This window comes from Bombus vosnesenskii, unplaced genomic scaffold (assembly GCF_011952255.1).
Source record: "Bombus vosnesenskii isolate JDL3184/JDL3185 unplaced genomic scaffold, Bvos_JDL3184-5_v1.1 scf7180000013265, whole genome shotgun sequence".
NCBI classification, from domain to species: domain Eukaryota; kingdom Metazoa; phylum Arthropoda; class Insecta; order Hymenoptera; family Apidae; genus Bombus; species Bombus vosnesenskii.
In genome coordinates, this window is record NW_022882925.1 from 9,086,171 (window position 1) to 9,158,259 (window position 72,089).

The 72,089-nt window shown below is 37.4% G+C and overlaps 4 protein-coding genes and 2 pseudogenes across 4 annotated transcripts; 2 read left to right on the forward strand and 4 right to left on the reverse strand.

Annotated features, from left to right (window-relative positions):
* Nucleotides 1–21,869: 21,869 nt before the first annotated feature.
* LOC117243325 lies at nucleotides 21,870–23,670 on the forward strand (annotated as a pseudogene).
* A 1,763-nt stretch (nucleotides 23,671–25,433) lies between these two features.
* Nucleotides 25,434–28,098, forward strand: LOC117243321 (cytochrome P450 9e2-like). The gene has a single exon (XM_033510685.1). The coding sequence runs from the start codon at nucleotides 25,680–25,682 to the stop codon at nucleotides 27,279–27,281; it is 1,602 nt and encodes a 533-aa protein (XP_033366576.1). The 5' UTR covers nucleotides 25,434–25,679; the 3' UTR covers nucleotides 27,282–28,098.
* A 2,955-nt stretch (nucleotides 28,099–31,053) lies between these two features.
* Nucleotides 31,054–33,922, reverse strand: LOC117243323 (cytochrome P450 9e2-like). The gene has a single exon (XM_033510687.1). It carries the CDS (start codon nucleotides 33,573–33,575, stop codon nucleotides 31,998–32,000), a length of 1,578 nt encoding a protein of 525 aa, XP_033366578.1. The 5' UTR covers nucleotides 33,576–33,922; the 3' UTR covers nucleotides 31,054–31,997.
* A 2,482-nt stretch (nucleotides 33,923–36,404) lies between these two features.
* On the reverse strand, nucleotides 36,405–48,608 carry LOC117243322 (cytochrome P450 9e2-like). Its single transcript, XM_033510686.1, has 2 exons — nucleotides 46,913–48,608; nucleotides 36,405–36,582 (listed from the first exon to the last, which is right to left on the reverse strand). Exon 1 carries the CDS (start codon nucleotides 48,521–48,523, stop codon nucleotides 46,946–46,948), a length of 1,578 nt encoding a protein of 525 aa, XP_033366577.1. The 5' UTR covers nucleotides 48,524–48,608; the 3' UTR covers nucleotides 36,405–36,582; nucleotides 46,913–46,945.
* On the reverse strand, nucleotides 36,594–38,251 carry LOC117243324 (cytochrome P450 9e2-like). The gene has a single exon (XM_033510688.1). It carries the CDS (start codon nucleotides 38,158–38,160, stop codon nucleotides 36,607–36,609), a length of 1,554 nt encoding a protein of 517 aa, XP_033366579.1. The 5' UTR covers nucleotides 38,161–38,251; the 3' UTR covers nucleotides 36,594–36,606.
* On the reverse strand, nucleotides 39,661–43,741 carry LOC117242442 (annotated as a pseudogene).
* Nucleotides 48,609–72,089: the final 23,481 nt, after the last annotated feature.

The following is a 72,089-nucleotide window of genomic DNA, read 5'->3' on the forward strand; positions in this document are numbered from 1 at the left end:
GTCTTTTCTTGTCCACTAACGATCTCGTTACGGTGTTGTGATACTGAAGCGTGCGAAGAAAAACGCATTTCGCGGAACGAAAATCGACGAAATCGAATATACAATATATTTTGGAAAAATGGATGCTATTTTTGGAACATTGATTGATTTTTTATCGGATTTGGAAATTAAGTCGGACGAAGAAGCTTGTCTCTTTACGTGGACATAAAAGAAAAGATCAAGGTGGTCGATTTCGAATACCTCGGCATTCTTCGACGTTAAAACGTTATGAATCCTGATGCATCCTTCTCTTTAAGCGCGTTATCGCGGTACCCCTTTGATTCTAATTTCCATGTCCTAACATTGTTTTGGAAGAAGAAGCTGGTCACGACTGGTGTCCGCAATGTCGTTAGAAGATGTCTTTGGGGTCTACCTTGGCTTTCTCAGCAGGCAGCTTAAAAGGCGGGTAAATAATCCATTTTCGCAGTCTAACGCATTTACTCGATCCGTGGTTACGTTCACTCTCGTATACAGCTAACCTTTCAAGATTACTCGTGATAAGGAGGCGATGCGAAATAAGAGACTCTTAGATGCAATTACCGACTGGTCTGCTGTTGCTTGGTCAAACTTTTAACGATAGAATCTCGGTAGAATATTAGAAAATTGAGAAAATTGTTAGGAAAGGGTTTTCGATTCACAACTCGAAAAATGTCGTTTCATTCCGTTTGTAATCGCTCTCCCAAATAAATTTACGAAGATTGCTCTCTTTACGAAGAAAAAGATTTTCTAAAACTTTATTTTTCCTTCGATAGAACGACACGTTTCTTCTTCATTCACGGTTCGTCGCTTTGAACGCAAACACATTCGACGACCATTTAAGTATCTTCCATCGTTTTGCCTTTCCTTTGAGCGTCCCTTTAACGCGCGTTGCTTTTGCTCTGTATACTTAGGTCTTTCCGCGTACCATAGCGAACATAGTATCATGCCAAACGTGAAACGTACAACGAGGTCTCCTTCTCTTACGCCGTTGATCCCAACGAGCAAGGCGTTCGTGCGGAGACATAAAAAAGCGAATCAGTGAAAATAGCGTGGCTCAAAAGAGCGCATCCCTCGCCGAGAGTAACACTTATACCAATTATCATCAGGCATACACCAAACGCCGTAAAAGGCAATGGCTTCTCTCGCTGGTTTCCCACATTTCCCATAGAAGCTCGTGGACTTTCCTTGTTCCTTTTATTTTTTTCGTCACACTCGGTCACCCTTACTCTCGGTTTAAGAATTAAATTAGCCGGTACGAAAGACGGCTCTCGCCGGAGAACCGACCAACAGAAAGAAGTGATCCCCCGATGTCTACTGGAGTCACGAACGAAGAAGAACCTCTCGAGAGTGTCACGAGGGCGACGATTCCCTCCTCCCTCCCTTCGTTCCGTCATCTCTGCTTCTTTTGTCTTACTCGCTCTTGTCCTCCCTAGTGAATCGTATAAGGCAAGTAGGCAGGCAAAGTACAAACCAGGATATTGAAATTTCCCATGGAAGAAGTATTTTTTTTGTTCACGTTCTCTGGTTGCTGAAGACCACCTACCTTTTCTGCCCTATTTTAAACTACTACTCTCCGATTTCTCGGAGCCGAGTCTCGACTAAGGATCCATGGCCGGCCCTGTATTCACCCCTTTGGTTAAAAGTCGTTAGGAAATTGTAGCTTTAACTGAAGAGAGGGGGAGGCTAGCCTGATAATAATACCGGGGATGGTTTCGTTTTGCAGAGATTTCAGCCGCGATTCTGCTCTCTTTTAGTTTCCGAACTGTTCCACTGGTTATTTGGTGTCACGTTACTCAGCGTTGCATAATTATGCCCCTTTTCGGAATCGAGACGTGCTTTTATAATGATCGTAATGTTTCGAATGGCATGGATAACCCATGGGTGCTACTTTTTGCTTCTTTTCATTTTTGTATTTTTTGTGGCAAGTTTTTTTAATTTAGTAGCGGATGAATTTTTAGGATAATTTCAGTGATGCATAGATAGTAATAATAAAGATGAGAGATATCGTTCAGAAGATAAAAATTGTTCTTACATTAATATCCCAATAATGTATTTTTATTGTAACTCCTTTGAAATTATTAAAAAAAAAGAATTATACTTGATTATAACGAAAGGATTAGCATGTCGTGTCCTAAATTTTCCTCTTTACACGAGGGTGAAAGTTGCATAACAAAGTGTTTGAAGCGCGTGACAGTCCAATGTTGTTAATCTATAATAGTATTACGCGGAAGAGTAAGTAGCTGGTTATTAGGTGAACCCTCGCTGTAGGGAAACTGTAGGGTATAATATGGAGCAAATCAGTTCTTATTACGGGGAATATGGAGAACAGTGGAAACGATACACACATTTATTTTTTAACGCCCTGTCTCGCGTACAATGCAAGATTAAATTGCGGTTTATCCATAGGGGAAAATTCAAACTAAAATAAATTTGAATACGTACGCGGTTAATTAAATCTTATCGATTAATTCTGTAAAGTAATTTGACAATTATTAAGAAACAATTTAGTAGAGGGAGAGGCGGGGGGACTTATCTAACAAATAATTTGTCCAATGGTCGACGAGACTTTGTATTCCATCGGGAAGAGGCATCTCGCGAAGACGATTACTTAAAGAAAGTGAATGCTTTTATTGGCTCGTTCCTTGAGCATTTCCATCGTCTTCGTCACAAATGGTTTCGACGAAAGTACCATTAAACGAGAGTTTCGTTGCACTTTGTACCAGGATACGGTCTTGAAAATACAAGGAGCGAACGGGAAACGGGAATGAACGCGTACGAAGAGTCGGACACAGGGAAACAGCGTGAAAATTCGTAGTCCAGGAGAACAAATACAAGGAGAAATAGAACGAAACGTAAGCGAACTATGCGGATCGAACGCCGCCGATGAGCCGGTTGTTGTTTCTGGTCCAGTAATAAGAGAAGTCCCCCATGCCCGTAAATAGACTAGAAAACTCTAATGAAGACGTGCCAAGAGTTTATCTTCGGAGGCTGGTATAGCGACGATTGGTCGATCCCTCAGGGACGATGATTTCACGTGGTTCGGGTGTCCCCTCTTTCTCGACCCACCCACCCGTCAGCGAACCCCTCTTCTCTATCAGCTTCGTCTATTCGTTCTGGATTTCTTCGGTAACCTCTAACCGAGGATCTCTCTTAAATTGATTTGCTTCGGATTTCGCATGGTTGTAATTTGAAGAACTGGCTGCGTTTAGCAACATGTATCTTTTTCTCCTTCGGAACGTTAAGCTTCCGTTTCTTTTTCTACCGTCGTGATATCTGTAATATTTGTAAACGTTTATTTCGTCAGATATTGCGGGTGTTGCATAAATTTAGAATTACGGTCTATAATCGAGAATAATTTTCCTTTGATGAGTTTTGAAGTGGCTTCAAATCATATGACACTAATGAAAAGCACAAAAAGCCCGGAACGTTTTTGACGGAATTCTGTCTCTTGTTTCCCGATCCGTTGCGAATCGAATACAGAATTAGTGTCCACAATTACTCTTCGAAATGTCGTGCAATTTATGGCAGGCATGAAGCGAATCGGTCGCATTTATAACACATGGAAATCAGCGAGCTTTTAAGCCGTCACTGCTACTGGAAAATACAATCGCATATCAGTGTACATTTACCATGAAAACAGTAGGTTAAACGCAGCTTGGGGCCGCGATATATATATTCCATGATAAATTATTTCCTGATTTTGACGACAGGAACAATCACAACAATTTCTTCCGTTTCCATTCGTAGAATAAGCAGCTGTACTAAATAGCCGGTCGTTAAGATGATTGAAACGCGTTTCCTTTGAATGGATCTAAGGAAAATCGTATGTGTCGTTCGCATGGCAAATTAAATTACATTTTGAGGATGGAACGATTTAAAAGAACGTTATTCCGTTAAGAATCGGATATTTCTAATTCGCCTTGAATCGATCGTTGTGTTCTGTTTTTCTAACGCGATTGTTAGTCGGAATTATTTTCAAAATTAGAAGTTATTTTCAAATAATTTTTTCGAAATTATCGTGATACTTGCGATATTTAGATTTCTTTCCGGACAATGTGTGCCAGATATATTTTTTAAAATACAACTTCTTACGCTGCTATACGGTGTAAAATCGCTCGCACCGTGAATTCGAGTTGGCTGTTAATCGAATTCTCGATAATTCCAATTTCGTTCAATTTCAATTACGCCGAGTTCTGCTTAATTCGAGGCCTCGTTCTCATTAGAGTTTTGTTAGCGCTTACATCGAGCAGCAGACGGTTGCGTTGGCAAACTTGTTAAATTCGACATGTTTGAATCCACTTATGTGAGTAGCCAGGTTCATTCGTGCCGAGCGAAAATGGAGAAGGGAAACGAAAATGATTTTTCGTGGATCGAGTTACCGTAGTTTCGGTACTGAAATCGCGAGAGAGGAACAGTTGTACGCGAAAATAAATACGATAACGATTCACAATTTCAAACGAGACGAAAATTTTATTTTTACCATCGAAATATTCGTTCGATTCCATTTTCTTTATAAGGTTGTACGTTTAATCGTCTGATTTAAATCGTGTGATTTTTTTCCACGATAAATACGATACAATGTTTTTTAATATCGTCTTTATTTCGTACACAATTTTTTCTTAGGTAATAATTTTAGTTAATACTTTCTTAACGTTCATTTATTATCGGTTAGTAGCAATTGTATTTGGTAACGTATACAACGTTCGTGTAACGTTCTCACTTTTACTAATTTCTTTAGAAATTTGGGTATCTAAGTGATATTAAATTTTATAGAATAAATACAATAAATGTATATGAAATACGCATTATACTTTGACCATACGTCCTTAAATCGAATATGAAAACATGAAATATACAAAATGTACAAAACACATACTAAATATATATATAGTGAAAACTTAACAAGGAGACAAATTTCTATCTACCTCCCACTTTATTTTTAGTTGATGCATCATTTTCCCAAAAATAGCACAATAATCAAACGATACATTTACGAAATTTAAACCAAATTTAGGAAATTTAAAAGAAACGAGAACAAAAAATTGTTTACTATTGTTAGAATCGTCCTCGTCTGACTACTTACATGTTGGTCGTACTTAGAGGAACTGGATATTGGGAAAAGATCTTTAGGAAAATTCTCGATCGATAGAAAGGAAATGATTTTCTGGTAGAACATAGGCCGCACGTAACGTTTTGTCTGGCTGGGTGGCTCGAAAATTGTAGCCATCATTATCTATTCAGGCGCATCAGCTCGCCGTGAGATATTGAACTACACTATCCTATTTAAATATTCATGAACGTCTTTGTAATCGATGTAATACGGGTCTAGCGTAATCTCACGTGTCAGAAAGTAAATAGGCTTTTCAACCGGTGATTCGAGAGTACGGTAAAATGTCCACATATTAATTCCGTTAATGCGCTGGAAGCTCTGAGCATCGAGCAAATACATAAGGAAACGATCTCATTCAGTCCAGTATTTTTGAGATGAAATGTTACTTTTGCTCATACATATTTGTTCAGAAGCTTTGTATAATAATAATTATATCGGCTGTCAATTGACGATCAACCTCGTCACATCATTCATACATTGAGAATAACACAAAAGATGCAAGAATTTTCGAGGTACGCGAACACCAACGCAACGTCTCATCGAACAGCTAGTAGTTAATTAATTACATTAATGAAAATTTTCGTGAGCAAAGAAGCTAAAGTCAGAATTTCTGACAGAATCGGGTTGAGTCGGCCTACGGTCGGTTGCTCTTTATTCTTTTTTTCGACCAACCGGAATTAAATTCGGCAGCTTTCCACGCTTCTATACGCGCGGGTTCGTCGCAGCGGTTCATGTTCCGCCGCAGGCTGTTTAGCAACTCGCACTGAAATAATTCTCGGAGAAATTTGATTTGTTAATTTGACATTGGTTTTCACCGGTGGCCTCCATTATCGTCGTCATCGTCGTTCCTTTTCCTTGTCGTTCTTGTCGTCTACTCGTTCTTGGTTGCCCAGCCTTCTCGAATAGCGTGTTTCGCAAGCGAGCCATCGTCGTTTCCTTGTGCATGTCGCGCCGATTGCAAGAACAATGGCATTATTATTACAATTGCAGCACACCGGCTCGGTAAACAGTTTTCAGGCTTTGTGGCGACGCGTACGGATTTCTTGCTCTTATTAAATAAGGTGCTGCTGCTTGTAGCTACCTAGTCAACGTTATTATGAGACGCAATAATGACCGAAGTGGAGCAAAGGTTTACGGAAGTCGATCCAGGAAAAATTGTATAAGAATACTGTTTATTCGATCGATTTGTTTGGCATTTTCTAGCCAGTGTGTAAAATTGTCGAATCGTTGAAGTTAGTAACGTTTCTGTAGTAAAATAAGCAAATAAGAAAGGCTATCGTTTCGTTGTAATATATTTTTCTAACAGGTTTTCAAGGTGGGTGAAGAACTCATACGCTTCGTCAAATAAATTATATCATGAATATCAGCCAGTAATAATATTCTCTAGCGGAGTTTCGCAAAAGTTCCCAGCTATTTATACCCGCAGTCCTTCGCACGTTCCCTGGAACGTATCGCTCGCTGAAAAGATTACATAAGGCGTAAACGACGTCAAAGTTCCGCGAAGAAAGCTGATGTCGGAGGATAACAAAGCAAACGCTAGAAAGGAAACGACTTGTTATCGCTTTTCTTGCGCTTTTCCCACCGTGGCTGTCCTCTTTCTTCGGCTACCATCGCAATAATTGTCGACCTCGCACGCATTATGTATTTCTTGTCAATCGATCGTCTCGCTATCTCGCAGATATAATAGATATAAGCCGCATGAAGGAGCGGATGTTTAAAGCCGAATGCCTCCCGCGGGACGTGTGCCAACCGTTTCTTGTAATAAATATGCAAAGTACGGTTTTTTACGTAGAACACACGTAGAAACATAGGAAGCTGGTCTGTATCCCGTAATCGAAGTGTACTCTGTCGCCCTGAAAATCACATGCAAGCGACTGTGCTATCTAAATAGGTTGCCAATGGCCAAATATGATCGATAATCGAAAATGTGAGAAAATCAAATCTTAGGAATGCTTTAATCTTTTCGTAGAACCATCGAAATCCATACGAATGAAAAAAATCTGCAAACATTAAAGCTTAATTCTACGATTTCGAAAAGATTATTTCGTGGGAAAGATTGGAAATTGCAAGGAAAGGTACAAGAGCTTTCAGGAAATGTTCAAAATCGCCTAGGACATTCGCAAATATTTGGAGCTCAAGAAGATTGATAGGAATTACGTGGATATCTCGAATGCATTAGTAAACAGCTGCGAAGGATCCTAAGTATGTACATCTTCAATTAGAGTGCGTTACATAAGCATAGTACAGGATCTATGATTAGAGCTACTTAGGTTTAATTAGTCTCTAATTCGGTACTGCATACAATATTATCCATTGTCAGCTTGCTCTCTCGGCAGCATCTCTCTCAATCCCATATAGCAGCTGTTGCTACAAGATGCTTAAACTAATCTGGTCTTGCTCCTAAATCCCTTTGATGGTTAGTAATTGAGGATATCTCTCATAAGGACCGTCCCTGGAGTGTATAGCGAATATAGATTCGTCCGCGTCAATGCCTTTCTATACGGACTCGTCATTCCGTTTTCCAACCACGTGGCTGATTCGCATCAGCCGATGCAGCCGCACTCCTAAATGTGCACCATAACCTGATCCATAGAGTATAGACGATGAATCCTTTCTTCCTTTTGGAACTTTAACACTTTCGTGCCTGACGATATTCTACGTAGCATGTTACTAGGGCATCGACTACGGCGTCATTTGTGGCATGGTTGGATCAAAGTAGAGGAATTGTGAGATTCCTTACAGTATCTCGATCTAGGATTAGATTTACTAGTTCTTTGGTTTGAGATTTCTTTGAAAAAGACTTGGACGAACGTGAAGTATTGACTGTTCGATTCCTAACTGAATTTCGATTCCAAACTGAAATGTAATTTTCGTTACGATTACAATGTTTTTATGTCGAAAGTAACAAGCGAAAAATAAACAATAACGCTTAACAGACTAATAAAAGCTCATAAGAATAATATAACGAGCGGAACTAAATTAGTAAAGACTCCGCAAAACTGGTCATTTAACGAAGAGGAACAGTCTTTTTCTCGCAGAGGAAATATTTAGGTAACTGGAAATACTTCCGGCGATATAAGGGCGAAAGTAGTGCGAGAGACGCGCTCGAAATTCAAGGTGCAGTGAACATCTAGCGACTGCACGCCGGCAGAACCGCGTCGCTCCGCTTTCCAGGATTCCAGATGCGCCTCCTTTATTCGGAATTCATCGGATCTCGAATACTTTTCGACGGGACGCGACGGCAGATCCTTTGGAAATCTTGTGTGCACGGGTCGCGATTGTACCGAGGCAAGAATGTTTTTCGTTTGATCTGCCAGTGAGTCCTGAAAAATGTTCGATTCAAAAGAAATCGCGGCACACGCGAGTTTGAAGATACCTCTATTTTTCTGTAAATTCCCTTGCGTGTCGAGCTCCACGCGTCCTTTACCGTATCCTATCTAAAAATATGATCCTTCTCGGGTATATGTGTAAAATATCTTCTATATCATATATAGATAGATAGATCATGCAAATCCGAGTTTATTTCATTTTTTTCTTCCTTTTATCTATTCGTCAATTGTGGATAAAAGTTGTAGCGGCTGTAGTATTCATGTTACCAAACCAGTTGTGTTTTTTTTGCTACATTAACAATGAGGTCAGTATCAAATTTCGTCATAACATATATGTGGTACCGTAGCGCTTAAGATGTAGATGTCGCTGCTGGGTGCGGTTGCTTTTCTTCTCATTTTTGTATCGTGGAAGGAAAATTGGACTCCGGTCGCCGGGATTCGAATCCGGGTCCCGGAACATTCGTAACCTAAGGCGCTAACCACTGCGCTGCCGTCGTCCGACGCTAGTTAATGTCGAGTGCTGGTATTTGCTATCAAGTGCTGGTATTTGCTATCGAGTGCCGCCATAGGCTTTTTTCCTCGATACTACATATATGTATGTGTACTAGTTTCCCTGACATTATATCATTCTATGCCAAAAAGTTTATTCCGTTATAATATATAGCAATATATAATAATTCAGTTTATAGTAAATTACAATGTAATAATAAATAAGTAAGTAATATTTTGTATAGTCTCGCGGTTTCGAAGGAACATCTGATCGTAGAAAGGTTTGATTATAATTATTTGAGAAACGAACCCTCGAGTAAAATAGCATATTCTATCGACTCTTATTCTCTCCCATCGCGGTTTGGTTAGAACATGGTCGCCAACGACGACGGGCACCGACGAAGCAAGTTCACCATGGAAAAAAATAAGTAACTCAAGAACAGAATCACCGGTGAGAATTGCTTCGTTTTTGCCGGTGGCATTCATATACAACAAGCTCGTTACTTAACACCTCTGGAGAAGAAACTGGGAGAAAGCATTAAGTAAAAGCAGTACCCGACGATGTTGGGCACAAGCGCAAGGGAACACGGCCCTCTCTCATTCCTCGGCCTGTTAACTTTTCAACGAACCTTGCTGCCAGACTCAAAAGCTCTTGGTAAAGCGTGATTTACACGTCACGGAAACTTACCCCGTATTTTCCCCTACCTTACATCCGGCCTTCCTCTATTCCCAACTCTCTCACCCTGTTTTCTATGATTCTTTTCTGGAGAAAGACTCTGTTCACCAACTCTGCCCGTACCTTTCTCCCAGACACAAAATATTTCGTTCTCATAAGCGTCCTATGGTATTACGTTTCAGACGTTGAACATTTCGCACTTTTGGTATTTTACGATTGGTATTTAAAGTTATTTGGATTTAGTAATTGTGTTTAAACCGTTTCCAATTATTTTGAAATAATTATGCGTTATGTTTTGAAATTTTACAAGAAATGGACTCGAAAGTTTGAGGACATCCATTACGCAGAACGTTATACCTTACCATTACCATAAGAGAATAGAAAAATAGAATCGATATGATCTTTTACATATATGAATCGAAATCAGAAAGAAAATCAAACGAGTCCGCATGACTAAGGACAAGAAAGTTTGTATTAACCTAATGGTTAATTTGTTTAACAACAATCGCAGAGTACGTATCACGAGCATTGAGCAAGTCGGTTGATCGAGTAAACTTTAAACGAGAACAAGTCGATGAATAAAGCGCGTGTCGCATGTGAGTAATACTTGAATGAAAATTAATATACAAGAGGATTTAAAAACTTGCGATGATTATGTACGGTACAGAAGACGTAATTATCTCGACAATTGTTTTGTTATATCGCTAAATATAGGAAATCTGTTGCTCGACTCTCCACTCGAGTATCGTTAAAACATTTGTCCTATTTAATTAGCTCTCGCGACGTCAAATATAATTTATAAGCTAAATAGTGACTATTGAAATTTTCGCTGATTTCGAAACGATTAATTCCAATTAGAACGTCCGTATTTATGAAAATTAATCTTTGTTCAAGAAATCTAGATTCGAAGGAACACGAAAAATATAATCTATTTATAATTTCAATATATGTAACGCAGAATTGGATTTGTTCGTTCATATCGATACTAAATTAGAGTCAGTGCCAAAATAAGAAATGCATGTACTATGTCTCATTTTCTGTACAATTTCAATTGGTTCGATCTTTCGCATCGATAGGAAGACGCGAAGACGATAGGAAGAAAATAAAATAATTTGATTCTATCGTTCATTTTTCACACTAGCATCGCAATAATGGGGGGATGTATTACTGGCATAGCCATTATTGCCGTGCATTATTAGTTGTAGTCATTCGAAAGATATATCAGGAGGAGGGGGTTTTAAGGGGACAAAGGGAACGTAAAGGGAGAAATATCAAGAAGGTAACTCGCTTTTTATTTTCTTCCATCCGCTTGCCTTTTGCACAAGAAAAAAGATTTTTTTACGAAAAAACTCTTCTTTCTGTTCACGACAACAAGATACAATAATGCTGCGCGAGTAGGATCGATCGATAAGAACTGTCGAGGCATTGAACATTGTACGAGATATAAATCGTACGATGTAGTATCTCGGATAAATCTCGATTGTACGCATAATTAAGCTACTTAATCAATTTCCGTTCAGAGTTCCATTTAAATGTCATCGTGTTAAAAAATATCGAATGTTCGACTACAGTGTTAGGAAATTTAAGGGGCGATTCTTGAAGCCGAAATAAGATAAAAATCAAAAATAAAAAAATTTTCGACTTTGTTTTTTAGTTATTGATAATTACAAGTCGATAAACATATTGCGCCTTGTACGTGAGTAAACCTTTTTACATGAACGAAAGTAAGTCAGCCTAAGTAGCAAAGTGCACGGGGATCCTCAATCGAACGCTATATGGACAGCAGTTTACCTCGGACAAACCATAGAGAAGAAGTTTATGATATTTGAAGACGTAAACCATTTTGCATAACGTTTTGTAAGAAAAATAGAAGATTCGACATTACTGCCTACTAATTAAAATCCACAATAGCATATCGAAAACGGCCTCATGGAATTTTCGAGTAGAGATAATTAATATTTCCTCTAATCTTTTGCCTTCATAAATAATCAATAAGTAATACTACATATAAAGAATATTTATACAAATTTCACACATGCATCGCGAATGTTCAGATCGTTCACAGAAAAGTCGTACCAAAAATAGCAATCGTTTTATATTACAGTAAATGTTCAATATAGCCTCCGTTTTCTTGCAAACGAAGTACACAATAAGCGCGATACGTACAACACGCACTGTACACACCACACGCGCTACACACCCAAATCACTTGCGTCGGAATTCAATAAAAATGATTAAAGAGATAATAGAGAATACAAAAATGAAGGAAATGAAAAAGTTCAAGGAACTAAAAATGAAAAGGCCCAAAATATTCTAAATCTACAATTAACTGCAACTTTATGTTTATACAATTTTCCTATCGTTTCTCTTTTCCTGTTGAAATGAAGAATCATTTCAAGGACAGAAATCCTTCCAGAACTATTTTATCCTCTTATCAAGCTTTTAAAATCGCTAAAACATGTTACGTAAAAATGTAATAGTGGAGAGATATTCTTTGCCAACGCTTTCGTTTTCTTTGTATAATGATCTCGAAATTAGTCAGGGACAATTACGATATCTGAGGTGTTCCTTTTAAAAGCATGATTGGATATGCCTATTGAGAAAACGAATAGGCTGCTCCCCAGATGTGTTTAAAAATGGTTAGAACTACTTTGCAAGGATAGCATCATTTTGGCAACGGAAGCGAAAACATTAAAATAGCTATTTAACGCGACAAACATAATTTATCATTTGTATTATTGCACATTACCTTAATTAATTCTTCGAGTATAAGATTAAACATTTTTTTGCTTTTGGTTTCTTTATCTTTTATTTTATGTGTATGTATGTGAATATTGTGAGCTGCAATGGTCAGTAATTTGTGTGGAAAATGTGTGTGGTTCATGCAAGGTAGCGTTCGACTACAGTTAGTAGCACCTCAAGAATACTTAATGCGTATATGATTTTTGTTACGACCGTTCGCGGAGAGACGCGGTCGCGAGGAAAACGCGTCAGCGAGAGGCGTAAATTCTCGCTACGATTCGTTGAATCGACGCCGCGAAGTAGTCGTTCCCCTGTTTCGGTTAGGATAACAGAGGTGGTTGATTTGAATATGACACAGTAGTAAGTTATATTTCACCGTTTATTCCACAACTTATAGCGAGGATAGTTACACTGGTGCGTATGTACGAGATGAGTGAGTGACTGAGTGATCTGCAGGTGTGTATACCCGCTCGAAGGATGTTGACCGTTCGAAGGATGCAAAAACAGTACTCTTGGAAGACGATGCTGTCTCGGAGGAGAGCTAAGGATGAGTGTGTCGAGCGCACGGGACCATCGGATTTGTTGGTGCCGATGTTATTTAGGAGAGTGAGGGAATAGGCTTCGTTTTTAATTGATTAAACGAAGGGTCTTAACCGCCCTCGAGAGAAAGTGGTTAGTGGGAGGAAAGTTGCAGCGTACGTGACAAAAACTAACTTTCCCTTTTTTGCCGTGGTAGACAATAGTCTCTAGAAATTCCTCCGAACCAGATGTTTGTTTCGTTTGAAGGACCTTTTCTAGGAAATCTATGAAATTTATGGAAGGTCCTTGAATCTATGGAGGATACGCTGGGAGTATCCGAAGACATCTGGTTGCCATATTGCCTGCGGTGTGTGGCCTCGGCTAGGTAGAGTGTTACGCGACGTAACAATTTTTCTGCGGTTACCCGCGGATGGGACGATCGCGGTGCGCGTATGAAATCTGTATAAACATCGTATAAACATTTATGTATAATACAAGCTCGTGATATCGTTGCGACGTTTAGGAGTGAACGACCAGGCAAACTACGTGTATTCTCAAGCAATAACAGCGCAAATGTGTGTTAATTCCCCAAGAATACGCGTCGCCAACCTGGCCTGAAGTAATCCTTGCTAGACGAACTCTTCTTTCTTCTTTTTTTCTTCTTCTCCTTCTACTTCTTCTTATTCTTCTGAATTATGGCAACTTTTCAACGATCCGTAAACGATTTTTATTAATTACATATACGTTATTACGCATTATTTCTTTAATTATAATAATTTGTACATATAATGTAGAAGAAATTACTTATTTTCTATTTTTATTATTCATTGAAAATTCCTAAGAACAAGAATTCTCGAGTTTAAAGCACTGTTTGATAAAAACAATTAAATTGAAACTTATAAATTTTTCGTTTCTTTTTTGTATTTTGCTGGTAAAGTATCTACTGTAATCTGTAGATTTTAATCAATAAGATACAGATCGTTTACTCTCTTTCTTACATTGGAAAAGAACTGTGAGTTTGAATCGGATTCTTGAAAGCCATAATTGTTCTGTAAGAAAAGATCTTCAGGAAATTAGATCCAATGTTTTACAGCGTTGGTCGTTTGTATCGAGAAGTTCACAAAATGCAACGGGATAATAATCAAAAGTAGACACGGTGAGATTCGATCGAAAGGGCGATAGTTCTCGAGACAGGTTCGTCCTCGATGTTCCTTTTTCACCGAGCGCCTATAAACGCATGCAGACAACGTATAAAACTAATGGAACATTGTTGTACTGGAATAAGGCTTCCGTGAAAGGTTTTGCTCCTGGTGCACGAGTATATGAATATTTCTGCAGTCGCGTGGACGTGGACACGCTACGAATCGCGTGTTCTCTCCGTTCCGTTAGAGTATCCCCAGTGGCCGAATGGACGTGGAAAAACAGTGAAATACGTGTCACGGATATTATAGGTACAGAGGTGAATATTTATTGCCGAACGACATTCGCGATATACCGTTTTTACGAGTTTGAAATCTTTTCGCGCGCGTTCCTTTTTATCGTTTCATCTCGCTGCACGATCGAATCAATATTATCAGTAGAAGTTTACAATTTGATTTTTTGAACGATACATTTGGTTTTTAAAGCAACTCAAGCGCGACGCAACATAACTCGCATCATTTGAGTCGCGCGAAGAAACAATTTAATCGAGTAAAATTTCCACTAAACAGAGTATCGTCGTAAATTTTCGGAATAGAGAGGGCACAGCAGCGCATTTTCAATCCCCGGCAACTCGTTGGTCTATTTGTCATAGATTCTACGAGCGAAAGTAGCAATCGAGTTTTTCCAACCGATCGGTTTCACCGTCATGATCGTTCTGCGATTACAAAACGCACGGAACGCTTCGCGTTACAGGCGAACGCGCACGATTACAGGACGTGCTGACGGGGATGCAATTTCCCGGTGACGCAAACTGATAATAGAACGTCATACAACCTCCATGAATTCCGTGGAAATCGGCGAAGATAATAGGTCATGTGTATGTGTGTGTTGAGTGTCGGTTGTTCTTGCGCGCGTTCGAGGACCGTGGTATTGGTTTACAGACGATGCGAAGAGGTCGCGGTTGTAATGCTGGAAAAATTAATCGAAACGCGCCTTGGTTAGAAACGCAGGCGTGTGTGTCGCGTGCCCGACTAATTTTCCACCGTGAAAACGAGAGCATCGGCAGCAATAACAAAGTGAAGCATTTATTCGATGACCCTCGATACACTCTGGCTCGCTCCAAAACCGTAATGCCATCGGGGGAAAGGATGATTCACTTGATTCGAACAAATGAGAATAATGAAATGAATTTCCCGGGATGTAGGACAGCTTCATAGCGTTTGGTATAAACGGTTCATTCGTAATAGAAGCAACTGGTGCATTCTTCTGCTTTGGATTGCACAAAAACAATCGCGAAAAGAACGTGTTCTTTTGTTTTAGTTAGCGCGTTATTTTGCAGACTCTGCGAATAAAATAAGCAAATCTGGGAAATAGAGGGAAAATAACATGGAATATATGTGCTCTATCAATTTTCTAACATCGGCCATATCCAAGATCAATTTTGCAATCTACTTTTTACGATTAATCGGACGATAATAAAAATCAAGGAGGTAACTTTTTCGATTTAACATCGTTAAAAATTCTATCTTTATGACGAAAGTTACCTTCGTCCTTTCCAATCTCAACCGGATATAGGCAATGACGAGAGGGGAAACGATGGCAAGGCGGAGAAATTCAGATTCGAACTTCGTCATGAACCATATTTCCTAGATCGAAGGTCGGAATCTTTCTACCATTCGGAACGATAGTTCGGCTACAAATTTTTCATTTTACGTTGTACACTATTTTGTTAAATAGCTGAGAATAAAGTAAGCGCGTCTTTATATAGCGCTTTACATGACAGACCATTGAAAAGGCATTAGAAAATCTTCGAAACGAATAATCACTCGATGAATAATCGCCACGAAAGCGTATCTAGGTTGAATTGAAACTTTTGTAGCGCTTCCTTAAAAACTCGTCAAGAAGCAATATACATATTCGATGAGCGACGTAGCAGGAAGTAGGGTGTGGTGCAAGAACGGGTTTTCGATGTTTTTTCAGTGCTGTTTTAAAACGGGCAAGATCTATGCATTTAAGAGTTGAGCCGAGTTTCTCGAGTCCCCGAAACCAGAAACATTCGGTTCGAAGAGCACTGTACTGCTGGTTTCCAACGGAGTGATCCTTAAAGGTCCTCGCCCGATTGGATGAAAATAAAAGGTGGACGCAACTGCCAATACACTTAAGTTGGCTCCGCCGTTGTGCTTGCTTCCAGTATCTTTCTAAATGGAGGAGAGAAGGACACAGTATGGTCTTGGGATAGGGATACAATGACAAGGGACAAAGAAAGAGACGGAGAAATAGGGTAGGCAGGAGGAACAGAGAGGCTAACAGAGAAAGAGGGCTGAAAACAATTCCATGATAATAAGATAGGAGCCGGTTCGTGCGATGTAAACCAGTAGCTAAAAGACTCGATTCGCGTAGGGTACAAATGTAGAAGGATAAAATGTGTTCTATGGAACGAGCTATGGAGTTCTTTGAGTTGTCTCTCTCTCTTTTCTCTCCCCCTCCCCCCTCTCGTTCCTGTTTAGTAGTGCGCCAATGAAATACAAACATGGTTTGATATATCACGATTTTTAAGAATTGTATTATCCTGCAATTATTTCTTCAATAAAAAGCTACGTCGCCGGAGGTGATATACGTACGATGTTACGTCTAATCTAATTACATATTACTTTGAATCGCAATTTTGACACCGTATAGTTACCGCACGTTCAAAAAACGGATATGTACCGGCGCGATCATTAAACGCATTATATGAGATGTATTAAAATCGTGGAAACTTTAAACTTCTTATATTCCAAGTTGGTACAAAAAATGCTTTCTTTTATAAAATTGATATAATAAGATGTCAGTACAAATTCCTCTTTGACGTGCTTTTTATTTCATGTCGACAGGACTTTCAGTCGCACCTTCACTCTAAGTGACCTATCCCAAAGTCCACACGTGTACGGTGGGCAATGGCAGATAGTAAGTCATATGTCTTTTTACTGTTTACTATTCCGCGTACGTATTCCCAGAAAAAGATTTGGGTCACGATATTTTTCATCTATTCGTGCTGTACACGCTCCGCTTTCAAGTCCTCTGTCTCCGAAGCTATTTGAAATATCGACCTGAAACAAAGTGCATTATAAAAGGTACTTTTCTTTCTACTATAATTCGACTGAATACTGGGATGAATTTCTCAATTTTTTAAATGGTTAATAAAAAGAATAGGAAAGACTAGGTTTGTTAATTACTGTGATAATATGATTGAAAACTGAACGTCATTGAACACGTGTGCAGTCTTAAACATATTTTAGAGAATCCGCTTTACCAGATATTTTTTTCGGAACTAAAAGACAAATAACTGGGAGGTATCTGATTCTTCAGGAAGTTGAAAGACTGCCTTTTAGATGGGCAGGAAACGGCGCACTTTGGCGTGGAAGTCGAGACGATATATCTTTACGTCCTGCTTGTAGATTTATTGCGTTCGAGGTACTCGAGGAATTAGGCTGACGCGATCCATAGGTCAGCCCACGAATCAGTTTAGTCTCTGTTTAATCTTCTATTCCTATAAATTTTATTTGCTGCCTCGTTTCGTCTTACAAAGTTCGAAATTTTCAAAATAGATATGTAAAAGGATTTCTAACATCTCACGAGCACAGCACGAGGCAAGTTCGACTTTCTTAAATGATTTTAAACGTCTCACGAAAACTGTGAAAGTTTCGTATATTTTTTTGTGTAAAGTTTAATATTTTACTCGAATATCATTGTAAAATATGTCGTATAATTGAAACGTTTTGTTTCGAAAGAATACTAAACTTTTAACGAAATCCTCCTAGCCAGAATTATCCATCCTAGAACGATATATTTAAAAGAAATCTCGTCTAATATCAAATGATAATCTAAGGTTCATCGTAAATTGTTTAATATTCTTAAAGTGAGGTAGATATGGGAATAGATGAAAAAGAGAATCTAAAATATCGGAAAAATGTTCGAACTCGTGCGAGTCGATTTCGAGGAAAAGTAATTTCGAGTCCCGAGACTGCGGTTTGATAAAGAAAAACGGAACACGCCCGAGGACGTTCCAATCATTACAAAATACCTACTAAAGACCGATTCGTTTTATATGCTTGAGAAAACAGTGTAATCTTTACCTTTCTCGGAAGGACACGTAGCGAGAGTTGTTCCATCGAGAGCGACGATGTCCAGCGTACGCCACAGTGCCGATTCTCATCTTTTACACTTCCTGCAAACGAAATTTCCGTTTACACGTTGTCGTTGTCGCTCCGTGGCAACTATCGTAAACGGCTGGTCTGCAATTTATTAACGGGGCCCTTGTGCACGCCGGAAATTTGCGAGACACCCGGTTTCAAAGTGGCACCCGGCGAATCATGCGAAGCAAAGAGAACGAGACCAGAGTTCTCTACTCTCTAGGTCTAGAACCGAGAAAGGGAAAGCCAGTGAAAGAGAGGGGAAGGGAGGATTAGTATCGACAGGACTAAGGTGAAACGTTGGAAGGGCAAGGAAAGGGTGCATAATGGTGGTCGCGTTAAGAGGAGGGTTGAAGAGAGAGAGAGAGAGATATGAAGCAAACGGACGGACTGACGGACGCCGGATCCCCGACAAATGGATTAAGCGCAAATTGCTAAACTCTGTTTAATTTGGCCAAATGAATTTTGTTCCTCTAGCCCTTTCTCGTTTTCCTTCTCTCTTCTCTCTCTGCCCCCCCTCTCCCGGCCCTCTCATTCACTCACTCACTTATCCACCCACCCACTTTCTTTCTTTCTCTCTATCTCTGTTGGTCTCGTTTTCGCCTTTATCAGAAAGCCTGTGTAAGCCTGTCTCAAACTTTCGCTCTGAAAGCTCGTTTTCTTGTGCAAAAGTGGATGCACGTTTGAGTTCTTGGAAAAAAACGTTTTATATCTCTCTGTTTCTTTTCCTTTTTTATCGTTTTAAGAGAGGTTAAAATCGCGAAACTGAAAGAGTTGTACGAGGAATTCACACTTTAATATTTTATTAAGACAGCCTTCGTATCTAGAAACAGTGCGCGTATTTCCTACAAAAGCACCGGTATTTGCTGAAATTCTACCCGAGACACTAATCTTTTCTTTTATGAGTGGAACATTTTAATTGTCCACAGGTGGGTGCCCCGATGAAGCTTTAGAAAACAAACGATTGCGAAACGAGGGATGCGATTTAGTTTGGTAGTCAGGATCCGGTGGAGCGGTTCGAGAAAATGTCGAAACAGATCAAAAGCGTCTGGTTCGGTTATTACCGCACGCATATCTCGTCCATATTGTTGAGGCAACTTCGTAATCGGACTACACGCAATATTCTCCCATATTCAGACGGTTCGTTTGCGCTGTTGGAAATCAGTAGGTGTTCATCTTCGAATACGTGCCAAAATCAAGCCGGTAGAGATTATGCCTCGCGTTTAGAATACGCTGCCGTGGATTCAAAATGGATGCATACAGTATAGCGCAAAAGTTTTCGACCTGCCAGACGGAAATGTTTTGTTTTCGCAAAATGAAAGCTCCGCGTGCTATTAAATTAATTGTACGTTCGATTAATTAATTCTTTGATCAATATTCTAGCAATTGAAAAGATGTCCATTTAGTGCTTATTTTATCCCGTAATTGTGGATTTCGACCGATTTCTTGGGAGAATTTTGAAATATCGATAACCCGAAATAATCATACCTACATCGTGATACGATCTGATGGATAAAAAGAATGTATTTTCGGAACAGTAGTAAGATAAAATTCTTGCGATATTAGAAAACAGGAGAGATTAAGGAATTAAGGTTCAACCACGGTTACAATTTCCAACTTATTTCGCGTATAATAGAATTTACATTAATTTCCATGGCAAGCTCGCATATAAATTTAGATTTTCACTGGCATTTATTTAAACCGAACGGAACCAGGTTAAATGGAAACATGGTACATCTAACTGAATTATTTGCATGAGACTGCGATGTGTGGACGATGATGACTGATATCACCAATGGATGAAAGGAAGTTCGTGTCAGAAATCGCGAGAAATGTCTGTTCGGGGAGTCTTTTAAATTTTATCAGAGTAAAAGAGTTTAGCATTATGCAAATCGAATAAAAGATTCGTAAGCGAATAACTTAACCAATGCGAATTTCAAATAAATCTGTTAAATAAATAAAAAATTGTTTCCCAATAAAACTTTTGTTTTAATATTTATAATGCGAGATTAAACGCATAATACATATCCAGTTGCGTAATATTACGGAGACGGGTTTTTCGAGTTTAACTTTCGAGTAAAATGGACCACTAGGAAAATCAAATTTGTACGTGGTTATTTAACATGAACATCTTTCGAATTGCAATAAGCGTTGCTTTGAGAATCAACTAACAGTGTATTAATCATCAACGTAGGTAGAGAATAATTACTATACTATTCCTTTTGTTTCCTCTGTTCCCTCGCTCTGGATAGTTGTAGAAGTAACTATATACGCCACTTATATAAGAAAATCTACAAAGAGTTCCTAATTATATGCCATTGCAAAGTAGCGGTTTAGAAATTATTCATTCTAGAGATCGTGTGATTTTCATCGAGGTCGAATGACATGTCTTCGTTTTGGATTTCTACTCGAATTAAAATAATAAAATATCACGCGATAGAAATATTTTTATTTAAATTGTTTAAATTATTTAAATTCCGATAGAAATATTTTTATTGACAGTGCGATAGAACGACAACGTGCCTTTATTTTGATCTGATTTTCGTCCAGATTAAGCGGGTAATCTTACTCTTGAGTAATATTTAATTTTACGTCCCTACGTTTGTTTCATTTTTTGATGTAGAATTAAAAGTTAAAATGTTCGTAACATGAGAAACCATAATAGAGGAGTCAATGAAACAAAAAGAAGAAAAGAAAGAATTGAAGATATTGAATAATAGTTATAGTTTCGTTTCTTTCTCATCGTTCTTTAACACTTTGTCAATATATGTTATTATGACATGCTTTCTGAGAAATTCGCATTGAACCATCATTATTATTAAGTCTTTATCATATGATATTACTTTATTTTATATTTATTTATTTCCTGACAATCCCATACAGTTACAAAAAATCGGGATGTTATCCTTTCCTGACCATTCACTATCACTGGATCATCAGACTCACAGATCGTGCATTGTAAATCTTTTCTCTTCAATAAAGCACTGTCAAATACAGAAATCATTTGTCTCATGCGCAAGTACCGACTAAATTGAGCAAAAATCTGAAATCACGTAAACGTGACGGCGTGTAACAAATGGCAGAGTGCCATCACGTTTAACTGACAGTGGCCGTCAAAGTGTTAAAAGTAAAAGTGAATGTACATATTCGTTAAAGATATTACCATCTAGTCTAAACAAATTAAAGGACATGCCTGAAAAATTATTTTCGTCATAAAAATTTGAACGATTATCATCAACGCGCTCTAATTTATCAGTATATGTAAACAAAAGTAAATTTTGAGATCAGATGTTATATACGTATGTATGTATGTATGCGCTGTTGCAAGCGACACGACGGATGTTCGGAAATGTATCCAACCGGATCAAACTGTGTTTCGTAAGTATTTAAAGCTGTTTAAGCTATTTAACTATTCCAATAATATTTATTTTCACCTTTACTACCAATATTTTAAGAACGATATGATTATCAAATAATAACACGACAATTATATTAAATATTTATTGTAATCGACTGATGATCGAACCGAATCGTTGGATTCGTAATCACTCAATCGATCGTTTGATCGATGAATCATATATCCTCTACCGTTTACGTAACTTAAAAGCACTTTTAAACTTACAGATTTCCATACGTTTGAATGCCGTTGTACTTGAAAAATTGACTCAATTTCTTCGTAATACTGTCGATTCTTTTCGTGATTCTGGGAATATACTATCTTTTGAGGCCACGGAACCCTTTCGAGGCATATGATCTACCACACAAGAGCTCTACTAGGTAGCACATGGGAGTAGATATTAACGCGAAAGTCATTCGCAAACGTGGTTCAGGAAATTTATAACCTGATACCAGACGCGAAATACGTGGGACTCTACAACAGAATGACACCGGTCTTGATGATTCCCGACGAAGAGTTGATCAAATCCATTACCATAAAAAATTTCGACTATTTTCAACAACAAACAAGAACAAATAGACAGCTTCTTCAGCAGTAATCTGCTGCTACTCCGTGACGATAGATGGAGAAACGTCAGTATTCACTCCAGCCTTCAGCTCCAGTAAGATGAGATCCATGTTCCAATTGATGTCCGAGACCGCTGTAAACATGGTAAAATATTTGTCAACCCTTCCGACGAATGAGAACATGGTAGAGATGAAGGACATCTTCACCAGGTATGCCAACGACGTGTTCGCGATGTGTGTTTTTGGTATCGTGATGGATTCATTGGCCGATCGAAAAAATAAATTTTATACTTTAGGCAGAGAGACTTTAGATATTCACAGCGTAACGATTCTCAAACTTATCGTGATAAAAATATTCCCAGGATTAGCCAGAAGATTTTGTTATTAAGCAGAAAAGTGACGGATTTCTTCAAAGAAGTGGTACCTGACAGTATCAAAGTCAGAGAAGAGAAAGGTATAGTCAGACCAGATTTTATTTAGCTGATGATGAAGACCAAAGGTAAATTAGACTCGGGAAAGGATCTCACCGTTGATGATATCACTGCCCAAGCATTTATCTTCTTTTTTGGAGACTTCGAGACTACATTCGGACTATTATGCTTTGTTGCTCATGAAGTGGCTGTGAATCCCGAGGTTCAGGAAAGACTGCATGCTGAAATCGATTGCGTTTTGGCCGATTCCAGCAGGGAGTTTACTTTCGAAATATTCAACAGTCGTTTAGGATATCTCGACGCTGTGATCATCGAGACACTGAGAATGTATCCAATTATACCTATCACCGATCGAGAATGCTCGAAATCATTCGAACTACCTCCAGTTCTGCCAGGAGTGAAACCATACGTAATGAACGAAGGTTCTCATCTGTGGTTGCCGATCTATGCGATCCAACGCGATTCAAAATATTTTGAGAAACCGAATACCTTCGATACAGATCGATTTTTGGATAAGAAGAGTAATCTCGTTAACAGCGGAGCGTATTTACCATTTGGCATGGGTCCGAGAAATTGTATCGCCAAGACGTTCGCATTAATGAAGGCTAAAGTCGCATTGTTCCATATTTTTGCCCGTTGCTGGCTCGAAGTTTGTTCCGAGACGACGATGCCTATGAAATTGAAGACGAGAAGAGTGTTTCTTAGGCGAAGAATGGATTTTGGTTACGGATAGTTCCGATAAACATTTAATTAATCGAAGAAACGTTTAATTAATCCGTCGAATTGAATTTTATTAAAATCTTATAAGGTGGTAAAATTGATAAAATCTGGCAGTATGAACTGGCTGAAGGAAGATTGTGAATGAAGAAGTTATATGAGATTAGTGAATTATTTTGAATTAAGAAGAATCAGTATGGATCGATCAGTGGAATGATAAAATGAACAAATATATCGGAGTAAAGGTATACAAATAATACGTAATATTTAGATCTCAAGTTAGCAGCACGAATTAATAAAGAGAAATTTGCTGGGAGAAATTTTAAACGAGTTTAATTGCCGGAGAAGAAGGAAAGCTTGATTGTGAATAGAAATGGTTGTTCTGAATAAGAAGACTAATCGTATTGTACCTTTAGAATTGATTTGCTTCGCGTATCTTTTTGAGTTCGAGTGGTCTCTTTGATGTGAATTTGAAGCGTATATTTTATTACGAATTTTTATCAGATAAGCAACAATATTACTAAATATTTATCTGTATACACGAGTGAAATCCATTAGTATACATAAAGTAAATAACGTGCAGGTTTAGGTAATCAATAAGATTGACGTAATTTACAAAAGCTTGAATACAGAAATCTTGAAAGTATTTACAGTCCCGGTGAAAAATCTAACAATATATAAAACTTATTAGCAGTGAAAATGGTTAACTGGTTCGATAGCAGTATACTTATATATACCTAATATATGTATATCTATACTTAAGTGGTAAAAATGTTCGTGTAAGCCTAAACGATCTCAAAGGTATGTATATCGTATAAAATTGCAACATATCACATACATAATTAAAAGACCGATAAATTGAAACAATACAATTTTTGTTGTTGTCGCGAAAAATTTTAACATAATGGATTTTACGATCCATTCTTACGGGCCCATAGAAGAATGTACATACTTTTATGTGTGTATGTAAAACTTGCAGTTAATTGGATAATAAGTTTTCACAACAACCAATATCATAAATATAGTTTTGGGATACAGGCTTCTAAAATTGCACTCACGTGACTTTGTACATCTTTAACTTCGTTAATATTTCAAATTTCCGTATGAAATTTTCCGCGTATATTCCGAACCGAACATCTCGCTTTTCGAAAATATAAAAAAAAATTTCAATTTTTCAATAACATTTAGGAAACTTGTACAAAGAAATACGTGTTTGATTTGGCAAGATATTAATTTCGCCAAATATGAAATGATTCGAATTGATATTAGGATATTATATTAGACAAAAAAGAAACGACAATTGTGCAGATTTCTTTATACTTTGAAGTTTTACGTTTATCATATTTCGCCGTATATCGAAGAGTACCCTTACTTGCTTTCATTTTTGTACAGTATAATACGTACGAAATTTTGGCAAAAAAATATATTAAATATACTTTTGGACATTGTTTCGGTTTCTATATTATAGCGTCAAGTTTCATACTTTCGTCGTTTGATTATTCTCACTGAATCCCTGCATTAACTACGTTATTTCATATTCACAAAATTTATGCGATTTTATATTACGTTAAATCATAATTCTTTGGGAAAGAAAATCTAGAAAAGTTTCAAATACAGCATAGGAAATTCAAATATTATCCGAAAATAATATCCATTTTTTCTTCGATCATCTTAATTTACATTATTGTCTAATAGCATCGCATAATTGTAATTAAGAAAATTTTTCTAGTCGAGCAATTTTCAAAGGAATAGTGGCATAAAAATAAAGACGATTATGACTCATTTTTATGCAGTCTAATAAGTAAAAAAGCGATAATAACGCGAAACAATGTATAAACATACAAATGCACGAAGGACATCTATATTTGATAAGATATATTTACCTATTAGACAGATAAAAACTAAACTAATAAAGCATAGTTGACGACTAAATCACCAATAATTTCTACAATATCAACGCTAAACGGTAGTTAGAAATCAGAGATATGCAGAGAATACACAGTGGAGAAATACACAGAAATTTGATAAGACTTATTATCTCACATACATAATACAAATGTTTGCACGCTCTAGCATAAATAGCCCAATGGCTATAAACAGTTACATCAACCCGTCATAGCCAGTCAGTACGCACGCAGCGCTCTAGCATGCGCATCATTCAATCGCGTCTCCGGCCACTCTCTCACATGAGAGTATCCATATACGTTGACAGCTTCTAAGCTTTTTTTTAACATCGAATCGAACATAAACTTTTCTCGTGATTACCGATCGAAAGTCGAATCTCTTTAAAGAAAAGCAATGATCTAGTTTTCTGGTAGGTGGTTGTGTGGTGTTATACCAGTGAATACCCAGTAGAAGCGTTGAATAATAACGATGGAAATAAACTGGTGGCCAATAATTGCGGCAGTGGTCGCCGTAATCGCGGTAGCTTATTACAGATTCACTCGGACCTACGATTTCTTTGAGAAACGCGGGATTCCTTACTACAGTTACGTCCCGATATTGGGAAGCATTTGGGAGGCCATACTTCAACGAATCTCGTTCGCCGAGACGGTTGAAAAAATATACCAGGCGTTTCCCGATTCGAAGTACATTGGTTTTTTCGACTTCTCCTCACCCATAGTTATGATTCGAGATCTCGAACTGCTCAAGTCGATCACCGTGAAGAACTTCGATCATTTTCCAGATCACAGATCCTTTGATAGCGTAGATAGAGATCCCCTGTTTGGTAAGAATTTATTTGCCCTTCGTGGCGATAGATGGAAGGAAGTACGAAACACGTTGAGTCCAGCCTTCACGTCGAGCAAGATGAAGGCGATGTTCGTACTAATGCGCGAATGCGCTAAGGAATACGGCGATTACTTCGCTTCTTTGCCTGCCGACCAGACTACTTTGGAGTTAAAAGATTCGTTCACCAAATATACCAACGACGTAATCGCCACTTGTGCCTTTGGCATTAACGTGAACTCGATAAAGGACCCGAAGAACAAATTTTACGTGTACGGTAGAGAGGCTACTCATTTTGGGAGATCGCAATCCATCAAGTTTTTCATTGTAAGAAGCTTGCCCTGGGTAGCTCGAGCGTTAAATATCAGGATAATTAGGAAGCAGGTCGCGGATTTTTTCCAAGACTTGGTGGCTATTACGATAAAGACCAGAGACGAGAAAGGTATCGTTCGTCCGGATATGCTTCAGCTGATGATGGAAACGAGAGGGAAATTAGGCCCAGGAAAGGACTTGACCATCGAAGACATGACTGCCCAGGCGTTCGTCTTCTTCTTCGGTGGATTCGAAAGCACCTCTACTCTGATGTGCTTCGCTGCTTACGAGGTTGGAATTAATGAGGAAGTTCAGAAGAGATTGCAAGACGAGATCGATCAGGTTTTGGAGGATTGTAAGGGCGAAGCCACGTACGAGGCTATCAACGACATGAAGTATCTGGACGCTGTCATTCTCGAGAGTCTTAGGATGTACCCGACCATCGTGGCTGTCGATAGACTTTGCGTAAAACCGTTCGAATTACCGCCACATTTGCCAGGAAAAAAACCCTACATCGTTCAAGGAAATGAATGCATATGGATACCGATTTATGGAATTCAGCGCGATCCACAGAATTATCCAGAGCCAAACAAATTCAATCCTGATAGATTCTACAGCGATGCGAAACAGATGCTCAACTCCAGTTCGCTCTTTACCTTTGGATTGGGACCTAGAATGTGTATTGGTAACAGATTCGCGATATTGGAGGCGAAAGTTTTGTTGTTCTATATTTTTGCCAAGTGTAACCTCTTACCATGCGCCAAGACTTCTATACCGCTGAAACTGAACAAGAAAGGATTTGCTATGACGTCAGAGAATGGATTTTGGTTTAACATTCAACCGAGAAACATAAAGAAAGGCGAGGTCGAGAAAATTACGGTTCCAGGAAAAACGATGTTTATCGAGAAGATTCCTGATAGACATCCAGACAATTAAGTTATATGCGATGTTTGTAATATCAATCTTCCGAACTTTCGTTTGAAAATATCTACGTATATTTTTTCGATATATTCAATGCGATAAGATCGACGGTAAACCAGAAATCAGAACCGAAGGTTTCGAGTTGAACACGTCACTTCAAACGTTTATATTTAGTTATTCGCATCGTCACTTGATTTCGAAGTATTAAGAATCGAGATGCTTGTTTTGCGTAAGAAAGTGAAAAACACATATACTTGGGGTATTCAAAGTGTATAGAGAAATAAAAAGCTTTCATATAATATTTTCATTGTAACGCATAAAATATACGAATTGTATAAAGTTTCGGGTCAACGATTTCTCTTTGGTTCGAACAGGGAAACACTCTTAGATATCTATATTCAAAATCAACAAGTTGAAAATGATTCTATTTAACAACGAAGAACGTAGTGACTTTTGCGGAGATGAAGTACATCTTGTTTTATTTAACTGTGTTAAAACATCGTTAAATTTTCATAACTTTAAGCGATTTTAGTATTTTGTCGAATGATTTTCTATTGATACGATCTTTATGATTAATATGATTTTGTAGAATTTATAGAAAATAATCGTTACTAATATTCTACAAGCGTACTCTTATCCAGTTGGTTTGCCAAATGCTTGACGGATGATCTAATACATCAGATCTAATGATCTAATAACTCGATCAATGTTTTATAGCTTTTTTTTCCTTCATACGTGTTTACGAGATTTTCTCTGTATACTAACATTTATATACTTTTTATTATTTAGATAAATGTATCTGTTATAATATAATATGATTAAACAAAATTAATATTTGGAATAAGAATAGTTTGGGTTTAAACAGAGAAACAAACTAAATAAATACAAGTTTGTATTGGGAAATAGAATTTATAATTCTAATCTATAATCGATTCTTATTATAATAAGATTACATTATTGTTTTTAAGATAATACCATACTGTCCATACCATACTTCGTCCTAGTTTCACAAATTTCAAGTTTCAGGTACCGTAAACTAAATAATTAACGATAGCATCCTCCGTCTGGGGCTCCAAAGTTCTTTCTGATAGAGAAAAGATTCAATATATGATTGCCTTTCCTGAACATTGAACGATGCGAACAAAACGATATCTTCGTTCAAAGATGTTAAAGTTTTCGATCAGCTTTGTGTTTATACCTAAGGTACATTTCAATCCTTTTTATCGATTTTCTTTATTTATCGTATTATTTTTACGAGTCAATTTCCGTTAAGCACCGATGTATCTTAGTTTTGGAGTTTCTTTACTTCTTTCTCCAACCTTCCCGCGTGATCGTAAATAAGGGGAAAAAGCCAAAGAGATAGAGAATTTTTTGGGTATCCCACAAAATTCTTCCGCCACCATTTAACCTGTTCGTATTTCAGTGAAACGAATCGGAGAAGAAATGAAAAGGAGGATCGAATCGTGGCGCGTGTTCTTGGTCATATAATGGATACGTGTTACGCGTCCATCTCAATTATTCTGGCCGGATGCGTCAGCATCGTCTCTGCATGTCCAGCACGTAACATGGAGTCGAGATACATATAACAGTCGTATGTGTAATATATTCTACTACGTGATCGGCTAGTGGCAAAGACGCCATACGACCTTGTGAATGTTGCTTTAATGAGCGAGTTCCCGCGTATATATAAGCTGCTACATCACGAGATGGTTGCTCGTCACAATCTCACGCGGATATCGCACCAACCTAATTGCGACCTACTTCTTCATTCTCGTGGTTCAAGAAATTGTGATAATGTGCTGCGAACTCTCATGGATTTGATATTCGATTTTCTGGGAATCGCGAACTTTGTCTTTAGACAGGGTTCCGATCGGTAGCTGGGACGATTAAATACATATGATCATTTCTTTTTATAACTTTTTGAAATACACCAGAGGAAAAGCAATGAATTTCATTAAATTTATTAAATGATTGGATCATTCTAAACGTTTTGTCGTCCGAAGATAATCTTAGGTCTATTATGTTATAGTTTCTAGATGTGAAAGTTTGTGGTTGCTGCTCGATTTTCTCTGTCTTATTCCACTCGTTCAATTTGGAATGATTACAAGGTTCAAGACTAAACGTTGGAACGATCGTACACTGTAATTTGTCACAATTTCAAACCGGGGATTTCAATTCTAAACGACCGTCGATGTCCATTTGAAGCGATTGTGGATCTTCAATTGAAATTACTTTGAATTTCATTTGGGAACAATCATTCTATTTATAAATATTCTGAGGTGTAAGTGTTGTCCCTGATAATTGTAGCTGCTGACTGTAGATATGTCGCTGACGGGGTACTGCTGTTTTTCTTCCATTTTTGATGCGTAGAAAAAAAATCGGACTCCGGTTGCTGGGATTTGGAATCCGGATCCCGAACGTTCGTAACTTAAGGCGCTAATCACTGGGCTGCCGTCGTCCGGCAGTAGTGTCGAGTGGTGGTATTTGCTGTCGAATGCCGCCACAATTCAAAAGAGGACTCATTGTGAATATACGCAATGAATTAATTGACCTGTCAATAATAAGTACGCGATTGTGCCCGCATCAAATCGTATCACTATAAAAAAGAAAATAACAAACAACTTATATGTCCTCTTTGACACCATACGAATATTTTTAGAAAACACGCGAGTAGCTTACAAGGAACTTAAATATCTCTAGATTAGATTGCGAAAAGTATTTTGTATGAAACTATATACTTGTACCTAGTTGTAACTTTTAAACGGATAAAGTTATCAGTGACATTTTTTCTTCGAAGATAATTAACGAAGCAACGACGTGGCAATCTTTAATTGAACTAACGATAACGACTATTGAAAAGATACGAAACGAAACTCAGATATGGAAATCTCTTCGACGAAGAGCATATTGACGAAAGATAAATATTTTATTAAGAGTTATTTTCTCGCACGGCTAATGTTAATAATGTACGATATCCTTAAATAACGTCATAATAAATCTCTATATTACCTCCAATCATTTTATTATGACCTTCAACGGTATAATACTACAGTAACAACAATGTCGTAATAAAATCTCTGTTTCTTACGAATGACCACACGATGAGAACCACGCACATTTACCATGAAATTTCTTCGGAAATCAATCTAAACCAACACTCGACTAGCAACATTAACAACAGCCAAACGAAGTTAGCAATAACAACTAGATACATAGTTAACAATAGCAACGGAGTTGGCCGAGATAGGAAACAACGCAACGAATATTTTCATAAACGATCAACAAGTTATATTCGACGAAGCGGGAAAGCAATTTGGTCCAGTGCAGATTATCGTGCAACTTCTTCGGAAGGTTGGTCGTTGTTAAAGGACCCGTTTCCGATCCAACGACCCTTAGGTGCCTTAGGAAATATCTAGCAGGTTGACTCGATAAAACTACCCTCTCCCCTCTAATGTAATTCACTTTAGCTACGGTGAGTGCGTGGAAGGGATGAAAAGGAAAACTCTAAGACCGAAGGTTAGCGATGTAACCAACACCATCAAGACCGGCTTTTGGCCAGAATTAATGAACTGAAGATCGTAAGGGTGGATTCAAGCAGTGTATTGTCTTGTCGTGTTAGTGGAAAAAGGCGCGAAACGATGGCTAAAAGGGAAAACGAATCTTAGTTTTCTTGCTCTTCTTCTATCTTTCTTCCCTCTTCGTCTTCGCAGTGTTATATATCCTACGATAAAACTATGGCAAATACATTACAATTATAATGAATTGGACCAATTATCGAAACGTGAAATACTGTTGACACTTTTATTAATGTATAACATATACTTTTATCGCTTTGAAGACTATTGTTTATGGTAAAAATTATAACTCATATTCATACATATAATTTACAGATAAACGATGTATAATTACGCAATAAATTTGTGCTTCTGTTAAATCTCATATGCGGAATAAAAATTAACATTACCTTCCAAACTATCCGAAACAATATTTACTCGATTACAATATTTTCCTTCCGCAAGTGTCAAACATTCTATTTATCCATTTACTCGTCATGATTAGTCACTCTTTTTACTTAATCCACGATATTTTTCTTTCATTAATTGCAATTAAAGAACTTTTCTCATGTAATAGTTAGTATACATATGTTACATGTATATCCACGCATCCTTGAATTTATTTCATTCTGTATTTATGCCAAACGAATTTTCCGAACTTAATGTTTCAATTGCGTCATAAACTTGCTAAAAAACAGTTTTTTTTGTCAAACTCTAACGAAACAATTATATTCAGCAAATTGTTCATTACACAATATTAATCTTTCGAAGCACGAGCGAATAATCAATCAGATCACGAATTATATAAGAAACTTTTTATTTTGCTTATATCACATTAAGTAAAATAAATAGCAATCTTTAGTTAGTATTAGTATTAACATTCGAAAGACAGACGCTGCGCAGCTGGATTCGCAATAAATTTTTTTACTCCAAAATGTCTTTCCTGCTCTTGTTATCGAGATCGTGCGAGAGTTTTCTTATCGCTAATGGAGAGGAAGGGGTCAGGCTCATATTACAAAACATCTTCAGTATGCTCCAAACAAAATTGAGCCAACGTATAGATCACGTGGATTACGACTGATTCGGTGTGACGTCCGCCGACATAGAGTTAACCGAAAAACACTACTCCTTACGCAAAGAAGATTTTAACCGCATTAAAGATCACTCATTCGCAAATTCAATTTCTACAATTTCCATTGCTCAGATGCTTTGTCGTTCCATTAGTTTGAGATATGCAGTAAAAATTTTCTCTGGGCTCAACATTTAGCCAAAATCCATTCTTAGCATAGGCAGTTATCACACCTTCCTCATATTGCAACGGAAGCAACATCTTCGATCCAATCTTGACGTTGCACTTGGCGAGAATGTGACACAGCAATACCTTTATCTCTGTTAACGCGAACCGATTGCCGATACAGATTCTGGGACCGAGACCAAACGGCATAAACGCACCCGAATTTATGATCTTCTTTCCATTCTCGAGGAATCTATCCGGATCGAATTTCTGCGGATTTTCATAGTGCTTGGGATCGTGGTGAATCGCGTCAACAGGTATCCAGATGTTCATTCCTGCTTTTACGGTGAAAGGTTTTTCACCAGGTAAGGCTGGTGGCAGCTCAAAATCTTTCACGCATAGTCTATCCAAGAATACGGTAATTGGTTGCAATCTCATCGCTTCGTTGATCATGGCATCCAAGTACTTCATCTTCTGTATGGCATCGTAAGTCAATTGTCCGTTATTATTTTCCAACGTTTCGTCGATTTCCTCCTGTAGTCTTTTCAAAATCTCTGGATTTTCGGCTAGAAGGTAAAACAGAAAGCTCGTCTGCGTTGCAACGGAATCAGTTCCGCCAAAGAATAAGCTAAAAGCGTGATTAACCATGTTTTCCGTGCTCATACCTTTTCCTGGACCCTTTTTGTCGTTTACATCTATGAATAGTTGTAGAATATCTGATCGATAAGTGCCATTCTGTTTCCTTTCTTCGATCGTGTTGATCACTTGTTCGGTAAAAAATTTCGCTATATGTTTGTCCAGAAATCTGAGCTGAAGGAGCTTCGCCAGCCAGGGTAGGTTCCTTTGCGCCAACATTGCCATATCTTTTTTGAAACTAGTGAACGTGGTCGATTTGCCGTACGTGTAAAATACGTTCTTCGGATTTTTTATGGTGTCAACAGATACACCGTAGACGCAGGTGGCGATTACGTCGTTGGTATATTTAGTCAGCAGATCCCTCATCTCCATTTCACGCTCATTCTCCGCTAGATTCGACAAATAGTTCGCGTATCTGGTAGCACACTCGGACATAAGATTGAACATATCCTTTACCTTATTGGAAGTAAACGCAAGTGACAATATGCTCCTTTGTTCCTTCCATTGCTCGCCTTTCATAGAAAACAGCATACCGGCAAATATAGGGTCCATGTCCTTGAAGACAAAGTTACGATGATCGGTAAAGTGATCGAAATTCTTCATGTTGACGGACTTGATTAAGTCGAGATCGCGGAGCACTATGATAGGCGTGAGGGACTCGTATATGCCAACATATTTCGCTTCAGGATGAAGTTCATAAGCTTCCAGAATGATGTCTTGCAAGGTGGACCGTTTTGCGAAGAAGGATCCCATATTTCCAAACAATGGTATCGGTGGAATGTGCAGGATTCCATGTTTCTTGAATATATTATGATTCTTCGTGGCACAGTAGTAGATAGCGATCAGTATCGCTATTAAAAACAGACCAAGGGACAGATACTCCATTCGAATATACCACAACCACTATCAGAATTTTACTTCCGACACGATGTTTGCTGTGTCGGCCTTTCCGAATAACTAAAGGTCGATCAATTTATCGCGTAGCTATATACATAAATAAGTAAGAGGACACGTCTATATTCTGATACGCAAGAATGTCTCAAGCGTAGTAAACTCCCTAATCTTTAACGTTACGTAAGCAAAAACGAAAAAGATGAAATCTGTATTTCGTAAAAATCGCCATGATTTATTTAGCGAAGGTAGGAAATGCGTAAAGTATCTTTTAAACGTTTGTCTGCTTACTTAAACGTTGATATTTGCACAATGCATTACGGAATATCCTATACGCTGCAGTCGCAAATCTTTTTCGGAGCCTTCTAGCTTATGACGCTACGCAGTACTGGAGAAGGCTTAATTTACGGTACCCTAGAGTATTTTTGCTTCCTCTTTCTAGAACCCAGGCTGAGGAAAACCACGAAAACCACGTGATCAAGCGCTCCTTGCAGCTATCTTTGATTCACACTCATTTTTGTTTTATTGTATCAGCCGGATCGATTGACGAATTAACTAACCTATCTGATTGTCTTTAGATTAAGTGTCAAACGACAGTGCATGGCTTATAACAAATAATTACATCGTAATGTGTAAAAATAACAATATTTAATCTAGCTGTAAATTTTCGTACGGATGTCTCGACTAATTAAAAAGTTCCTAAATTAAATGATTTTAAAATTACGACTGGAGTAAAATCATTGTTCACGGTGACATCATCTTATGGGCAATGCATGGACATAAATTCCTATGTGAATAATTGGAGTACGTTAAGGTATAGTGAAGGTATTGAATAGTGGAATAGAAAAATTCAAATATTTTGTAACAGATTTGAGATATTCGGTATATTTAGAACACTTAGACACACGTAAACGAATAATTTATTGAAAAGAGACGTTTGTCCTATCAACGAGATCGAATAATCTAACCAATGAGATGTTTTGATGTATATGTGTATGTATTGAAATATGTACCGTTTTGCCCGAACGATGAGGGTCTCTTCGTATGGAATTGACAATGTTTCCAAAAAAAAATCGCAGATACGAATATAGTGGTTCAAAGCAGCAGAGATAAAAGTCAAGAATTTTTTTTGGTATTTTAAGCAAGTTTGGACTCGATGATCTATGAACTCGTTCATCTATCTCTTGATGTTTGATGAACTCCTGCCCGGTGCGGCACTCGCCGTGTGATTTTTGCATTGGACTTTGATGCGCGTTTCGACACTAGTTTGCCAGGCGCAACTCTCTGAAACAAGGTTAAGTACATGCGAACGCTGATACGCTGGTATGGTTTAGATCGCTGGTGTTTCTGTGCCACGCGTAATAGTGTACACAATTGATCGACATTACTAGACCGTACAATATCATAAAACATATTTGCTATGCCGTTCTTTATCCGTCGTTAACTCGCGAGATTATTTATAAAATTCCTAAAAAGAATTCACGAACGAGAATTCCTTAGGTAAGATTAAATCAATTGTTAATCGTTAATCAAGAGTTTCGATCGAATCGGAAATTTATTATGGAAGTAACTACAGTTGATAAATTATTCCATTGAGCATATTATACATTGCATTGTGATTTGCCGAGAATCTGATTTTCTGTCAGACAATAAATCAATATACAGGATGATTTATCTAATTCGGTCATCTCAATTTAAAACTACATACGAACGAAATAAGTCAGAACGATATTAATGTTACATTACGATGGGACTGTAACAGGAATGTTATCACGATACTAAATTGTGCATGCTCCGTACAATTTATACATGCGTAATTATATTGCTTCGTTTGGGGAAAGAAAGTAGTATTGTTGATATTTGTATCAATGCAACAAACTTACAGTACCATAACGCAGGCTTTAGATGTCACATGCGGAATTTATCGCCGATGGAAAACAGATACGAGAAACAGATCGTTTGCTAATTTTTCAAAGTTAAATATATTCCTAATAAGAGTTCAAAGTAGGAATACTTCAGTTTTAGGGATAGGGTTGAATAACACACCGATTCTTTGCAAAAATAAAGCCGTTTAATAATTTTCAGTAATATTTTAAAGTAATAGAACTGTTTAATAATAATAAACTGAATAATAATAACAGTAACAAATTTTAATTAACGGAGAGAAATCTTTTTTTATAATAATGTAGCGAAATATTAGAAGCATAACGAGTTAAACAATCAAATTTTTATACATAAGTTTAACAACATAAGTTTCATAAAATTTACGCAATGCAAGAGTACAATATGACAATCAATATACAATATCTAATATCAGTGTCGCACAAAGATAGAAGATATTGCATTATTTCACAAACGGATTTTTCTTACACTTTGATGGCGAATCATAAAGGAAGTCGAGTTGGTCGATGTATTTATTAATTCTGCAGATTCTGTTGATGATATCGTTACCGAATGTCGATTGGCGAATAGGCGTATGAAATAACATCGAATGCTGAAGACATAGGAGGGAATGTTAAAGTTAATACGTATTGTAAGATCAGGACAGTTAATTCTGTTGTTCCAAATATTGCGTAATAATGATAATTCGTTAACAGTCCTACGCTGCTCTACTTACAATATATTCAATTGAGATAATAATCGCTGAATTATCATGATCGTTATATGGCATCAGGTCGCCCCTCTTATACGCAAGGAACCTGAGAAAATGATGTTGGATATTTTTCGGAAGTTAACAGGATTTCTCAATGCTTGGCGTCCATATTGCCGGCGCGTATTCGAGATGAGATAGCACCAGAGTAACGTACGATACTACAAGTGTAATTACGTGTAACAAGTGTAATTTAATACGTTCTTGCGTTTTACAGTATGAGATTATCTCGAGTAATTGATTTTTCAAACTCTGACATGTGAACTATATTTCGCAAGCTGTACATTACATGATATTAATCGTTTAATGATGCGAACGTATGATAAACGTATCATTTTAAAGGTTTAAAATTTTCTACAAATCATTTGTACAAATTCATTTGGCACCTCCGTTGACCTGGGCAAAGCGATAAGAACTTTTCCTTGGCTCAATGATCAACCAGAATCCATTTTTCGCAGTGGCGCTTATCACACCTTTCTCGAATTCTAACGGAGTTGTCGTTTTCGGTCCGATCTTGACATTGCACTTGGCAAGAAGGTGACATAGCAATACCTTCATCTTTGTGAGTGCAAACCGGTTTCCGATGCACATTCTGGGCCCAAAGCCAAATGGCATATACGTGTCCGAGTTTATAATCCTTCCATTTTTTAAAAATCTGTCTGGATCGAAATTCAAAGAATTTTCGTAGTACTTAGGATCGTGATGAATCGCTTTCACAGGAATCCAAACGTTCATTCCTTTCTTGATCGTGAAAGGTTTGTCGCCGGGTAACGCAGGTGGCAGTTCAAAATCATTAGCACATAGCCTGTCAATGAATATAGCTACCGGATGCAGTCGCAAGGATTCATTCATCACGGCATCTAGATACTTCATCTCGTTTAGAGCATCGTAGGTTAATTGGCCGTTGTTGTTTTCCAATGCTTCGTCGATTTCTTGCTGTAATCTTTTTTGAACATCTGGATTCTCGGCTAACAGGTGCGTCACTAAGCTGATTTGCGTGGAAACGGCCTCAAATCCGCCGAAGAAGAAGCTGAAAGCGTGAGAGGCCATGCTTTCCACGCTCATACCTTTTCCTGGCTCCTTTTTTTTGTTAGTCTCTAGCAATAGCTGTATGACGTCCGATCTATAAGCGCCAGTCTTTTCTCTAGCTTCGACTGTCTCTGTTACGATATCAGAGAAAAATTTCTCGACGTAGCTTTCCACGTATTTAAATTGCAAGAGTTTCGCTAGCCAAGGAGCGTTTTTGTGCATCAACGTTGTTAGAGATTTTTTGAAAGTTACTAAGGTTGTACCTATTTTACCGTATACGTAAAACACGTTATTTGGATCTTTTATTGTGTCCACGGAGACACCGTACACGCAGGTAGCGATCACGTCGTTTGTATATTTACTTAGAAGGCTCTTCATCTCCATTTCACGCTCGTTCTCCGGCAGTTTCGTTAAATGGTCCACGAATTTGACCGCGCAATCGGTCATCAGTTTGTACATGCCTTTTATCTTGCTAGAAGTAAACGTGGGAGACAACATATTTCTATGCTCCTTCCACTGGTCACCTGTCAGACAAAATAACATTCCCCCTAACAACGGGTCCACTTCCTTGTACGCAAACGGTCGATGATCTGGGAAGTGTTCAATATTCTTAATGGTGACAGCTTTAACCAGTTCCGGATCGCGGAGCATTAGAACAGGCGTCAGAAATTCGTAGAAGCCAACATATTTCGCTTCAGGATGTAATTGATAAATTTTGAGAATAAAATCGTGCATGGTGCACTGTCTTCTAAGGAAGGGTCCCATATTTCCAAACAGTGGCGTTGGTGGAATATGCAGAATTCCATGCTTCTTGAATAAATTATGATTTCTCGTGGTAAAATAGTAAATAACGACGAGTACTGCTGCCACTATGGACAAAGCGATCGGTAGATACTCCATGGTAAAGTAGTTGGTGTAGGTGCCAGAGTTTAGCGATGACACGATGTGCGCTGTGTTCTCTTACCAAGAAGACTAAGAGTCGGCCTATGAGCACAGTTCTTATATAGGAGAACTCGTTTCTGCATATCAGTATGCAGGAGCGTCTCCATGGTGTCGAACTCCTTTGCGTTTGACGTTCCATCGCGTCCCACTCACATTTATGCGCAGATTTATCAGTTGTTGGTGATAATAAGTTTAACATATTCGACATAGATTGCAATTACTGATTACATAATTGGAAAAAAGATGGATCGATGGAATTTAGGCCGTGAAATTTTAATTAAACATACCCGGAGCATAGCTTTCAAGGAAAAGAAATCGGTTGTTCTGAAATTTTTAATAACCAATCTTCGATATAATATTCGTTAATAAGTACTTACGATCGTCTTCTATTCAGCTGACAATATATTGATTTCGTAGTTGTAGAGTTAATTTGTTATTCTTATTAAAATATTTTTCCCACTGAAGTTCCCACACATTCAAGTATACAAATAAGAATAAAAGTTTGCGGACAGAGGATTATATGCATAAGGAAAAGATTATTATTAATTTTTATTGATTGTGTGACGTTTTACGCAGTACTTTAATGCGCAGAATAAAAATTATCGCGGACGGAAGACGGAAACGCGAAGTGATCACTAGTTAATTTTTGTAAATTAAACATATTCTTGATAAAAATTCAAATTGCTAATACTTCAATTTTGTTGAAGGAATATTTGTGCCTTTACGGAATATTAAATAAATCATTGATTTTTTGCAAAAATACAAAATATGTAGCGAAATATTTTTGTTTAAAATTAGATTCCATTTTCCTATTTATTTATCACTATCAATCGTTCATTCTATCCAGATTAGTTGTGTGCATTGGACACATGGATAAAAGGACCATTCGTTATGTAAAAGCAAATTGAAAATGTAGCATTTCTTATTTGAGGTTTGATTTTTGAAAAAATGCATTTTGTAGTCTTTGGATCTTCTCGCTCGGGTTAATTTTAAGAATGGATGAAAATAGAGAATTTGCATTTCCAGAGACACTTCCATATCAATTACTATTTTGATAAATTGTAACGCGAGGAAGAGAAATTTTAACATAATTATAAATGTTAATAACATTGTCTTTGTATTAGAAGTTTCTTCGTACCCATCTGATAGAGGCATCAGGCCCTTATCTGTTCATGTTTTTACTATCGGTTTCTCTTGACATTATAAATACCATTGTTTGAAATCGTGATTGGATTTACAATTTCGCTATATCATGTCACGTATATGTATACTCGATTATGTGCTCGATTATGTAAGAGGAAAACGTGTCACTGGATCTTTAAACATGGAAATAGTTATTTAAATTATTGATTATGTATAGAAAAAACACGTCAAACAATAGTTGACAGACTAGATGCAGACAACTGCGTGTTATTACACTTCTTTTTCGTGCGACAAATAGTTGGCGAGAAAAAATGAAAAAGGGGTCTGTAAAAAGGTTCTTTTACATTTTGAATCATTTTTTATCAACAAAGACTTAAAAAAAGTGTCTATTTTTATTTCCGAACTGAAACACTTGTTACGATTTGGTCTTGATCTTCGGTATTCGTAGCCGTTATATGTTACTCTAGATGTCGAATCTTAGAATTCTCGAATTATATTTAAATAAAAACGGTAGTTGCTGTCACCAGAAGTAGTTATTAACTATTTCGATTAATTCGACTCCCATTCGCTAATTTTGAAACAAGGCAAACGACTGAATGAAATGATTCCAAAAACTTGTCGCACCCTTCTAGAGCGCGTCACTATTTTGAATTTCTAAACTGTTGTATCGTTCATATTTTAATTCGTTAATATAACCGTATGAATAGCGTTAACTAGCGTATCAATACGACTGATAAATAAACTTTCACGTTTCGGCTTACCCGCTATGTGCAGGAGTACTAGCACGAGAAGGATTGAAGTCTCCTTGGAATAAATAAATATTTTCAATATCTTCTTGATTGATGAAAATAATAGTCAATGAATAGTTTTATTGAAATTGTATATGTGGTACAAGTCCAAAATCGAAGAAGAAAATGTTATAATGTTTAGCTTCTCACCTTGCTTATATGTGTAGTCGATCACACTCCTGGAATATCGTACTGAGTCAATATAGTTATTGGAAGACTGACTGTATGAATGGTTAACGATTAATAAAATGCTCGGTTCTACTTCTTGACGTTACTTAAAAATTGGATTAGAACAATTCTCTGCTTCGCAAAGACTACTGTTCTTCTGAACTTGATATTAACTCTCGATAAATTTTTAACTGATTCTTGACAAAATTTTAACTACTTGGACTGAACTCCAACTGAACTGAATAACTGAAGTCAATAACTGAACTGAACTGACTGAACCCTTGAAAAATTTTTAACTGAACTGCGCTTTACGGACTTTAACTGGACTGCTTGTTTCTAAGACTATCATGGCCAATTGTCATGTGATGGATTATTCTATGATAGCGCGGAGTTTTGGTACGTGATTACTTTTGCGGACGCTGCAATCTTCAGTTCTGCTGGTGTCTTTCGAGAAGTGTTAGGGTTTCAGCTTATGTGGGTTTCGTGGAAGTATTGCTGTTGCATTCTTCTTGCAGTATCAGTTTCTGCTCATGATACGTCGTATTCTGCTCAACACGTGGTTACCTTGCTGATGCCAGTACTTGAGCCTTTGGCGCGTGTAAGTTGTTTGTCACTGTAGTTGCTGTATGAGAAGATTGTAGCATCTTAACTTCCATTACTTGCTTATTGTACTGTGTATTGTATTCAGGAGAGCGCGTGCAAGGCGGTACGTGTCAGTGGATGTCTCATTCTTCCTTGTTTCTATTTCGATATTCTTAGATTTTAATTTTGTTCAATAATAATGTAAAGTATTTATACGCGTATTTCCTTTCCTTTCAGTTTTGTGTTCTTAATTCCATTTGCCTAGAGTTGTGGCCCGCGATATTCGCGAGTTATGACGTATCCCTTTCACGTTTCCCTTTGATATAATCAATAACTTAGATGACAACCGAATGAATTCGACTTTATTTGCGCCCAAATAATTATTTTAATGTTTGAGGGCCCAGAGGCGCGTTTTCCTTTTATATAATCGAGTTTAAAGTGTGCACAGATTATTTTTTTATTGATTGGAACTATCGTGGATGGTATTGTAACAGAAATCTTGAAACAAAATTTTATCAAGAATGAAGAAGAGCTAACCTAGATTGTACATGTACATATGTACGTACTATTAGAGCAGTAATCAATCTAATGTTATTGTATTTTATATATTTTTTCCTATCTAGTATTGCCTAGACAATCTCAATTTAAATTATGCGCACTTATACGAAATTAATCGGAGTAATGTATTCTACACTGAAATTTACAACAAAAGAATTACGATAAAATATTTTGTTTTGTGCAAAAAATATTTATCTTTGTACAGAACATTAAATGAACTATAAATTGTTCTTGAAAATATAAAATAAAAAGCCAAGTATTTCTGATCTATTAGATCCATCATACTATTCATTTAGCTATACATCGTGATTAGTCATTTCTTTTATTTAATCTTTAAACACCAGAGATGAACAATAATAAAACCGAAAGGTCTAGGCTCGACGATTAATCCACAATAGCTTTATTTCATTAATTGGAATCCAAGAACTTCTTTTATCCAATAATTGAGACACATGCATCCTTGAATTTAGTTTACTCTATTTTTATGCTAAACGAATTTTCCTAATTTAATATTTAAATTATGTTACAAAATAGTCGATATAAAACAAAACATTTTTTACCAAACTCTGACAAAGAAATAATGTTTAGTAAATTGTACATTACATGACATTAATTATTCGAATCATGAGCAAAAACGTATAATCAACCAAGCCACGAATTATGTAGGAAATTTCATACTTAAGTAAAGCAAATAGCAATCTTCAATCAGTATCGAGATTAATTGAGAAAAACCATACAAAGCAGGATACAAAGAAGGATTTCAACGTATCGTGTTAAAGATCGCTCATTCCTAAATTCAGTTCCTATAAATTCCATTGATCATACACACTTTGTCGTTCCATTAGTTTGAGATATGCAGTAAGAATTTTCTCTGGGCTCAACATTCAGCCAAAATCCATTCTTAGCATAGGCGGTTATCACACCTTCCTCATATTGCAACGGAAGTAACATCTTCGATCCAATCTTGACATTGCACTTGGCGAGAATGTGACACAGCAATACCTTCATCTCTGTTAACGGGAACCGATTGCCGATACAGATTCTGGGACCGAGATCAAACGGCATAAACGTCCCCGAATTTATGATCTTCTTTCTGATAGATTCTCGAGGAATCTATCCGGATCGAATTTCTGTGGATTTTCGTAGTGCTTGGGATCGTGTTGAATCGTGTCAACAGATATCCAGATGTTCATTCCTGCTTTTACGGTGAAAGGTTTTTCACCAGGTAAGGCTGATAGCAGCTCGAAATCTTTCACACATAGTCTATCCAAGAATACGGTAATTGGTTGCAATCTCATCGCTTCGTTGATCATGGCATCGTAAGTCAATTGTCCGTTATTATTTTCCAATGTTTCGTCGATTTCCTCCTGTTTCAAAATCTCTGGATTTTCGGCTAGAAAGTAGAACAGAAAGCTCGTCTGCGTTGCAACGGAATAAGTTCCACCAAAGAATAAGCTAAAAGCGTGATTAACCGTGTTTTTCATGCTCATACCTTTTCCTGGATCATTCTTATCAGTCACATCCATGAATAACTGTAGAATGTCTGACCGACAAGTGCCATTGCGTTTCCTCTCCTCGACCGTGTTGATAACTTGTTCGGTGAAAAATTTTGCTATATGCTTCTCCAGAAATCGAAGGTGGAGAAGCTTAGTCAGGCAGGGTAGGTTCCTTTGCGTTAGCATTCTCATAGCTTTCCTCAATGTTGTGAATTTCCGACGGTGTCGACAGATACGCCGTAGACGCAGGTAGCGATTACGTCATTAGTATATTTAGTCAACAGATGCTCCATTTCTATTTCGCCCTCGTCTTCTGTCACTTTCGACAAGTACATAGTCCGCGTATCTGATCGCACATCCAGATATTAGATTAAATATGTCCTTAATCTTATTGGAAGTAAACGTTGGCGACAACATGCTTCTCTGCTCTTTCCATCGCTCGCCGTTTCGGCAAAGATAGGATCCATATCCTTATCGACGAAGTTACGATGATTGGTAAAGTGATCGAAATTCTTCATGGTGATGGACTTGATCAAATCGAGGTTACGAAGTACTATGATAGGCGTGAGTGACTCGTATATGCCGACGTATTTCGCTTCGGGATGAAGTTGGTAGATTTCCAGAATGGTGTCTTGCAAGGTGGTCCGTCTGGCGCAAAAGTATCCCATATTTGCAAACAATGGCAACGGTGAAATGTGTAGGATTCCATGTGTTACGTCCGGTGACTCTTTACGTTCGAGGCAGCCAGCAGCTGTGCACATAGAATTAAACGGATCGCAATAATCTTAAGGAACTGTCATAAAATGAGGCTTTCTGATTTACCATTAAGACCGTTAAGTGGCATAAAACATCTTTAAGTCAAGAGATTCCTTATTGCGTCATCAGGTAAAAATTGGGGAAACGTGGGTTTTCCCATGGTTCGAAGGATTCCATCCTCACGCGAGCAGTGGTGGGGCGATCACCACCGAGTAAAAGTTTTCCTTTGCAACAGCATCGTCACCGGACTTCACTGGTTCATCATCTTTATAACAGTCAACATCTCTTTACCGGATTTCCTTCAATCCTTCAATCATTGACCTACTTAACTTATACCTTACACACCAGCGTAACTATCTTTTCTACAAAGTTGTTGGAGATATATACTATCTTTGAACTGTTAATCAAGCATTATACTCATTAAGCTATCTCTATTATCCTAATCGAAATAGGGGGTCGATCAGTTCGTGGTGTCGATTGTCTAAACTCTCCGTGAACAGTCGAAAAAACACCATGCTTCTTAAATAAATTATGATTTTTCGTGGCGAAATAGTAGGTAGCGACAGGTATCGCTACCAAAGACAGACCAAAGGACAAATACTCCATTCTGAATATTAAATTAAAGCCATTGTTGGAATTTTCACTTTCGACACGATATCTTGCACAGCGTCCGCTTAGTAAGATGACTGATTGTCCAACGATTTATCGCGTAGCTTTATAAGTACATACATATAGAAGGGAACGTGTCTGTGTCCCAATATGCAGGGGCATTTCAAGCATGTTCTATTCCCTAACTTTTAAACGTTACTTCTTAAACCAAGCGTGACTCGGCAAAAGCTAGGCTATCACTCCACGTTTCCTTATAGTTATTTCGACTGATACTCATTTTTGTTTTGTTATGTCGACCGATTGATAATTTGGTTAACTTATCTGATTGCCTTTAGATCAATTCTCGGACGATACTGCACGCCATTTGCCGTCTTATCTGAAATAACGATATTTCATAATGCAAACATAGTAATCAGAGACTACTTAATGTGGCCTTACATTTTCATACGAATTAATTGAATGTTAGCGAATCGATTAATTATAAAGTTACAGTCTAAACAAAATCATCGTTCACGGGCGACATCATTCTGTCGACGAAACATTGACATAAATTCCTATGTGAATAATTGGAATAGATTGAGGCAGAGCAAAGATCGAGTCGGGAATGTAAAAATTCAAATCTTTTATAACAGATGTGAGATGTTCGGTACATCAATAGATTATATGGACGGATAAACGGATAACCTACTCGGAAAAAGGTGTTAGTTCTAATGACTAAACGGAACTAATCGATAAGATTATTCGATAAGATATTTCAATATCATATGAATATTTTCATACAATTGTTCGATGATGTCATACAGTATGAAAGAAACATAAAACATAAACAAAACAGCCGTCCGTCCTTTAGTCGTTGTTAACGCGTGAGTCTTACTTACGTACTGACATAGATACATAAATAAGCATTCCTTATTAGATTAAATTCATTGTTAATAGTTGGACACTATCATTCCATTACCGTGAACTGTTAATTCTGAATCAAAAATTTCGATCGATTTTTGTTATGAAAATAATTGCTGTCCATTCGTTATTCCATTAATTAAAATGTCACACATGTTGCACCGTGATTCGCAAAGAAACTAATTCTTTGTTTAACCAATTTTAGGTAATAAATTAGTATACGGAATAATTCATCTAACTCGACCGTTTTAAGTTATTTATATGTCGTTACTTATACGAAACATCAACCTTAAGTCTTTCTTTGATGGAATTTTTTGGAATCCGCATGTAACAGATAAAGATAAAGAAAGGTATACATGCTTAATTTCGTTTTTGATTCAAATATAAGAAACTTTGTAAAGTATGCCTGTTGTGGTATTCTATAGAAAAAAATGAAACTTCCTTTTTTGTAAAATGAAGTATATACAAACATAGTAATATCAACCTTTCCGGTATCGTTTCTAAAGTTTTAATTTAAAAAAGTTAAACACAACTCTATGCGACTATATTAGGATGCAGAAATATTATCATGATAATGACGAGCTGTAAATGTTCCGCTTAATTTAGAAGTAACTACATGATTTTGTTTGTCGCCTGACGTAGCGTTGTAAGTATTTACTAATGGATAGATTTATCGTTCAGATAGAAATTGCGTTGAATACAACCTAATATTTACTACAGAATGATGCAGCGCTTTCGGTGTTACGTGCCAAAGTTATCGCTGATGAGAAACAGATACGGGAAACGATAGTTTGTCAATTTTTTTAACCGTTTAATAATAATGAAGTAAATAATAATAATAACAACAAATGTTATTAACGGGAAAACACCTTTCTAATGTAGCAAAATATTAGAAGCATAGCAAGATAAACAATCAAATTCTTACGCATAAGTTTAACAAAATAAGTTTCACAAAATTTTACGCAATGCAAGAGTACAACATGACAATCAATATACAATACATAATATCAGTGTCGCACAAAAATAGAAGATATTGCATTATTTCACAAACGGATTTTTCTTACACTTTGATGGCGAATCATAAAGGAAGTCGAGTTGGTCGATGTATTTATTAATTCTGCAGATTCTGTTGATGATATCGTTACCGAATGTCGATTGGCGAATAGGCGTATGAAATAATATCGAATGCTGAAGACATAGGAGGGAATGTTAAAGTTAATACGTATTGTAAGATCAGGACAGTTAATTCTGTTGTTCCAAATATTGCGTAATAATGATAATTCGTTAACAGTCCTACGCTGTTCTACTTACAATATATTCAATTGAGACAGTAATCGCTGAATTATCATGATCGTTATATGGCATCAGGTCGCCCCTCTTATACGCAAGGAACCTGAGAAAATGATGTTGGATATTTTCCGGAAGTTAACAGGATTTCTCAATGCTTGGCGTCCATATTGCCGGCGCGTATTCGAGATGAGATAGCACCAGAGTAACGTACGATACTACAAGTGTAATTACGTGTAACAAGTGTAATTTAATACGTTCTTGCGTTTTACAGTATGAGATTATCTCGAGTAATTGATTTTTCAAACTCTGACGTGTGAACTATATTTCGCAAGCTGTACATTACATGATATTAATCGTTTAATGATGTGAACGTATGATAAACGTATGATAAACGAAATAATCATTTTAAAGGTTTACAATTTTCTACACAAGGAAATTAAAGGTTATTTTACTTCATATTCCATTTGTACAAATTCCATTGGCACCTCCGTTAACCTGGGCAAAGCGATAAGAACTTTTCCTTGGCTCAATGATCAACCAGAATCCATTTTTCGCAGTGGCGCTTATCACACCTTTCTCGAATTCTAACGGAGTTGTCGTTTTCGGTCCGATCTTGACATTGCACTTGGCAAGAAGGTGACATAGCAATACCTTCATCTCTGTGAGTGCAAACCGGTTTCCGATGCACATTCTGGGCCCAAGGCCAAATGGCATATACGTGTCCGAGTTCATAATCTTCTTACCATTTTTAAAAAATCTGTCTGGATCGAAATTCAAAGAATTTTCGTAGTACTTAGGATCGTGATGAATCGCTTTCACAGGAATCCAAACGTTCATTCCTTTCTTGATCGTGAAAGGTTTGTCACCGGGCAACGCAGGTGGCAGTTCGAAATCTTCAGCACATAGCCTGTCCATGAATATAGCTACCGGATGCAGTCGCAAGGATTCATTCATCACGGCATCTAGATACTTCATCTCGTTTAGAGCATCGTAGGTTAATTGGCCGTTGTTGTTTTCCAATGCTTCGTCGATTTCTTGCTGTAATCTTTCTTGAACATCTGGATTCTCGGCTAACAGGTGCGTCGCTATGCAAATTTGCGCGGAGACAGTTTCAAACCCGCCGAAAAAAAAGCTGAAAGCGTGAGAGGCCATACTTTCCACGCTCATACCTTTTCCTAGCTCCTTCTTCTTGTTAGTCTCTAGCAATAGCTGTATGACGTCCGATCTATAAGTGCCAGTCTTTTCTCTAGCTTCGACCGTGTCTGTCACGATATCAGAGAAAAATTTCGCGATATAGCTTTCTACGTATTTAAATTGCAACAGTTTCGCTAGCCAAGGGGCGTTTTTGTGCATCAGCATTGTTAGAGATTTTTTGAAAGTTACTAAGGTTGTACCTATTTTACCGTATACGTAAAACACGTTATTTGGATCTTTTATTGTGTCCACGGAGACACCGTACACACAGGTGGCGATCACGTCGTTTGTATATTTACTCAGAAGGCTCTTCATCTCCATTTCACGCTCGTTCTCCGGCAGTTTCGTTAAATGGTCCACGAATTTGACCGCGCAATCGGTCATCAGTTTGTACATGCCTTTTATCTTGCTAGAAGTAAACGTGGGAGACAACATATTTCTATGCTCCTTCCATTGGTCACCTGCCAGAGAAAATAACATTCCTCCTAACAAAGGGTCCACTTCCTCGTACACTAACGGACGATGGTCCGGAAATTGTTCGACGTTCTTTATAGTGACAGCTTTAATCAGTTCCGGATCGCGGAGCATTAGAACAGGCGTCAGAAATTCGTAGAAGCCAACATATTTCGCTTCAGGATGTAATTGATAAATTTTGAGAATAAAATCGTACATGGTGCACTGTCGTCTAAGGAAGGGACCCATATTTCCAAACAGTGGCGTTGGTGGAATATGCAGAATTCCATGCTTCTTGAATAAATTATGATTTCTCGTGGTAAAATAGTAAATAACGACGAGTACTGCTGCCACTATGGACAAAGCGATCGGTAGATACTCCATGGTAAAGTAGTTGGTGTAGGTGCCAGAGTTTAGCGATGACACGATGTGCGCTGTGTTCTCTTACCAAGAAGACTAAGAATCGGCCTATGCGTAGAGTTCCTATGTAGGGGAATTCGTGTCTGCATATCAGGATTCAGGAGCGTCTCGACGTTGTGAAACTCCCTTGCGTTTGATTTCATCGCTTTCCTTCCACTTTTATCAGTTTTACCGGTTTTATCAGTTGGATAACTAGTTCAACATGTTCGGCATAGATGGCAATTAATGATTACATATTTGGAAAAAGATGGGTCGATGGAATTTAGGCCGTGAAATTTTAATTAAACATACCCGGAGCATAGCTTTCAAGGAAAAGAAATCGGTCGTTCTAAAATTTTTAATAACCAATCTTCGATATAATATTCGTTAATAAGTACTTACGATCATCTTCTGTCCGTCTGACAATACATTTATTTTGTAGTTGTAGAGCTAATTGGTTTTTGTTATTAAAATACTTTTCCCATTGAAGTTTTCAAACAGTCAAGTATACAAATAAAAATAAATGTTTGCGAGCCGATTATGGGGGTTGCAGAGCGGCTTTTTGCACAAGGAAAATATTCAATACTTTGACCTTATGACATGTTATGATCTTGACGAAGTCGGTGAGATTGGTTATTCTAAATAACCACAATCATTCGCGTAGTTCGCTTATCGTTGTCTGACGCTGAGGAAGATAATACGTATACAATTTTTCTTGATAAATAATTCCACTGATTGTGATGCAACATAAATTGCGTCGTGATCCTAAAAGAAACTGGTTTATTTACTTAACGAATTAATGAAGATAATTCGTCCAATTGCAGCACTTTAAAGTATTTGTTAATTGTTTCTTATACATATAAAACATTACTTCGGAAGGAAATTGTACGAAAAAACACCCTACACGATATAACAATTCGTTGTTTACTATTTTGTTTGTTTACCGGCTCACGGAGATTATCTCGTGTTTTTAATTGAATATGTTATATTAGACTTGCCAGTGCAATTTCCGCTGTGTAATTGTTATGGTACACGGGGTCTAGAATCGAAAATTTTCTTGTGTTCTGGTTACTGTATTATGTTATGTTACTATTTCTAGGAACGCTTTTTTCGTATAAAAGACAATTTAGAACAATTTAGACAATTTACTACAATTTACGGTGTAATTTAAGACGATAAAGCAAGTCTTGTTATATAACGAACATTCTGAAATATCGTCACGAAATGATAGTCGATGCAGTCTAGTACTAGTTTGGTTATTTCGATATCACAGAAAAATTAATTTTTTTACGTTTTCAGATAACATTATTCAAATATATATTTCGTAAATGTAATGTAAGAAGTTATGTAACGTAAAGATTACAGAAGACTATGTAAATGTTATTATGTTATTTTACACTACATTGAAAGAAATTTTACTTCATGCTCGGAGCGCATAAAGCAATATGTATTCAATTTTGTATAAATCGATCATCTACCATATATTTCGTTTCAACGCGCATGCAAAGTATCCTTACGTATTTCGTTGTATTATTATTTTTAATATTCTTCGTATTTCTTTTTATTCTTACTTCGGTAACGATATATCTCAAATATTTTTCTTTCAAATGTTAACCGATTCGATTCATTACCGAACCTTTTGTCGAAAATTATAATATTCGAATAATCCAATTTGTAGAGAAATAACAATTGTTAACGATAGTTTCGATCATTGGACGAATAGGACCGCTACAATGTGTCTATATTTTAATGGTTTTCAATTTCCTTTTTTCCTTGAGTCGATCGTCGAAATTAGCCAACAGTGAATTGCGCTCGAAGTAGACGGCCGCGGGTTATTTGGATGTCTCTCTTGAGCGGCACGGAACGTCGCGTCGCCTCAGATCCAGGATATTGCGAACGATGGGATCAACGTACGGAAACAAAGCCGGCCACTTAGCGGCAAATTAGCGATAGCTCCGGACGCCACTGTCGCTCTTCATTACACCAGCACCCTTGCACACCCTTGGCATCCAGCACCGACCGAGCATCTCGAGCATCTTCCCCTATACTTCCAGCGCTAACCCTCTTAACATCCTGCAGACAATGCAACCGCCTATCTTCCTCACTACATCTCGACCAATTAAATCTCCGCTATGACGAAAAATCCGTCTCCAATCACCGGTAATCGCTTAATTATTCCATGCCTCGACTAGTCATTCTCTTCCTCCTGTTTCTCCTCCTTTTTCTTCTTTTCTCCTTCTTCCTCTACATTTTTTCTTTCTTAAATATATTCCGTATGTGGCGAAAGAACATTTCCAACATTATCTTAAACAAAACATATACCGTATGAGATATGCGAATGAATAGGGTTTGCGTCGCATACGCACTACGATATACTTTTTCAACTCGATGAAGGATCTGAAACGTTCAAACGGACATTTCATACGTCAGAAATAATTGGTACTTGAAAAAGAAAACTTTGGAGTATCTTAAACAAGTTACTAGATGATCATAGAAAACGGAACGAAGTCATGGTCGCGATCGGCGTCGCGTATTTTGCATCGATATCTCTGCGATTTATTTCCAATTTCCGAGAGCTTGCACCGCCATGGCTTTCCTGCCCGCGGAAATTGAAGGAAACCGAAGAAGAAAAAGGGCGGAGGGATTCGTGCTCGAAGCGTACCACTCCTACCCGAAAGTGGGATGATGGCTGGCCAGAAGGCTGGTAAAGAGTAGGGAGACTCGTGTATCAGACTCCATTGTTAAAGCTTATTGAGAATATGCCAATAGTCTGGAATTCAATTTGACTTGCGAATCACGAACACCGTTTAATATACAGCAGACAAGGAGGTGGCGGAAACCGTATGGCTGCTTGTTTGGTAGATGACAAACCGGGCAAAACACAAACAGATGCATGAAGGAAGTTGCTTGCACGCGGAATGCTAATTCGATATTAATCTCAATGATAGCCTCATGAATACTCGGTCAAGGTGAACTTGATAATTTTAATTGATTTGTCGCGTTGTTTACCTGCTCTTTCAGAATATTTAGAATTTCGAACTTTTTCATTTAACAAAACTGCTATTGATATTCTCGGTAGTATTTCACATACGAGTTGAAACTTTCAAATTCCACTCGTTAGAAAATCATCGATTATCACGAATATACTTAATGCGATATCATACTTTTATCTCTGTTTTATGATGTAATACCTTTATAAAGTTCGTCGTTAATAGAGGATATCTTTTGAAATGGCGAAGATTCTTCGGATAGGAAAGTAAAGTACAATTACCCTCATCGTAGGTGTTATTACGATTTTTATAATTTTATTCTTTAAATATATTCTTTAAAAAATGTAGAATTCCAACAACAACAAATTCAATTCAAGATTACGCGTAACGAATTTGTGCAATGATTACTACTGGAATGGTTATTGTTGGAATAAGAATCTGATGTTTTTCTAAGAGAATTTATCTTCTGTTTTTATTCACTCCTTGTCGTAATTAGATTAGAATAGATTTTCATGCAGACTGCATCGAATTACTGGCATTAGCATCGTCTTTAAAGAAGTATTGCGCGTTTTCTAATGGACAGCGTAGCGATTATGTAGTCGAACTAACTGATGAAACGTCTTTCAGATTTTATGCAAGAAATTAAAAGGTAAAAGGAATCTATTATTGAATAACTTGTAAGTAGTACGTGTCTGTGCATCGTATCGACAAATAACGAATACTAAAGCCGTGTAATTTATTCGGTACGATCTTCCAGGCGAAGGAAAAATAACTATGTACATACTTATTATTAGCTGAATCGAGTCTATCATCGAGAAAAAACTCTTGCGGAGATGAAAGGACTCGCGATATTTCTGATATTTTTTTCTTATATAAATCGAAATTTACTATTAAATTTTAATAAAATCTTCATAATCTAGGACGTCTGGGATAAATATAGAAAGAAGTAAGTGTTTATATCAAGAAATTAATAATATCTCGTAAATAATATCATTAATTATTTTGATGATTAAAAAATTATGCAACCGACTAACGTCTTTCATTTCTATCGAATAATATTATTAGGAGGAAAATGTTATTAAAAAAGCTAGTCGATATACGAAGACGAAGGAGAAATTAGCGCACGCGAACGAAAGAGGTACGATGCGACAAAGTCGGGTTCGTTCAAATTTGTTCCTACTCCGATGCCGTCATTAGTTGAGCTGAAGCGAAACATCCCTCGGGGAAATATACCTTAATAATAACTTAAGAGCGATCCTCTTTCTTTCTCTCTTCTTTCCCCCTTCTTCCAGTTTCTCTTTTTAACGTTTATCCCAACTAGCTTCTCACCTTTCGTTTCTTTCGTCTGCTAGTAAGTGCCTTCTCCATTTTCTTCCCTTTTTTATTAAATTCTTTCTCAACTTTCGACGGCTGTAACGTATTATTTACATTTCCGATAATTTTTACGGTATACGGTAATTTATGATGTAACACGATATATTAATTTTGTGGAAAATATGTGAGACGTAGTAAACGATAAGTTGATATTTCTTTCCCTTTCTGAACAAAATTCACCGTGCAGTTTTTTTCCCTCGGAATGATAATAAGATGATCGGCCTTGTCGCAGAAAGTGGAGCAGTTACGCAATTACGTAGCTAAGCATTCGAGAGCAAGTTAGAAATACAATATATATAATAATATTTTATGGAAATATTTTATGGCAACGCGTGAGTTGATTATTAATTTAGTTTTATTTTAATTTTTTTTTATTTCAACGTGAGTTCTGACCAATTTAAAACATTTCGAGAGAAACTATTTCGATTAATCGAAATTCATACAATACAGTTGCTTTTTTTAGAGGCATCGTAAATGTAAGTTTTATTAGTATTTGGAGAAGCTTGATATGCTTCTGTAATTTATAAACTATATTACATTATATTTTCTTATCGTGTTAAAATTGGCGATTATCGCTAAACATAATTATACAGCAAAAAATATAGGCACTAGATCGAATGAAAATAATTCTAGCGATTTAATGGCTAAATATCATTTTTGAACGACTGGATATGATTGCTAAAACTTGTAGCAATTTTTCGTTTATTTAATGCTCCTTAAAAAAGAGGGAAAACATCTAAAACGTCTCGTTTGTGGAAGACTGACTTTCAATTTTCACGAATAGTCGCCAGGAGACGCAAGCATCTACTCTTTCCTTTCTTGTTTTTTACTTGGAAATTAAAAGCAGCTGGATGCTGCCTCGTTCCGAGCCCGGAATTCCCGAGAGCAAAGTTTCTCAACAAAGGCTGGATTTCTTTCCTCGCTGTTCGCTTCTTAAACGCTGACATAATGTACGAGCTAAGTCCCTTGAATCACCCAAGAGATCAGGACATCCCGGTTTCATTGGCGGAACGTTCCTAAAATGAGAACGTAAATCCATACCATGCTGAAAAGCGATAATACGTCTTGTTTTTCAATACGTATTCCGAACGAAGATTTACAACCAATGAATTCATTTCTGTTGAGACAAAGATATTGTTCTCTAGGTATCTCTTCAAAATCTTCACTTTCTTGCTTATCGACCACAACGCTTATTAGCACTTTAACGCGAATTAACGACTCTGAGTATCCAGCCGGTTCGATCGACAGCAGCCAAAATTTGTTGTTTCATCCTGAAAGGCTAATTTCACGTTTGCACCGGGCTAGTAGTCACGAAAGGCCAGCCAGACGAAACTTGAAAGTTTTGCGCACACCTAAATGGGAAAGAGAAATAACTTTGACTGAATTGAAGGCGACAAATTTGAGAAAGAGACACAGAGAGAGAAAGTAATCCTTTAATGATCCTGGACACACGAGTCGTAGAGAGAAAAGCTTCGCCTCCTATCGAAGACAGAAGAGGAAAGAAGAAAGGAGAAGGAAGGAAGAAGAAAGAGGAAAAAGGAAAGAGAAATGAGGAAAGAGGAAAGATGAAAGAGGAAGGAGAAAGAGGAGAAGGTGGCTGGCTCGGTCTGCAGGCATCTGCATAACAAAACGCGCAATTAATAAAGTTCCCGGTGTGGAGGGCGACCACAAAAGAGCATTTCGTCCTTTCACCGTGCTCCTGCAACCTTCCATCGCCTTCCTTTCTGTCCCGCCGTCCTTTCCCCCTTTTCGTCTTCACCCCTTCGCCGAAACGAAAATCGCATGGGTAGGGACAGAACGTAGGTTGGCGGAGACAGAGGGGATCGTGGAAACAGGCAGACACCTAGCTCCGGGTTAAATAAGTCAGGCTTTGTAAGGAATCCTCCGTGAAACTTGGAAATCTTTGCTACGCGAAACTGTTGGCTACGTATTTTTAATATTTTACCGGATACCGGCTTTTCTGCGTTGTTTCCACTCGCTGGATTCGCGGAAGTGGGTTTATTTTCCAAGCTTTTCGGCAACTTTCAGCGAGATCGGGCCGCATCGACGATGATTTTTTCGTGAGGAATGGAGGATTAAATGTAGGATAGTAAGAGCTTTGAAACTAACAACAGATCTTTCTGAATTTTATTAAGAGATTGTTACCAATTCACAAATCTGATTTTCGCGGATTCTACCCAAAGTATGATGCTACCGATCGAGTTAGAGGAGCGAGTAGAGCAATAGCGGAATAGGCAGCAGCCGTGCAAGAGGACATTTTCACACTGCATCGGCTCTAACCGGGGCTTTCTTTTCATTTAAAGCCCAAGCAAACTTTCGAATGAAAATTCGCTTGGGGGTGTCTGAATTCAATTGCTTGTGCTACCGACCGCTCCCGTCCTCCCTTTCTACATTCTTTCTCTCTCTTTCCCTTTCTGCGAGTCGTCGCGTCGTGTCGGTGCAATCCGAAAGTTTTCCCGCGCAAAATGCGAGTCGCATTATTTATCAAACGGGCGAGGAAGCAGCCGGCATCGGGCCGAGATTTTAACATTGGCTGCTATCATGCAGTTGCCTCCTACGGTAAACAGTTTTCAGTCTTCGGTTGGCCAAAAGTCTGGCTAGTTAATATTTCAGACGACTTCGAGCTAACTTCATGCATACTTATGTCGCGACGCGTGACTTCACCCGCAACCAGGATACCACGCTCCCCGATCCACTCAGCTAGATTTCCGCGCTAGATTTTCCAATCACCGAATTTTACACCGATTCCTCCCGTTAGCTACGATTTCTCGATACAAAATCGTTCGCAAATAATCTCCCCGCGAGATTATTTTTACCAGTTACGGCGAACTGATTTTATTAACGTGGAACAGAGTCCTCTACGCTATTTTTCGACAGTTTCGTTTTCGCACTCCCGCACAATGTAATTCTTGTCCGTCGAACGTTACGTTCCACAATTTCTCGCTTGCTTTTTTTCTAAAATTCCCTTTCTGGCATCGATATATTCAATACACCTTCGCGGTGTAAATTCCGCAAGGGAAAGCGCTATTCAAAAGTGAACAACGACAATAACAACATAGGAGCATTGCACAAAGGTGACAAAGTTTGAAAATTGTATACGCACTCTTTCGGTATCGAAGTTTAAAAATTGTGGTACACACGCTATCAGTAGGGGAAAATAGAATAGTTCGGTAAACTTATTTCGTAGAATTAAACAATACCTTCATCAAAGCGATTAATTCCTTCGTGCACCGTTCCAGCTGCGTTCTTCATTAATTAAACGCATCGGTCGATGCGATTTTTGTGCCTCAACGTAAAACACTCGGGCAAAAAAAATGCACGCATCATATAATAAAAGAGAAATAATGGCCGCCTTTGGAAGCAATTATTACGGACTTGCAGAATTTTTTGCAGAAAAGGAAACATCGATAAATACGCGCGGATGTAGTCTAACGTCTTTTACAGACGTTAATAAAGAAAATGTCTTCTTTGTGAAGCTATCGAAGGGTATAAAATGGAAGAAACGTTTGTTCGTGGTGATTTCTTCCGGTAATAAACACGACAGTTTTTGCTTCCTTCTTCCTACTCTTTTGCAGAACTGATTAATTCTTGAATATTCAGATATCGTAGACCGTATGCAATAAGTATTTTGTGATTATACAAGGTTCTACTATCTTGTTCCGTTATTAATTGCTTCCGACTGAAACAAAGGCCACGTAAATATAACTCGGAATTGTTTTACGCGAGATAATAGAAATAAGACAATCTAGATGTTGGCAATAAGTTGAAAGATTTCTGCTGTTTTTTAAGGGACAATTGTTCTTTATAGATATCGCGTCCGTTATTTTCTTATCATCGTGTTTCCTTGGCAGCTTCAGAGGATGCGTAATTCTACGGAATTTTATCTGCATCCCTTTCTACGACGATTCTATAAAAAAATGCACCATCATTGTGCAAACGTAAATCATCTGTATTGCGTAGGCGTAACCTTTCGAACTTGATCGTAAGATTTTACACGTACTTTCGAATTAACCGAAAGAATTTATCTAATGAAGTAGGAAAATATATGAAATATTCTTCATTTTTCTCTTTCTTTTCCTTTTAAATGGGTCGTCGTATCGGTTTCGTAGAAAAGTCAGTTTTCCAAGAAATCGATTTCTGATAGGTAGTTTGTTTGTAAAAAGGTAAAAAATGTTTTTTTAAAATGTGGGCAAATACGATCTATTCCTACATTTCTAGGTAGATATACAGTTTGGTAGTCGATCTCGGTGCTTATAAAAGAACATTCGCACGCGGTTGCAAACACGCGCGATCACGCGCATACAGGGCAACGTTTCAACCGGAAAACTGACAGGGTGCCGTGATCGATCGGCTCATCAAACATCATGCCATATTGTTGACTGAATCCCTTTTGCGGGGCTGCGAAGCTGGACGAGCTGAAGCGAGAAGAAGAACCAAGAGGAAGGAAAAGAGCCAGCTAGAGTGTCTATTTTTATTACGTGGTTTAACCTGACGGCGATTGCGCGAACCGGAGACTGATGGCGTTTTTATATACACCTGCGAAGAGATAAGGGAAACTACGAAAAGATCGTGTATCCGCCGGAAATTAATATGGATCCCCGTCCCCTTCTCCTCTCTTTCTCCGAGAACTTTTTGGAAAACAGGTAAGGGCGTTGCTCGCGCAAATATCCAGTCGTTCGGAAAATTCATAGACTTTTTGACAATTGATTTGTTCCATCCTATCCTACATGTTATATATTTTATAAGAATCAAAGAGAATCGTCGTAACAATTGTTTAATTAACTATAAATATATTTCGTATTTTCCTTTTACCTAATTTATTCGGTTGTGTAGCGAAAGAGTGATCAATTGCAAGTTCGAACAATAGGAGATTGATGAAGGGCCCGTTTGATTTTGCGGTTTATCCATCATCTAACATCGATGCACTAAGCGTTCAAAATAGAAAAGGTGGAGATTTAAGGGAACTCTTGGTATCTTTTCGGTTAAGCGGGATCGATACTTTCAATGGCAGAAAAAAAACAATCTTTTCCCGTAAATATAAATTACGTATAAACGCGATCAAAATCTTCCGTACTGTAAATCAAATATTATGAACGATAATCTGTGAACTAACTTTTTATTTTGATAAACTGTTTGTTTACAGAAGATTAAAACTGCCGTAAACATTACGCTTCTCCTTGTTATTTTTTCCCAAATAAGAAAATTCAAATAATGAAGAACGTAATATTTTCATAAGTTCTTGGAGTTAATCAGAGTGATTTTAGAGAATTTTTCTTGCTCCCCGTCGGTGTACGTACGATTTTTGTTGGCGTGTTTCCGCGATGCAGCCAGGAATAAAATAATAAATTATTGAAGCTATGTTATGTCGCGTCCTTGGTCGTTGGAGGTAAACAGTCTCCGGTCGCGGAAATTGAACAATTTTTCTGCATTTTGTTTACCAGTTGCTATTCTCCTTCCGTTCTTTCTTTCTGCTAGCCTAGCTTCGAGTCATTTGCATTGTTAACAAGCACGTTATATGCACCCTGTTCGCGTACCAAGTAAATATGCCCTGATTAGAAAATGCAAGTCATTCTCTCTTTCGTAGTTTGAAAATCGTAACTTCTATGTATATGTATATATAGAGAATAATGGTATTTCACTGATTTATCGTAATATGCGCATGGAAGTGTAAATATTTCTGGAAATAACGGAGCATAAATCAATCCGGTAAACGCGTCTCTGGGAGATACGATACAACGCGCGCATCTCGTATGATGACAATCAGAGGATTTTTTAAGCGACGATAGTGAAAAAAACTGTAGAAACACGAGAGCGTTGCGCGTTTGCATCCTGTTGAAAAACTTTGTATTTCGGTAAAATGTTCGATATAATACATATTTCTCTGGCGATATGCGGTCCATCCCCGTCAACGAAGGCCCTATCTGGTCGCATCAAATATTACGGCTCGTGTAAACACTGCAGGGTGGTAATTAAAGCCAGGTCCTTCTCGAATTATAAACATCAAACCAGGGTAAATTCGCCGTAGGTGAAAACCCAGCTAGCGCATTTCCCAAATTCGCTTACACGAATGTGCACTGTGTGTCATCCTTTGGCTATTACAAAATTCCCATCAAAATTAGCTACAGTGTCGCAAAGATATTATCCCATCAATTCAAACACCTTAAAAAATTTTGATCTTATCGCATACATTATACGTATATCAATATATATACAGAAAAAAATTTATTTTGGTAAATGCGATTATACGCACGAATTCGGAGAAAATTTCAATGATGAAAGTAAATATGTGTTTTTATCGTTGTTTGTTATCTATCTCGCGTTTCGGTTGTAAATACATACGCGACTTAAGTGAACTCAGTCGTGACACGTGATGAATTTGTAGTGTTGCAATATTATCAAAAATTTATCCAATTAATTTACACAGTTTTAAATAGTTTTTAATTTATTTCGTAGTATTACGGAATCTCTTTCGGCAATCTATCTAAGCATTCCCAAGGTTATTGGACTGAACCAATTTCGATACGTATTTATATTTGAAAATTCTAAACAATTGTGACGCAAACATTTGTTGTAAAAGAAACTTAGCAAGTAAGTATTTAGGATTAAATTGTACAAGCTCATTTCGAACTCCAGTCCAAGCACCCATAGAATTCGAGAATCTATGTACTTATAAACACTAATTACTGATACACATAGTACTTGGAAAGTATGTACATAATACGCACGCAATATCGTAGACTTGATTCGAGACAAAATAGCCGTCTACAATTTTGAAGTGGTTTCTTTAAGTATAGGAAATGAAACATTGTCTCTTAGCAAGTAAAATTTTTCTATTAAGACCGACTTGGATTCCCGTTAAACTTGACTCCATCGTTAGTATCCATGTTCCAATGATTTGTTAACTTACTTTTTCTCAATAATGCCAGAAGAAGAAGAAGAAGAAGAAGAAGAAGAAGAAGAAGAAGAAGAAGAAGCAGAAGAAGAAGAAGAAGAAGAAGAAGAAGGAGAAACGAGGAGGCACGCTGTCAAGCTCATTGCCAAGATCCATTTATTCATTGCCTTCAATTCCATCCATCATCTTCCTAACCCGATGTTTGAACAATTGGCTTGGTCAATCTGCCGTCTCCGAGAGCCATTAAGTAGGATTACTATTCGTACTACATATACATACTACACACTATCGATTCGGTGCCCCTCTAGAGATATCTCTCAGTATAGGTTGCGTAACGTCACACTACTTATTTGCAAGAGTTTCTTGTGCGTCACGCTCGTTGCCATGAAAAGGAAGTTCAAGGCTTAATTTGACAAGATGTGACAAACGACGCCAGTCCAGAAAGGGTAAAAATGCTCGGTACAGTCGGCTAGAAGATTGGTATTACATATTTATAGGAGACTCAGCATTGCCTGCTAAAAAATGTCCCGCCATTTCGCACCGACTTCAACTTATTCGTCATTTCTCTTTGTCGACCACTTTGCCGCGCACCCTTGAAAAATGATTGTACTGTCAAAAACGCCGTCTACCGCGCCCGTCACCTGCGTCTCGACTCATAATTCTCCTTTATAAGGAAAATTATCATCACTTGTGCTCCACTCCAATTCCACTCTCATTTTCTATATCGAATAACCAAATTGAACTCGCGGTAATTTTGTAATACCAATTTCACCATCCGATTGATATTTAACGACCTGCGATTATTCCGCAAGCCCGTCCCTTCGCACTTCCCTCTGAAAGAAGCCATAAATTACGTATTATCGATTCGCGATAACTTAAAATAGTAACATGTACTAATACGTGCTATAAACAGATCAGAATAATTAATACACTTGGATACTTCATTTTCTCTTTTTTCTTTGAAAGATTTTTTCAAGTTATCTTCCCACTATTATCGGTACTTGTTCTTTACCAGAAATTACGAATAATCTATACATAGTGCACCGTTAATTGTATTAATAATGTTAATTAATACTATTAATCGCACCATGAATTATAGCGAAATATCTGCAAAATTGAATAATTACGTTACACTGCATTTGCAGCAAAGCATGATATATGCTACAATATTAAATTAGTCGATAATAATATTCTTTGCAAACTTTCCATCAAATTCATCTTAAAATATTCTAATTTTTACGTCTAATTTAGAAATCGTTTATTCAGGCGATTTACATGCTATTTCGTGAAATAGAAATTAATTATTATACCGTTAACGAAGCCTCGTAGATCAGAGGTGTGTTAAAGTTCACCACAAATTCACGAACTCTACTTACAGATGAGATACCTTTTTGCCACGAAGGCAACAGGTTGCATACCGAGAGCAGAGATCACGAACTTGCTAAAGGTCGAGCTCCGTGACATAAGTTCACAAATTGTCTTCATTTGCTTACAAAACGTCGGAGGCAAGTTCAAAAAAATCGCCTGAATTTGCAGGCTGGAATCTTGGAAAGTATAATGATCGATGCTAGAAAAATTTTCTTGTGAATTTTATTAAGAATTGTTCAATGTTCGTTAATCTAGATATATTTGAATATCTGATATGAAATAATATGTATATTAATAATACGAAAGTGAAAAAAATGCGAATGGTTTTGGTCTGGAATTAGCGGTGGAAGTTGACATTTTAAGATGAAAAAGAAAATATAAAAATATTCAAACTATTTCAGACATAAAGTTTTGGTAAAAAAATTTTAATAGATCGCTGATAAGAATTAACGAAGGATTAATTGATTGTTCAAACGAAAAGACGAGTAGCCATTGGAGCCACGTTTGGCCAATAAGTAAAACTATTTGAATAAACAACGGTCTTATAGAGGACGTTGGTCGAGTTCATAATGATATAGCAAATTTTTTACGAAACAAATATAATATCGAAGAAACGCTGACTCACTCAAGATAAGACCGCTTCCTCGCTCTGACGTTAAACGAAGTAAAAAGACGCACGTGTGACATGGAAGAGATTATGAAACGAAATTTTTAAACGCAACACATATACAGGATGGTTGGTAACTGGTGGTACAAGCGGAAAGGGGGTGATTCTACGCGAAAAAAGAAGTCGAAAATATAGAATAACAATTTTTTTCTTTTAAGTTTTTTTTTTTTTTAATTTTTCCATCGAGACAACGATCTACAGTAAGATCCGTTATAACGAGACGTGATAAAGTGCACGCGTACCGAGCGAAAATTCAAAGTCGATTTTCTCGAAAACAAAGCCTCAAACGAAAAATTTTTATTCTATATTTTCGATTTCTTTTTTCGCGTAGAATCACCCCCTTTCCGCTTGTACTACCAGTTGCCAACCACCCTGTATACACATAATTATCTGTACTCTGTAGAGTACCATAAAGTTGAAGATTCATGGATTTGAGCAAAATATGTTACATATTTGTACATAAAGAATTCCATTTGCTTTCCGAAGGGTCACCCTGTATATACGAACAACCATAGCCGATAAGTTTGCAGTTTGCTTATTTTATTTATTTACAAATTCTAGCTAAGATGTAATATACCAGTTATACACGAGTAAGATAAACAAGACGTTGAAAACTATTTTCCCCTTTCTCTCTTTGAAGTTATTTAAAACAGACTATTTTTCTGGGACTAAAAATGAGAAATTTATCGGCAGGTATCTTATGAACGTGTCAATTAATTTGTTTAACAGTGCAGCGGTATCGCGCGATTCGACGAATCTGCGATTCGCCTTAGCATTTTCATAGGAGGAGTACAGGGCGAAGCAGCTTATTAACAAAGTTAAATTAAGCAAAGTTTCTGACTCTGATTACCTATGGCCCGCGTCACACGGGCCGGTTTTAGTTTGCTCGACAAGCTTGTTTCTCGCTGGTCAGATAAGCCGGCCAGCTTCACCGTATTATTTCCAAAAGTTTTATGGAATCGGTTTTTACTTATGCCGTCTATCGACGAATAAATATTTAAACGATCAACAGGACAGAATGATATCTCTGCCCCAGCAGTGGTATAATTCTGACGATATCGTATAGGCATAATTGCCAATCGAGCATGTTCCAATGAAAAATGGCTTCGATCACGTTGAACGCCGCGGGCACGCGACAGTTCATTCATTGACTACTGTATGTATTTAATCAAGCCGAATCGAATCGGTTCATACGAATTAAGCGATAAATAATATGGTAGAATGTTGCGTAGTCGCTCAATTCGTTGGAACGTATATGTTTATTCCGTCAACCGGTGAAAAACGGACGGTCTTACACGATTAATGAATTTTAATGAGACTCGACGTTTGCCAATTCGCTTATTTTCATACAAGTAATTTATGCGAGTATCAACTCTATCGCCAAGTTGCTTCATACATCTATTTTCTTTGTGATCCGCATGATTCCCAATAATCTGTGAATTATTACAACTACTATACAACTATACGCCAAACTACAAATTATAGAACGCAGATAGATCTTTTGTATTTCTTTTGTTTTAGTTAATCTGATCGCATGCGAATGATCTTTCGTTTTACGTCATTGTACTTGTTAATTTAATCTACTTTTATCATTGATTTGAAAATTAGGTTTATGAAATTAACATTTCAAGCTAAAGATATGGAGTTTTTAGGAATTAAACTCAACGATCGATCGATCATTCGATCGTCTTGAGAATGAATAAATTTCGAAAAGAATTATTGACAGAAATTACATTATACGTAATTTATCAAGGTTCGGATGCTGTAAAAAATATTAATTAATATAACTGAAATCTGGCTGAATTTTTTTGTGCTTTTATAGCTCGAGGATACTGATTAGTCATTAAACACCAATATCCAATAAAATAAGAGATCGGATTATTTTCAATCGACAATTACGTAAACAGCCGAACGAATTTGTGTTAGAACGTTCTAACGTGCCGTTTTCCATCAAAGATATCGGTAGCCCCGTAAGGGGATCAGGCAACGTGAACTATGAGCTCTATGCGTTAGTACTTCGTCGTAATACCGTAAATTGATGACTACTGCATTTGTGTCCATCGGGATGCCGTGTATAAACCAAATCCCCCGGGGAGTTGATGGCAAGCCAAAGAGAATTTCATTACCGGCCAACGAATTAGAATGCGATTTGTATGCATACGCAAATGTTAAACTTCCTCCTTTTTCCTTTCTGTTGTATTTGTAACCGAATTCGTGGCGTGCATTTCACAACGATAAAATCGCTAATTTACAAATTTGTCAACTTTTGCACAGAAAATATTTATATTAGTTTTAACAATTCTCACATGAATGAATCATATGGTTTCGCTTAATTTTTTTTTTGTCTCAAGTATCAGATGTTTTAAAAAGCCAAATATTGTATTTTCTAAAGACCTGAGGATTGAAAAATTCTGGCCGTGCATTGGTAGTCGTTTGGATATCCGTTTTCATATTGTATATGTGTGTGTGTGTGTGTGTGTGTATATATATATATATATAATTCGAGCTGTGTATTTTTACTATTCTGCCTATGTTATCGTTAGTTTCATCAGAACCTGTCGATACAGAATCTTGTATGTGGAATACTTAGTTTAAAAAAAATTCGTTTAAAGACATATTTACGTCGAAAATAAATTACACGGTCTATTTACAGAACCATGTTGTGAATTATGCAGCTATATTAACATGCGCAATAAATAACGTTAACATATGTAATAGATGGCAGCATGCACACATACATACATTCAAATACATATATATGTGACAATTTGACATAAAGTTTACTTATATAAGTATAACAAATTGTCTTTCCTTAAAATATAGTCATTTAATCGTCTTAACAAATGCTATCTTGAAAAAGATATCTCTATTTAACGTTTTGTTTGAAAAAATACATTTACGTGCCGCAACTAAAACTTACCACTTCGACGGATTTCCCCGAACTAGGGTTAATTTGCCGAGAAACCAAATCTTCCTGTACATCCTCGATTAATTTTCATAACTATAAATCAGTCTTATTTCGTCATTCGATGTTCCCATCACGGAAGGTCCATCGAGATTCGCAAAAACAAATAGTTCGACAAGCTTATCAATACTTCTGATTTATATGTGAGAACAAAAAGTGGAGGAAGAATAAGAAACGTTCGCGGTGCTAATTTGCGTAAATCGCAAGAAGCGTACGTTGCGGTAACTATACTCTAGCGCCGACACAAAGGACAGAGGCGAAAGGCGGAGCGACCAAGAAGAGACCGCGGTCGACCGAGGAAGCCGAGATCTTTATGGTAGCAATAAAGCCAACGTTGCTGGCTTCCAGTTACAAATGACTACTGGTAGCTGAAAACTATTGCCTGTGGCGTACATGTACTCCCTACCTATTCAAGGCCCGTAACCCTGCGCACACCCTTGCATTCTCGTTCTCTCTGTTCCCCGTATAGACGCTGACCCCACGAGCCAGTTCCCGCGGCTGGTTAGCTACGTGAAATAGGACCTATCGTAAATCCTCGTAACGCCTAACTAGTTAGTTAACTCCCCCACCATGTAGCGCCTCGACTTTCTTTATGCCGCCACCATCGTGTCCGATGTAAGGATTACCTTGGTTAATAATTGTTATTAAGCAACTGCCACGTTACTACGTGATCGCTTGTTCGGATTTTTCTGTTCTCTGTCGTGTCGAGGGTGGACAAAGAAAATATGTTTCCACGGTGGCGTGAGGAATGCACTTTGGAAGACCATAAGCAAAAGAGGATGGTTGATAGGTTTCGTTCGATTTCGTAGTTTATGTCCTTTGATCTAAGAATACTCGCTAAAATAATCGCAGTAATCTTTTAACAAAATCATTTTACGGCTGTTATATTGAAAATTGACTGCCTGAAAAGAGTACGAATGTATAAGTGATTAACGTACGGCAACTTAATAACTATTAATATGTCGGAATGAGTTTGGCGAAACTTCTAAAATGTTTATAAATAGGGTCTGAAAAGTTTCCATCAGTCTTCCTTAATATTCAAAGTTGATACGCGAACTTCAGATCTCGTGGCGAGTTTCAAAGCTAATTTACCGTAACAAAGCTACGCCGTTGTTTTATAACCGACATTTATCATCGTATATCTTACGATAAATAATTAAGAACATCACAACGAATCTGATCGATCACTATACCGAACCTACCCTCTTGCTATGTTTCCTACTATGCGTTATATTTCCGAATTATCTGTAGAATCTCATTTGTACGTATATACATAGCATCGTAACAACTTTGTTTATCCATCGCATATACGTGTTTTATTGTCCCTACAAATCGTTAATTTTTACCAAATTGTATTACGATTATTTTTTTTACCGAATCAATATAATTAATATTATATTTATCGATTCATCTATAACCCATAGGATTCTGCTATCCAAGATTATATAGTTTAGCAATTATTCCATTCTCTGTACAATATTTCCAAATTCATTGATTAAAATTTTAAATAGAAGGTGCATGAACTTGGAGAATACCTTTTTTATATTTTATAATTTGCAGTGTGTAAACAATTTTGCAACGAATGAGAAATTAAAAAATTAAAATCACCGTGTAAAACGATAAAAGTCAGGAGCGGATACGTAATCCTAAATGTATCAAAGAACATTTCACGGGGTTGAATATTTATCGTAGCGTAAAAATGTGCTCGACTTGGTGAAATTATTAAACAAAATGTCGCTGCAGTCTCTTCCATCGGTCCTCACATTTTAGAAACTATTATAATCTGTCGGTGAAATCCTCGTGCGCAAATCTCTTTGCCTTTATAATCGCGTTCCATCGTATGAGAGTTAAGCCAGCGCGAAAAATTCGTACAGGCCGATCGAAAAACTGCATCTAAACGCATCTACGTTATGGAAATTTGACGCCGACCTCGTTTGTTCGATAATTTCTTACAAAAAACTGCTTTAATCAACATCAAAATTATGGAAGGTATTAAATGTTGATGATAATTTCTCCTATTGTATCATACAAAAACAATTCATATATAGATATGAATGATATGAATGTATAATCTCATTATTGGCAAGAATCAGGTTGTCTATTTATATTGATATCGTATATTTTTTAAATACATGTATGTGTGGCGCATGACGCATGTACACACTACATACTACGTAGCTTACTTGATAATTAAAGAAACAATCCAATTCTGATAAGTGAACTTTTTCTCATTTGTATACGCATCGCAATCTTTACCATTTCTATCCTTCTCTAAATGCTAAATTCTCGCAGCACGATAAAATAACTTGCGAACCACTTAGTTCGAAACAAACACGATTGCTTTTTCAGCACGGAAGAATCATCAACTCAAGCGTAATTAATAAGAATCGACGCAGCGTGTGAGCGAGTGACGTATGCGCGTTTAATAAATACGAAATGGAATTCGCTGCAGGTTGTAAGTAAACTTTGAATAGCAGCGTGTATGTTCTGTAAAAGGCGTACAGGTAACAGAGCTGGTTTTAGTCACGGAGAGAGATAGTCGTTGGTCTGGTGAAAAGCGAGGCGCCGCATATTAATCATGGTATTAACACTCGAACGTTGGCAAAAGCTTAAACTAGCGTGGTTGACACCGTTGAAAGGTGTCACACATCGTCCTCCTTGGCAACTCTGCGTGCTTGGTCCCTTTCTATATATACACGTATACGTGTATTATCCTGTTGAACGATAAGCGAATAGAGATACAGGCATCGTGAAGAGAAGAGAAAAAAGGGGGGGGGGGGGGGCTGAGCCAGGATGCTAGGAGTGGGACTGCAAACTGAAACTGGGTGCGAAAATTAATTGCCAGGAACGCTTCGTTCCATCCACTTTTGCCAAACTACCCTTCACTCTTAATTACTAACCACCCTTCGGCCTGCTCGGCCAGAATCCCTGTCGCTTTTCCAGCCGACCGCTAACTGGTGGGAAAAATCAAAATCAACGCCGTTGAGCGAAAGATATATAAAACGGTAGAATGATCAGATATCACGGTTTGCTTAATTTTCCAGCGTATCGGCTAAAAAACAGGGCCGGCAGCGACGTCTCCGACCAGAGTCGGACAATGTTTCGGTCAATTTTGCTGGACGATCGTTGCTAAATGTCCGTGGTTAAATTTTAGCGGAAATTTCCACGACCCCTTTTCATACCATAAGCTTTTTTTACAAATTTAAAATTCGCGAGAAGTAGGTAGCTCATGGGTTTTCCTAAGAGTAATATTTTGCGTTTTAAGAAACATGCTCCCTCCTATAGTGCTCTACGATACTACTTTAACTCTTTCAACGTAATGAATTCATACATTTATTTCAATATTGTATTTGTTCTTACGACAAAAGATTTCAACGTCTCTATACTTAAAATTTGCACGAATATTAACTTTAGCTTTCCTTTTAAAATGACAAGATTATCATCGAAGAAAAATAACACCGTGTTATTAAAAATTATCCCGACTACTTAAAACTTTTGTAAAGTTGAAAAAGAAGTTAATTCGTTATAGGTAATCGATAGTTTGTTATACCTTGCTCGGTATCCCGATGGAAACGTGATGCGAGCGAAGCGCAGTAACAGGATACGGTAATGCTGCTATTATTCTTGTAGTTGAAGAAAATAAAAGGGAAGTACGAAGGATAAATAAACGAAATAGCGATATACAATTTTCGAATATTTCCATCTCGTACGAGCCACAATGGCGAGATTGCAAAGAAGCAATCATCGATTCGATATGCAATGCATAAGGAAAAAGGGTATGCGCCTGTGCAATTGCTGTACTGTGTACAATGGCCGAAGAAGAAATTGCGCGGACGCAAAATGTAGATATAATACAATCTCTGTTACTTGCTTTCTGTAACATACTAATGCGATACAGGAAATGGAACGAAATCGCGACGAAAATTACCTCGATAGTGAATTGCACGCAAAATTATTAATAACGACAATAACGATGTTATATACATACATACGTTAAATTTGTTCGATAAACAAAGAAGAGCAAATAATTTATAAATACCTTGTAATTTTGAGAAACGGCAATAATAATTCTAAATTGTAACTTCCGATGTCTCAAATTCAGAAAAGAGTAGATATTTTAATCGACGAGAGAATCATCGATACGGTCGAAACTAACGAGAAACTTATCGCATCGTGGAATAACGACATCAAGAGCTCTGATCGAACATGAAGGAAAGCGAGAAGAGTCGGGTCAGAAGCACGCGATTGCATAAAAGCGTCTATCGATTTGAAACACAAGATTTCGAGAACAAGAGGAACGAGGAAGGGGGAGAAGAACAAGCGGAAGTAGAAGAGAAAGAAAAATAAAAGACACGAAAGAGGATGGAGGTGATGGACAGTAGAGGTGTCGTTGTGTCGAACAAATCCGTGGAACAAGAGGAAGGCGATGTAATAAAGCGAGTCGTGAGCGAAACACGCCCCGAAGGCTACAGCTACCCTTAGAGTTACAATCTTCTTCGATTTCAAGAGGTCGACAGATCAAGCTGCTTACGCAATACCCGTTGTATCCTTATAATAAGAACAAGTATGACCCTCCAAGTCCGAATAACCGTCGACTACGATTCTTACATCTTTTCCTGATTCTTGTTGTTCCCCACCCTCACCTCGCTCCGCAACGCACAACAAATTCCTCAGACAGAGAATGTATCACGCACTATTTTCTATTTTTTATATTTATATAAACCATTATAAAACGTTATATAAACGTTTATAACCACATTTTTCTTTGTATATAACTAAATTGTATTTGATTGTAATTAAGTATTGACACGCAATCGACATTAAAAATGATTGCACGCAACCATTTATAGAAATTATAAGGTAAAAATATCATTCCTTTCCCTTCGAAAGGTAGGAAAAATCTTTTCAATGAAAGAAAAATTGACAAATGAGTGAAAATTAAAGTTGAGGTGAAATAAGTGCGAAATAAGACTGAGAGCTTTTTCCGATATTCGTAACCTGTGATCAATCCTAAATAACAGAATAAATAAAATAAAGAATTATTAACAGTTGCAACGATAAAAAAATGGCAATTCAAGAGCTTAACAGTTACAATCGAAAAATTCAAAAAAATCAAAATAATAGCAGATTGGGCAGATCGAACCATCTGTGTAGTACTATTAATACGAAAACAGCAAGTTTATCATCGATATCTACAAAAAAAACCTGTAAGCGTAACAATGATTTCACGAATAAATATAAACATAAAACAGAATCAATATGTGTACAGGAAGCACAGAATCAATGTGTCAACCGAAAAAATGAAGACTTGATCCGGATTCCGAATGGATAAAACTAAAAAGCAATGAACACGTGGCGATACGTCCTGTTGAAATCAGATATAAAATTTCGTTTCACTAACGTTCGAAAAATCTGAAAATCACCGAAAGCTAGGTGCCACTCGATCGGAGGGTTGAAAAGTATTTTAGCCTTTATCAGAGTCTTGTTTATAAGTGTTGTTCGACGTAAAGGACAGATAATGTATTTTTGTGAAGGGAGACGCGAATGATATTGAATTTTCCTCGGGCCAAAGTATACCGTCGAAACGCATGGCAATTTCCAAGTAGAGGAAGAAAGCGATGGCTTTTATGCAATGTCGAACGGCGCTCTGTTAAGTGCATAACGGTACGAAACGCATCGAGAAGGAACAACGCAGTCTGTTCGGCTAAATGGGCCTCTCGACGAGACCGGTGGACGGGCAAATGACCCGTTTCGTAACAAGCCTGTAATTGTGTTTGTTCATTGAAATTATGTCTTTACTTGGTCGAGCGGTGTTCCTCGTGTGGTTGATTACGTGTTACGCGGCAAATTCATGCTCTGTCATACTTCTCTGGTTATACGATCAAACAACCATTAGTTTAAAATATTCATTTCTCTATCTTTCCTATTCTGTGATGGAAATTGTAGCTACCTTTGTGAGATCACAGGGAAAAATACGATAAGAACATTTTTTAAATATCATTTAATAGCGAAAAATGAGATGGTGCGATAATTGTTCGTAAAATGCAACCAAATAGATGTAAATACTTTATTACACTGCAATTTTTCTAGATTTTCCAGACGAGGATATTGTATCATTACGTCTTATGAAAATGTAAAGTGTACGGAATCGACGTGAGGCGCTTTTATTCCTATCACATACGATACTTTGACCGATAAAAATTTGCCGACTTTCAACGACCAAGCACGACCTCTGCATTTCTGTCTGATTGTGAGAAATAGGAGATCTCTGAATAGAAATCGCGACTGATTGACTAAGGAATCGTCCAAATTCTATAGCACGGAAAGCATCTACTATCACGCTCCACAATGTCTGTCTGTTGTTTCGGAGAGACGTGGAGCACGCGCGCCATTACTTTTATGAGACGAAAGAACACCTCTTCTCAAAAAATTTACTTCTTTCATAAAGAATAGTACGCACCGACAAAAAAAAAAAAAAAAAAAGAAAGAAAAGGAAAAGAAAATTAGCTGACAATAAAGGGACGATCGGCGAAACATCGTCGATTCTCGGTTTAGAAAACGTTGAAAAAGGAATAAGGAAATTGAAAGAGAAACGTTTGCGAGTGATTAGAGATTGGCGAGTCTGCCAGCTGAAAAGAATGGAAGAGTGGAAGAAGGAAAGAATGACTATGTATCGTTCCAGATGCAATTGGGTTATTAATTAAGGACATAAGCTGCCGCGGGAGTAGTTCGTGGGCATCTCGAGGATCTCTTTCATCGAGTTTTAATGCTCGCGGAAAGTAGCGGGTAAGAGGAGAAATATTCGAGCGAGGAAAGGAAGGGAACCTAAGAATCGCTGCCATCATGCTGATGTTGTTAGGGATAGACTTTTAATTTCACGGATCCTTAATTATTACCAAGGCTAGTTTTTAAGGGAGAACCCGGTTCGGCCGATATCAATCTGCAACGTAACTTTGTGTCTGTAATTGAAAAAAGCTTGGGAACTCTCGTTCCACTGCCAAGGGAAAAAAGAAACAACCAGCCAGTTCTATCAAACCAGTCGTTTGCCGTAAATAAAATTCCGTTAAACAAAGTTCGCTGCTGCTGTTCTTGCGCTTATTTCCTGCCTCCTTTCATCCTTTTTGTAGCTTTTTTTGCAGTTTCTTTCTATTCTTCTATAAACTCATTGATTTACCAATTTCTTTATTGCAAACGCCTAACGATCGTTGTACTCTTAGTGGAGTACAATCTCTCTTCCTTCTCGACACGTATATGTAACGCAACCAAGTAATTGCGGATTTTGTCAATACCACCTA

Coding starts and splice junctions, on each gene's coding strand:
- LOC117243324 (XM_033510688.1), bottom strand. CDS start 38,160: ATGGAGTATCTACCGATCGCTTTGTCCATAGTGGCAGCAGTACTCGTC.
- LOC117243321 (XM_033510685.1), top strand. CDS start 25,680: ATGGAAATAAACTGGTGGCCAATAATTGCGGCAGTGGTCGCCGTAATC.
- LOC117243322 (XM_033510686.1), bottom strand. CDS start 48,523: ATGGAGTATCTACCGATCGCTTTGTCCATAGTGGCAGCAGTACTCGTC.
- LOC117243323 (XM_033510687.1), bottom strand. CDS start 33,575: ATGGAGTATCTGTCCCTTGGTCTGTTTTTAATAGCGATACTGATCGCT.